The sequence below is a fragment of the Erinaceus europaeus genome, chromosome 2, assembly GCF_950295315.1.
Source record: "Erinaceus europaeus chromosome 2, mEriEur2.1, whole genome shotgun sequence".
Taxonomy (NCBI): domain Eukaryota; kingdom Metazoa; phylum Chordata; class Mammalia; order Eulipotyphla; family Erinaceidae; genus Erinaceus; species Erinaceus europaeus.
The window spans coordinates 134627278-134683783 of record NC_080163.1 but is presented as its reverse complement, the minus strand read 5'-3'; the positions used below and the strand labels follow the sequence as shown (position 1 = coordinate 134683783).

General features: G+C 43.6%; 2 protein-coding genes and 1 pseudogene across 10 annotated transcripts; 2 read left to right on the top strand and 1 right to left on the bottom strand.

Moving 5' to 3' along the window:
* The first annotated feature begins 1327 nt into the window (after positions 1 to 1327).
* Positions 1328 to 36179, top strand: ZNF821 (zinc finger protein 821). Of its 8 annotated transcripts, none has more exons than XM_060185217.1 (10): positions 1328 to 1646; positions 2324 to 2386; positions 3783 to 3865; positions 4671 to 4753; positions 5270 to 5386; positions 18618 to 18743; positions 26025 to 26170; positions 28849 to 28953; positions 33394 to 33560; positions 35206 to 36179. In XM_060185217.1, exons 5-10 carry the CDS (start codon positions 5347 to 5349, stop codon positions 35858 to 35860), a joined length of 1239 nt encoding a protein of 412 aa, XP_060041200.1. In that variant the 5' UTR covers positions 1328 to 1646; positions 2324 to 2386; positions 3783 to 3865; positions 4671 to 4753; positions 5270 to 5346; the 3' UTR covers positions 35861 to 36179. The 8 variants fall into 8 exon arrangements, with proteins under 8 accessions (XP_060041200.1, XP_016045296.1, XP_060041201.1 ...); XM_016189810.2 differs by having other exon boundaries at positions 4609 to 4753; XM_060185218.1 differs by lacking the exon at positions 3783 to 3865.
* On the top strand, positions 29840 to 30014 carry LOC132537109 (U2 spliceosomal RNA; annotated as a pseudogene).
* Positions 36180 to 38903: 2724 nt separating the features above from the next.
* Positions 38904 to 51360, bottom strand: ATXN1L (ataxin 1 like). Of its 2 annotated transcripts, none has more exons than XM_016189816.2 (3): positions 51205 to 51360; positions 48582 to 48649; positions 38904 to 46590 (listed from the first exon to the last, which is right to left on the bottom strand). In XM_016189816.2, exon 3 carries the CDS (start codon positions 46468 to 46470, stop codon positions 44404 to 44406), a length of 2067 nt encoding a protein of 688 aa, XP_016045302.1. In that variant the 5' UTR covers positions 46471 to 46590; positions 48582 to 48649; positions 51205 to 51360; the 3' UTR covers positions 38904 to 44403. The 2 variants fall into 2 exon arrangements, with proteins under 2 accessions (XP_016045302.1, XP_007526713.1); XM_007526651.3 differs by having other exon boundaries at positions 38904 to 46587; positions 51205 to 51357.
* Positions 51361 to 56506: the final 5146 nt, after the last annotated feature.

Genomic DNA, 56506 nt, shown 5'->3' with positions numbered 1-56506 from the left:
GGAGAGGAGTGAGGACCTGCAGTTCGGCTTCACAGCTCATGAAGCTCTCCCCCTACCCGCTGCAAATGAGGACAGGGGGCTTGAACCTGGGCCCTTGTATTTGGTAACGTGTGAGCTCTAACAGGAGTGCCACAGCCCACCCCCCTCCCAAGCTGGATACTCTAATATCAGATTCTATCTTCTTTCCAAATTATGGCAGAGGCAGTTAAAGCATTTTACTGGAAGACGACAAGATAGAAGTGAGCAAATTATGGGGGTGATGATAAGAAAAAGAGCAGTCTTATTACAAAGTAAGACTACTTAAAAATTATTTATTTATTTATTATTGGATAGAGATAAAGAAATTGAGAGGAGTGGGGGACATAGGGAGAGGAAGACAGAGAGACACCTTCAGCCCTACTTCACCACTTGTATAGCTTTCCCCCTACAGGCCGGGACCAGGGGCTTGAACCTGGGACCTTGTGCATTGCAATGTGTGCGCCTAACCAGGTGTGCTACCGCCTGCCCTCCCCCCCTTTTTAAAATTTATTCATGAGAAGGATGGGCAGAGAAAGAACCAGATACCACTCTGGCACATGTGCTGCCGGGGATTGAACTCAGAACCTCATGGTTGAGAATCCAGTGCTTTATCCACTGTACCACGTAAGACTACTTCAAATTGTCCCAATGTTCCTTAAGTAACAGAGCTACAAGTTACCCCACTCTAAATTAATCCTTTGTCCCTAAGTCTATCGCTACAGTTATTTTATTACTTGAGATTCGTGTTGGGAGATTTAAGTGCCTGAAAGAAAGCCTACGATTTTTCTTCAAGATCCTGACAGCTGAATTTAGCCCCTCCCACAAGGGTCAGCAGTCCCCTGTTCTCAGTCATAATCATGCCAGGGGGCTAGGAGGAGTGGAGGGCAGGCGAGAAGAAGCTGTGAGGTGGAATGTGGCGGAATGAAGGGAAGGAGGTTTCGGTGGAGGCTGGGGAGACTTTAAGATTCGGCTGAGGAGAGGGGAACCTGCGGTGGGATTGTGGTTGGGGGATGTGGGTTTTGTGGCTAGACTGGAAGGTGGGGTAGGAAACCAGGATCAGAGCAATCTAGGTGGAGTTTACAGGTCCAGAGGTTAGCTGGGGGAGCTGAGGGAATGACAGCCCCCGAGGAAATCCGATGAGGATGGGCTGTGGGTGGTCGCCAGGGCTCGAGGTCAGCAGCGAAGGCCCTCTCAAATGCCTGTGATTGGATTTTCCCTCAAGTCCCACCCCCTGGGAGCCCCTCGCCCCTCAAGCCCCGCCCACGCCGCCAGGCGCGCTCCTGAGGAGCAGGGAGGAGGACCAGGCTGCTCAGGGGGAGGGAGAGGAGGCTCGTGCACGCGCTCCACTCGCTGCGGGTGCGCGAACCGCGCGCTCCCGCAGCCAGCGTCGCCATCTTTCCCCCCTCCGTCTGTCTGTCTGCCGTTGGCTTTGTCTGTCTGCAGTGCCACCCATCGACTCCCGGCCGCGGGTTAGGCCCGGAGCCGCCCTCCGACCGCCAGGGCCCAGTCCCGGAGAGCCCCGGCCTGGTTGGCCTGAGCCACGGGCCTAGGGCCCATTGTCCTGCGGTCTGTCTGTCTGGAGGCGGGGCCCAGGGGACCCGGAGCGCCGCCGAACGCCGAGGCGCCGGGTAAAAATGGACCCCGACTTCTCTCCCCGGGGTCCAGCCGAGGATGCAGCGGCCTCTCCTCCCGCTTGTGATCTCCGGGTGTTGTCCTTTTGTCTGTCTGTGGGGAGGGGGCTGCGGGCTGGCTTTGGCCCCCGGGGGGGGGGGGGAGTTGGGGGTGTCGCCCAGGCTCTTCCCCCTCAGCCCCCACCCAGGGCCCCCAGGGCGAGGCCGGAGCCGGCTGGCCCAACACCCCGGGCGGCCGCTCCTGCCAAGCTCGCGTGGGCCTGGGCTCCGGCGCGGGCCGGGACGCGGCGTCTGACAGGCCGGGGGAAGGGGGATGGGCGTGGGAGTGCAGACCCGGGGCTCGGCCCGCGCCGGCCGCGGTCTCTCAGAACAGCTGCTAAATTTAGATTTCTGAGAAGACTGTGTTGTCTGGGGGTTTGTCTGAGCCGCCTCTGAAGACCTCTGATTCATGTCTCATCCTTCCTGGGAATCTCTACCTGTCTGAGCTCCCGCTGTAGGAGCTACAGGGACGGACCATCTGGGCGGATTGAACTCACGCTCCAGACCCAGCACCAAGTGGGAGCAGGGCGAGACCTGGAAGTAGTAGCTCGGTTGACCGGCTTTCTTTTCCTCTTTTTTTTTCTTTTCTCTTTCTTTCTTCCTTTCTTTTCTTTTCTTTTTTTTTTTTTTTGCAGATACACATCTCTGGGATCAAAGCGAGTTTTCTTTGCTCCGTGGGAACTGCACCAGAGCAGGAGGTGGGATTTGCACTCTCATTTCTTAGAGCTTGGATTTCACCTGTTCTCTTTATTGTTGAAGTCGGCTGGTGTGCCCAGGAAGCTGCAACCTAACACCTGTGGGAGAGCCGGGATAATGTGCCCGGACCCCTGCCCCCGCCCCCACCCCCACCCCCACCCCCACCCCCACCCCAGGGATTCGGAACCTCGCTCTAAACACTGCAGAGCTGCCTTCCCTTTTTAAAATAGAACCTGAGTACAACTGAATGCCGTCTTTACCTTTTTTCCCCATCTGTTTTACTTCCAGATGGTGATATTCTGTCAGCCATCGTTTACACTTTCGTGTTCGTTCCTCATTAGGGCTTGCGAACTGAGGCCATGTTAAAAAATGAAACTGGGTGATCTTTAGGGCAACACATATGTGGGTTTTATTAGCTGTGAAACGGTTGTCTAATCTGAGATCTTGGTTAGACAAGCTGAGCTGTTACTGTGCGGTTGAGTATCCTTTCAGTACTATTTATTTTTATTTATTCATCTTACTTATTTCAAGGCCCTATGGCTTCACAGGCTTTTATTTTTTATTTTATTTTTGAAGTAGAGGAGAGTATTTGCTTAATTTTCTGTCTATCCCCAAAACGTTGAGTGTTTTTGGGTACCATCTGGTCAGTTCCATATCTGGCCACTAGGAGGCTTGTGAGATGCGTGGACTGATGTAATTACTCAGGTGGACATCTCTGTCTTCTGACTGTAGCTTCCCACTATGTAGCTTTCATATTGAACTACTTTGTCTCTCAGATTATCTGAATAGGACCTGTCTCAGTTCCTCCTTCAAAATGAGCTTTATTGTCTTTATCTCAGAGTTTCAATTTCTGATCTTGATGGGGAGAAGATTTAAAGATTAGTTAAGATTTCACTTTCTTGTATAAAGAAGTATAGGTCTGTACACTTATTGTTATTATTATTACTATTTTACTAGAGCCCTGCTCAGCTCTAGTTTGTAATATTGCTGGGGACATAACCTGGGGCTATGGAGCCTCAGGCATGAAAGTCTTTTGCATAATCATTGTGCTACCTCTCCACTTTTAGGTCTGCACATTTTAGAAAGAATGATAAACAGCCTAGACTTCACTCAGTTTTACACTCTGTGATTCTACAGAATCAGAGGAAAAGATATAAAAAATGGGGAGTATCTTAAAAAAGATATCAAAAAAGTAAAATTCATTCATAACTTCCACTTGTAAAATAACTACTTGGTTAGAAATGGATAATCTGTACAAAAAAAATTTAGGACAAAAGCTTTAATCATCAGCCCACTACCCTCTAAATAGTTAAAACTTTTTTTTTTTTTTTTACTGTATACACTGGAGATTTTATGTTTCAATTAAAAGTCTGAAAAAGAACTGTCTTTGATATGCAGATTGATAGAAGACTGCCTGAAAGCTGCTTCCTTTGCCACTTCCTGTGGAGGCCTGTCTTTGCCATTGCGGTTTCTTTCTTTTGGTAAGGGGAGGCAGGTCTGATTACAGGTCTGAGGATATTTCTAGTACACAGAGGTTGTCATAACAGTAGGTGAATCTTACGAACTGGAGTGCAAAGTATACCTAGCTTGTGATGAGGCCTGTTAAAGCAGTAAACTAACATTTTAAATTTGCTTATTCAGTATGAGTACAATTTGAGAAAGCAGGAACTAAAAGAAAATTTAGAGGGTTACCTTCAGTCCTCTATCATTCTTGTCTTTGGTAGAGAGAATCTATCTTGTTTTAGTCTATGTAAACTTCCTCTCTTTCAAAGAAAATTTTGCAACTTGTGCTACTAATCCATTTCAGACTCTCTAACAACACTTAAAACTAGGAAATTCTTAGAACTAACCAGAAACCTCCTGACTTCGTATCTTTTCCTTTCTACCTTATGGAAGCAGGTGCATGTCTCTAGGACATTTCTCACTGGGGAAGCTTTTCTATTTGCTCCTCCCACTGATCTCTCTGCTGTATAGTGGATGGGTTGTGAAGAGGCCTAAGTTATTCACTTTGTTGCTTCAGAGCATGTTTGTGCATCCGGTTTGATGATTCACATTGTGGTATTGAGTTAGTACTCAATGATCTGGGTAGGATCTGGCTTTTTTGATGAAGTCTATCTTCAACAGTGGAAGTCTGATTTGCTCTAGTGCCCTGTTAGCCATAGCACTCAGCACTGTCTGCATCACTAGACGGAGGCTCTATTTCCCATGTTATTTTCATTTACAGATGCCTCAGAGTTTTGAGACGTTTCCTGTCTCACAGGGATATGATGCCTTTGCCCTCTCCAGGCAAGATAACTTCTTGAAAAAAATGTCTGGAGGCTCCCATTGATGCAGATTGCAAGCCCTGACTACCAGTGGGATTGTGACATGTGAGCTGCCACCCTCTTTAACATCCTTTTACAATTCATTTGACCCTGTAGCGCTTCTAATGCTGGTTGATTGGGTTTTCTGCTTCCTTTTCTATCCTGTGACCTTAGTCATGTTTGCTTAACAGTATTCTGCATTCCACAGATGGATTTAGAGTAGAATTCTCTAAATCTTCTGAAGGAGTTTTCCTCTTCAACTTCTTGATGTGGTAGAGATCCTTTCTTTTGAAAAAAAAAAATTATTAATGACGGAGATAGAGGGGTGCTGGGGAACAAACTTGAGACCTCATACTTGAGAGTCCAACACTATTCAATGTACTACTTTCTGGGCCTCCTATCTTCCTCTTTTTCTTTCTCCCTCTCTGAGTTTTATATGCTCAAGAACTATTTTTAAAGTCTTTTACTCCTAATTTTATGTAATTTCTTGGGAAAAATTACATGCACTAACTATATATATATATATATATATATATATATATATATATATATATATCTTTCTTTTTTTTTTTTTTTTGGTAGGTCAGCACCTTGCAGGGAAGTAGTAATATATCCAGTCGTGAAACTGGGAAAGGCCAGAGCTCTTGAATCAGGGAAACATGTCCCGTCGGAAACAGACAAATCCAAATAAAGTTCACTGTGAGTACTGGGTTTTATCTCTGGCATTTGGGGGCACTAAAGGTTGGAATGAAAGAATAATCTGAATTTAGGTGAGAGATCCACACTAATTTGTGGGAAGGAAAACAAGGATCAAAGATATTGAACACAATAGATTTATAGTGTGTCTGGCTGTTGAAGGTGATAGAAACTTGTTTTAGGATTAGGTGCACTTGATTTCGCCTTAGTATCCAATTTAACAAATATTTATAGGATACCTACTCTGTGTAAGACAGATTATTGTGCTTGAGACCAGTACTATAAAGCAGTGTAAGGGTATATAAATATACTTGTGTAACTAAAACTTCATGTGATTATATATGTGTTTCTGTGGGTGTGTGTTACAATCCATAAAAATGCATGATAGTGCTGAGTGCCATAGAGATAGAGATGCTACAGATTTTGTGTACTATGAAATTAGAGAATAAAAGCTGCATGAACTGAGGTAGCAAGGGATTACATTGTGGATTATGTCTTAGGGCAAGAACTTGAACTGGGTCTTAGAAGATAGGAAGTGGATTCTCAATAAAAACAATAATATCAGCAACAACAGAAGGAGGTGGAGGAGGAGGAGAAGAAGAGGACGGAGGAAGAAAGATAAAATCAGGGAGAGATGGGGCTGGGTGGTGGTGTACCTGGTTAAGCAAACATTACCATGCACAAGGACCCAGGTTCAAGCCCTCATTCACCACCTGCAGGGAGCACACTTTATGGGTGGTGAAGCTGGCCTGCAAGTGTCTCTCTGTCTCTCTCCCTCTGTATCTGTCCCCACCCCTTTCATTTTCTTTCTATCCTATCAGACAAAATAGAAGGAAAAAAAATAAGGGGGGGGATGGCTGCTGGGAACAGTGGATTCGTGTGCTGGCACAGAGCCCTAGCTAACCCTGGTGGCAATAAAAAAAAAAAAAATCAGGGAAAATTATTTTCAAACCAGAATATACATGGCATTTTTTTTTCTTTAGAGATACAGAGAGAGAGAGAGAGACCACAGCACCAAAACTTCGTTCAATGCTGGAGGTGGGGGGTTGGGTTCAAAGCTTATACCTTGGCTCATACACAGAGCAAAGCAGTGTACTATCAAGTGAGCTATTCACCAGCCCATACATGATATGTTTATGGGGCACAGAGAATTTTTTTTTCACAGAGAACTTTTGAGGCGGAAGTTTCATTTGTCTTAAAGTCCTATAGGACATAAGGTTGAGATATTCAACTCTACATTGTAGAGGCCTGACTGACAAGTTGAGTTCAAACTTCTTTCTAACCATCAGGAGCTCCTGGAGGTTTTTAAGCAGGGAGAGTGAAGGGACATTTAGACTACAGTGTTTTGGAACAATAAAGTAGCCTGTGAGCAGCCCAGGAGGTGCTATAGTTGATAAAGTGTTGAACTCTCAACCATGAGGTCCTGAGTTTGATCTCCAGTATTATATGTGTCAGAAGGATACTCTGGTTCTGTCTCCCTCCGTCTCTCCCTCTCAGTAAATAGATACATCTTAAAATAAATAAATACAGGATTGTGTGGGATGGACCACATGAGAGAGGCTGGAAACAGAAAAGCCAAGTATGTGATGTTGTCTTGTTTCTCAGCAGTTTCACATGTATATTTTGTCTCGGTAATTAGATTATTACTGCCTTTTAGATGTCAGATTATGTTATATATTTCCTGTCTGACCCTTTCTACTTTTGGTCCTGCTCATAAATGGTATTTAAAAGTCTTACTAAGGGGTGGGTGGAACCTGGTTGAGCACACATGTTACAATGTACAAGGACCTTGGTTCAAGCCCCTGGTACCCACCTGCAGGGGGAAAGCTTTGCGAGTATTGAAGCAGGGCTGCAGATGTGTCCCTGTCTCTCTCCCTCTGTCCCCCCCTCCCCCCCCCCCCCCCGCTTCTTGATTTCTGGCTGTCTCTATTCAATAAATAAAGATAATAAAAAAAATTAAAAGAAAAGTCTTACTAAATTAACAATATATCTGTGTATACTTAATATAACCCACAAAATAATTTATGATCTTAGGAGGTAAACATTCTCACCCAAATGCTCATAAAAGAGACAAAAGGCTTTCTATTGTTGTGTAGGACCAACTGAATAAAGTGTAAAGTAACATTTGAGAATTCATTCATAGAAATATGTAAGATTTTTTAAAGAAAAAAAATAACATGTATCTTTTTAAGATATGAGACAGAGAAGAAGAGAAGGCAGAGTAAGAGTAAAAGAGACCACAGCACCAAAGCTGCCTTCAATGTGGTAGGGGCTAAGCTCAAACCTGGGCTGTACACATGGTACTACACTATCCAAGTAAGCTATTTTGCCAGATTGAGGGGGAAAAATATTTATCCATTTACAATGAAATAGGAGGGTGGGTATAGAAAGAACTAGATCATCACTCTTGGCACATACCTGGGATCAAACTTATGACATGCTTGTGAATCTAATACTTTATTCACTATGTTACCTCCGAGGCTGTGAGAGAATTTATTAATCAAGGAGTTAATTTAAGTAGATTAAAAACATGCCATATACCATCCACTATATACTTTATTGAGTGATGTCAAGAGTTGGAGAGAAAACATTGGGGACTGAGGAACTAAAAGAGGACTTCAGCATCATACATACTTGGCAGTAGGGTAGTAAACAAACCTCCATATACAATGAAATCTTTAACAAGTTATGGGAAGGTTTTATAAGTTAGAACAAGGTGAGAACTTCTAACAGTGTACTCTGGAACAGGTGGATTTGGAAGGCTGATTAATATAAAGGTAAGTGGTTTGGAAGGATTTAGAAATTACTGAGTAATTTAAGTATCTAAAAAATTATTTTTTATTATCTTATGTACTGGATAGAGACAGCCAGAAATTGAGAGGCAAGGGTTTTATAGAGAGGGAGAGAGACAGACACATGCAACACTGCTTCACCACTTGCAAAGCTTTCCTTCCCCCTTTGGGTGGAGACTGGAGGCTCAAACCAGGGTCCTTGCATATTCAAGCATGTCTGCTCAACCAGGTGTGCCACCACCTAGGCCCCCAAAATATCTTAATAGGCCTAAATGTAAGAATTGTCAAGAGAAAAAGCTTCTCTAGCATAGGTAATCCCAACACAGAAGTTTAGAAAGATTGTCTCCTCCTCTTGCTTGAAGTTAAGACCTGATAAAAAACATAGTTGTAACCCCAAAATAGCAGGGCAAGAAAAATACTCTTCACAGAGATGATAAATCCACACATTAGGCAATCATAGGTGTTGGAGGTGCACCTATAAAAACCTCCTGTCCAAAGAGACTTGATCTGGAGACATTAGTTGGAAGGGGTGATAGTATGATTGTGCTAAAACTAGAGAAATAATAAAAGCTTGTGTGATCTATACTTAACTTCCGTAGCCTATCTCCATCAGCTGTATCTTTTTCCATCAGTCAAACCCGGCCTGATGGTATTAGAGTTGGGGAACAGATGGACATATATGGAGGAGAGACCATCACACATTCACAGCTACAGAAATGTGGGTTCCAGAAGCAACTAGTGAGCTTTGTAATATGGTGGAATGAATGGGACTCCACAGGCTCTGTAGTGGTGACCATTAAGACAGCTGGGAACAGAAACCTTTAGCTAAAAACAGGCCCCTAGGGAGAGGCTATTTTCAGTGATGCTTTGAGTAGGGAACCATGAAGACTTCTCAAGTGACAAACTAAGCTTGACCAGAAGAGAAAAGACACTGAGATGTGCTGATCTCTGAGGACCTTTTGTTTATTTACTCTTTGGGGACTGAAACTCACCTTTTTTTGAACTCATCTTTTCACTGCCATTGACCTAATGGCAAGTAAATATAGGTAACTTCATTTTCCTGATCACTTGAATATAAAAACAATCAAATGTGTTAGATTGAAAATTGCTAATCTATTTCAAGAAAATGGAACAGACTCAAAGTCTGTAGAAATGTTGTGCAAATGTCAATCAGCACTTGAACATAATAATGACTGACCTTCATTAGATCTGCCTTCTGGGAAGACTATGTGGCAGGAAACTTAAAGCCTGCCTATCTGAATATATTAAGAGCTCCACTGCTGTGGCTCAGCAACATTTGTTGGATCCACTGTAGAAGCCGATGGGAAGGCTGCTTTGGCATTAACTTGGCTTTTCTTAGAACTGCTTCTGTATGTAATATACCATCATGATCTCTCTTTTCCCTAGAAACATCCAGATACTCTTATATTTTGCTCATTTCATAAATAGACTTGATGCAAAGCTTTTGAAATAAAAATCCCAGAATTGTTGCTAGTCATACAGAAACTGCTGATGGACTTAGCTGTCTTTGTTTTTGAAAAATACACGAGCTTAAAAACCTGCAACTGGCCTGGTGAAATAGCTCACTCGGATAGTGTGTTGCTTTGTCATGTGCATAACTCATTTGACTTCATTTGACTTCTCTGCCACCCCCCCCCCACACACACACACACCAAAGGAAGCTTTGGTGTTATGGTCTGAAAATCTCTCTTTCTGCCTTTCTGCCTCTGTATTAAAAAAAAAAATTATTATCTTTATTTATTTTTAGAATAGAGACAGTCAGAAATCAAGGGTAAAGGGGAAGATAGAGATGAAGAGAGCCCAGCCCCCAAGATTTTCAGTCTTCATAGAGAAATAGGGCAAAGAACAGTCTTTAAAATTTCCTTTCTTCTGGGAGTCGGGCGGTAGCGCAGTGGGTTAAGTGCATGTGGCACGAAGCGCAAGGACAGGTGTAAGGATACTGGTTTGAGCCCCCAGCTCCCCACCTGCAGGGGAGTTGCTTCACAGGTGGTGAAGCAGGTCTGCAGGTGCCTATCTTTCTCTCCCCCTCTCTGTCTTCCCCTCCTCTCCATTTTTCTCTATCCTTTCTAACAAGGATGACATCAATAACAACAATAATAACTACAACAATAAAAAACCACAAGGGCAACAAAAGTGAAAATAAATATTAAAAAAAAAAATTTCCTCTCTTCTAAGAAGCACAAATTGTTTTGTCTGTTAGCATCTTTGTGAGAAAATGGTTACATTCCCAAATTGTGATAGTAACTTTGGTTAGAGACTGTTAGCTAGAAATGGAATTCTAAGTTCCTTATCCTAATACTATGTAATTTTTTTCTGAATTTTACATTTGCTATCTCATAATATTCTTCAGATATTCTTTCTTTTTTTTTCTCCTTTTTTTCAACCAAAGCATTGCTCAGCTCTGGCTTATGGTGATGCAGGACATTGAACCTGTGACTTAGAGCCTCAGGCATGAGAATCTCTTTGCATAACCATTATGCTATCTGCCTTCACTCCAAATATTTTTTCTTTACAATACTTCATAATCTGTTAATTTTAGCCAGCCAGGAATTGCATTTATTTGATATCATCCAGATCTCAAGAAACTGTAAGTTGTTTGTCATTTATCTCATGTTTATAGTTTGTTCTACAAACTTAGATAATTAAATTTCAGATAATCAAACAACATTTAAAATTTTTTTCTTTTTTTTCTTTTTCACCAGAACACTGCTCAGATCTGGCTTTTGGTGGTGCAGAGGATTGAATTTGGGACTTCAGAGCCTCAGGCATGAAAGTCTTTGCATAGCCATTATTTTATCTCCCTATCTAGTAGTTTGATTTCATATCAAATTTAGAAGAGGCCTTCTTTAAAAAATTTATTTATTTTTTACTTACTCCCTTTTGTTGCCCTTACTGTTTCATTGTTGTAGTTATTATTGTTGCTGGAATTGATGTCGTTATTGGATAGGACAGAGAAATGGAGAGAGGAGGGGAAGACAGAGGGGGAGAGAAAGACAGACACCTGCAGACCTGCTTCACCACCTGTGAAGCGACTCGCCTGCAGGTGGAGAACTAGGGACAACCTGGATCCTTATGCTGGTCCTTGCGCTTTGCACCACGTGCACTTAACCCGCTGCACTACCGCCTGACTCCCTTTTTTTTTTTTTTTTGTCTTCAGGGTTGTCACTGGGGTTCTGTGCAGGCACTATAAATCCACTGCTCCTGGTAGACTTTTTTTTTTTTTTTTTAAACTGGATAAGACAGAGAAATTGAGAAGGCAGGGGGATAAGAGAGGTAAAGAGAAAGATAGACACCTGACAGAATTGCTTCACCACTTGTGAAGCCTCCCTGCTACAGATGGGGAGCAGGACCTTGAACCCAGTCCTTGTGCTTCATACTATCTGCCCTTAACTGGGTGTGCCACTGCCTGCACTCCTTCTTTTAAAGAATATTTATTTATTTTGGATAGAGACAGAGAGAAATTGAGAATGAAGGTGGAGCTAGAAAGGGAGAGGATACTTGCAACACTGCTTCACCACTTGTGAAGCTTCCCCCCTACAGGCAGGGACCTGGGGAGTGAATGCAGAGTGTACACAATCAGTTTGCCACCACTTGGCTCCTCATCTTGCTTTTTTTCTGTAGATCCTAGAAGACTATTTTTCAACTATTAATAGATAAATACTGATGTCAAGTAAAATGGCTGTCCTAAATTAATATATGGAGACCACAGAATTTTTTTTTAACCTCTATAACAGTGTCAACTAGGAAGAAATAACAAATTTCTCATTATAAAAAGCAGGCAATATATAAGTAAGTGAAGGAAATAAACTTAAAAAAATTAAACTTTTAAAAAGCAGGATGTTGTGGAAGAATTGTGCAACACTTCTTAATCACTTATATCTATAGATCACATTGTACTTAAGTTAATATAACATACTTTTAGCAAGTCTCACTACCTTTTTGTGAAAGGATAATTCTGGATGGGTGGATTTAGGGCCTTGGTAAATATCGATTACTAGGAGATCATTCACATATCTTTCTATATGCAATCTTCCAAAATCACTTCTTTTTAACGGTTTTAATATATATTTTTTTATTGTTGTAGTTGTTATTGGATAGGACAGAGAGAAATGGAGAGAGGAGGGGGAAGACAGAGAGAGGGAGAGAAAGATAGACACCTGCAGACCTGCTTCACCGCTTGTGAAGCAACTCTCCTGCAGGTGGGGAGCTGGGGCTTGAACCGGGATCCTTACGCTGGTCCTTGTGCTTTGCGCCACCTGCGCTTAACCCACTGCGCTACAGCCCGACTCCCTTAATATTTTTTGTTTTAAATTTTTTGTTTTGATGTTTAAAATAGCACAGATAGTGATCTCAGAAGTGGCACAGTGGATAAAGTGCTGGACTGTATCATGAAATCTTGAATTTGACTACCTCTGCTGCCACTCCTCCCACCAGTCAGAGTAGGCTGAATATTAGTTACTCTAACCCAGGCAAGGTAACTTAGCACATGGCATCAGAAGCTTAAAAATGATGGTTCCAACAAAGTGAAATGTAGACTAGACATGATATATTGCATCAAAGCAAAGGACGGTGAGGAAGGAGAGGGAGAGGGGTCTGGATGTATAATGAAATTATGCTTATATGTCAATGACTGCACTGTAAACATAACTCCTCTCCCCTGCCAAAAAAAAAAAAAAGAATAGTTCCAAGGGCTGGCTGGTGACATACCTGGATAAGTACACACATTACAATGCACAAGGATTTGCTTTCAAGCCCTCAGTCCCAACTTGAAGTGGGGGAGCTTCGTGAATTGTGAAGTGGTGCTGCAGGTGTCACTCTATCTCCTCCTCTCAATCTCTCTGTGTTTCTATTCAAAATAAATACATGAACTTTTTTAATGAATTATTTTTAAAAAGAAAGTTCAGGCTTTTTTTTTTTAATGATGGTTCCTTTTGTTGCATACTGGCTCTGAGAACATTATTTTTTATATTTATTTTCCCTTTTGTTGCCCTTTTTTATTGTTGTTGTCATTGATGTTGTCATTGTTAGATAGGACAGAGAGAAATAGAGAGAGGAGGGGAAGGGGGAGAGATAGACACTGCAGACCTGCTTCGCGCCTGTGAAGTGACTCCCCTGCAGGTGGGCAGCGGGGGGCTCGAACCGTGATCATTACGAAGGTCCTTGACCTGCGCTTACCACTGGACTCCCTGAGAACATTATTTTAAGGGGGTGGAGCAGTGGCACACCAGGTTAAGCGCACACAGTACAAGGACCCGCACAAAGATCCTGGTTCAAGCCCCCTCCCCAGATCCCCACCTGCAGGGGGGAGGTCACTTCACAAGTGGTGAAACAGGTCTGCAAGTGTCTATTTTTCTCTATCTTCCCCATCCCTCTCAATTTCTCTATCCAATAAAAGGGGAAAAAAATGGCCACAAGGAGCAGTGGATTCATAGTGCTGACACTGAGCCCCAGCAGTAATCCTGAAGGCAAAAAGAGAGAGAGAAAAAGCTATTTTCTTGAGAAAAAAAAAAAAAGAATTACACTGAAAAAAAAAAAAAGAACATTAGGAAGTCCAGGGGTAGTGCAGCTGGTTAAGTGCAGGTGGCGTAAAACGCAAGAACTGGAGTAAGGATCTCGGTTCAAGCCCCCAGCTCCCCACCTGCAGGGGAGTCGCTTCACAAGCGGTGAAGCAGGTGTCTATCCTTCTCTCCCCCTCTCTGTCTTTCCCTCCTCTATCCATTTCTCTCTGTCCTACCCAACAACATTAATAACTACAACAATAAAACAACAAGGGCAACTAAAGGAAATAAATATTAACAAAAAAACAAGGAAATAAAAAAAAAAGAACATTATAGGGAGTCGGGCGGTAGCACAGCGGGTTAAGCCATGTGGCACGAAGCTGCAAGGACTGGCTTAAAGACCCCATTTCGAGCCCCACTTGCAGGGGAGTCACTTCACAGGCGGTGAAGCAGGTCTGCAGGTGTCTATCTCTCCCCCGTCTGTATTCCCCTCCTCTCTCCATTTCTCTCTGTCCTATCCAACAACAACGACATCAGTAACAATAACAACAACAATAAAAAACAAGGGCAACAAAAGGGAATAAATAAATATTAAAAGAAAACATTATTTTTAATATTTGAGTTGTATATATCAGGTTTTCATGGTGTAAAAGTAACACACTGGGAGTTGGGCAGTAGCACAGCGGGTTAAACACACATGGCGCGAAGCGCAAGGAGCAGTTTAAGGATCCCGGTTCAAGTCCCAGCTCCCCGCCTGCAAAGGAGTCCTTTACAGGCGGTGAAGCAGGTCTGCAGGTGTCTATCTTTCTCTCCCCCTCTGTCTTCCCCTCCTCTCTCCACTTCTCTCTGTCCTAACAATGACAACATCAATAGCAACGACAATAACAACTACAACAAAAATAAAAAACCAAGGGCAACAAAAAGGAAAATAAATTAAAAATTAAAGGCGGTAGCGTAGCAGGTTAAGCACATGTAGCGCAAAACGCAAGGACCGGCGGAAGGATCCGGGTTTGAGTCCCCGGCTCCCCACCTGTAGGGGATTCGCTTCACAGGCGGTAAAGCAGGTCTGCAGGTGTCTTTCCCCCTCCCTTTCTTCTCCTCCTCTCCATTTCTCTCTGACCTGTCTAACAACGATGACATCAACAACAAGAGCTACAACAACAGTAAAACAAACAAGGGCAACAAAAAGGAAATAAATATAAAAATAAATAAAATAGATAAATTTTTTAAAAAGTAACACACTATGATCATAGTCATTCTTTTTTTTAATTGCTGCTTTTTAATTGGCTTGGTGCCAGCACTAAGAACCCGTTATTCCTGGTGACCATTTTTTTCCTTTTTTTCTATTTTATATGAAAGGATAGAGAGAAATTGAGTGGTCTGGGAGGCAGGGGGGTGGCACAGTAGTAGGTAAAGCATTGGACTCTCAAGCATGAGGTCCCAAGTTCAATCCCCAGCAGCACATGTACCAGAGTGATGTCTGATTCTTTCTCCTATCTTTCTCATTAATAAATAAATAAAATCTAGAAAGAAGAAAATTGAGGAGAGGTAGAGAGAGGGAGAGAAAAGGGGTCAGACAGTGGTGCACCTGGCTAAGCACTCATATCACAGTGTGGAAGGATCTAGATTCAAGCCCCTTGTCCCTACCTGCAGAGAGGAAAGCTTCATGAGTGGTGAAGCAGGTCTGAAGGTGTCTCTGTCTCTCTCCCTCTCTATGTCCTCCCCCCTCTCAATTTCTCTGTCTCTGTCCAATAATAAATAAATAACAATATATTTACAAAAACAAAAAAAGAGAGGGAGAGGGAGAGAGAAAGATGGACATCTGCAGACCTACTTCACCACCATTCGTGAAGCATCCCCCACTGGTGGGGAGTGGGGGCTCAATCCTGGGTCCTTCTGTTTGGTAACATGTAAATTCAACTGGGTACATCACCACCTGGCCTTCCAGAGCTATCCTTTTTATACAAAAATCTTTGTTTTCAACAAAATCATTCTGATGAACTGCTTAATCTTCTACTTATTCTATACTAGAATAGAGATTTTAAAAAACTTTTAAGAATTATCTTTATTTATTTATGGGATAAAGACAGCCAGAAATTAAGAGGAAAGGGGGGAGAGGGACTGACAGACACCTGCAGCACTGCTTCACATTCACAAAGTTTTCCCCCTGAAGGTGAGAAATGGAGGTTCAAACCTGGGTCCTTGTGCACTATAACATGTGCACTCAATCAGGTACACAACCACCCAGCCCCTATAATAGAGATTTAAAATGTGGCTATTATATTTAGACAGATCTGGGTTTGAGTACTTGTTGTTTTTTTTTTTCCTCCAGGGTTATTGCTGGGCTCAGTGCCTGCACTATGAATCCACCGCTCCTGGAGGCCATTTTTCCCCCTTTTGTTGCCCTTGTTGTAGCCTCGTTGTGGTTATTATTATTACCATTGTTGATGTTGTTCGTTGTTGGATAGGACAGAGAGAAATGGAGAGAGGAGGGGAAAACAGAGGGGGAGAGAAAGATAGACACCTGCAGACCTGCTTTACCGGCTGTGAAGCGACTCCCCTGCAGGTGAGGAGCCGGGGGCTCGAACCGGGATCCTTACACCGGTCCTTGTGCTTTGCGCCATGTGCGCCCAACCCACTGCGCCACCGCCCGACCCCCGAGTACTTGTTTTTTTGAAGATTATTTATTTAACATGGGTGACGGGAGAACCAGAGCATCACTCCAACATGATGTCAGGGATTGAACTCAGAACTTCATGCCCACAAGTCTGACATTCTACCCACTTTGCCACCTTCTAGGCTACTGCATATTTAGTTTAACTGAGATCTTAGTTTTCTCCTATGTAAACTATGAGTGTAGTATCTACCACCTAGAGTTTTATAGAGAATTTACGGTGAAGTCATGACTATAAAAGCATTGATCACAAAGCCTAGAAGTAGGAAGCACTGGGGCTAGGTGGTGGCCAGGGCTAGGTGGTGGCGCACCTGGTTGAGCTCACATGTTACAATGTGCAAGGACCTGGGTTTGAGCCCCCATTCCCCACCTGCAGGACTTCACAAATGGTGAAGCAGTGCTGTAGGTGTCTGTCTCTCACCCTCTCTATCCCTCCCTTCCCTCTCGATTTCTGTCTCTATCCAATCAATAAATAAAGATAATAAAAAAAGAAGTAGGAAGCACCAAATAGTAATGGTTATTAGTGTTCAGTACTTAGCATATAGTAGATTTTGCATGAATATATTGTTAATTGTTTTTTTATTTTATTTTTTAGAGAGATTCAGAGAGAAAGACACACACAGAAATACCAGAGCACTGCTCAGCTCTGGCTTATGGTGGTGCGGGGGATTGAACCTGGGATTTAGGAGCCTCTGTCATGAGAGTCTGTTTGCATAACCATTATGCTATCTCCCCACCCTAATTTTTAATTTTTTTATTATCTTTATTTATTGGATAAAGACAGCCAAAAGTCAAGAGGGAAGGGGGTGATAGGGAGAAAGAGAGAGAGATACCTGCAGCACTGCTTCACCACTCGCAAAGCTTTCCCCCTGCAAGTGGGGACTGGGCTCAAACCTGGGTCCTTGCGCACTATCTTCTTCTTCTAGCGTTTGCCCTTCTTCCGTAGCCAGTCAACAGCATCAGGTTGAGCCTGATGTCTGCTTGTTGCTGGCTTTGAAAGTGACTGGGATCCATGTGGATTCAGTCGGCTAGGAAGGATCGTCAGTTTCCCCAATAAATGGGTACTCACGGAATGCACCACGAGAAGGTCGATCCAATGCTTGCGCACTATAACATGGACATTCAACCAGGTGCATCACCACCTGGCCCCACTGAATGAATATTGGAAGAACACCCAAGTAAATCACATGAAGCCTTCTTTACATTAGTTATTTCATTGTCCAAGGACGAGGGGTACAAGTCAACTGACCAGTTCATTCCTTTTATATCATTGTATTCTGTCTGGAACCTGAACCTGTTTACTTTCTCTTTTTTTTCTGTAAGAAAGATCCTAGTTTATTGTCATTTCACTAGAGCTCTTATTATCCTCACTTGGTAGCTGGAGAATGGGAACTGTATTTTCCACTCTGAGATATTGGAAACCTAGAGAAAACCAATTCTTTTTTCTCCTTATGCCTGACCTCTTGGAAATAAAGGGACATTTAGTTGTTATCTCTCTAGTGACTATACAGATCCCAAACAGAGTTCATCAGAAGTAAATACATAAGAGCAGACCCAGTACTTTTAGATGCTCTGTACAAAAAAAAAAAAAAAGGAAAAGAAAGAAAGAAAAAAACCACATCAATCCAATGAAGCTCAATTGATCATGATTTGTTGCAAATTAGTTGACTTGTTTGGGACATCTGTTCCTCAGCAGAAATGAGTTCACAAATTATTTGTTCTCTGTTTAGTCCATTATCCAAACTAGCTGTTGATTTGCTCATGGATGATTCTGTTAGACATTAGAGAACAAAAGAAGAACTTCCAGAGTATGTCTGGGAAAGAGTAGATGAAAGATGGGATTAGCGAGATTGTTATTTGGGAGTGTCTGAGCACTTACATTTGTTGCTGTGTCATCATTCTACCACTTTGCCTCTTTCCTCGGTCTCGAATTCTGATGGAAGGTTGTAAATGGAGTTGGGATTCTGAAATTAAACTTGTAAAGTGGCAGCTGGTCATCTTTTGAAAGAGTCAGATTAGGAGCATTTAAGAAACAAGTGATGCTTTCTAGAGCACCTGGCTTACTGCCCAGGAAGACTTAGTTATACTGGAAACTATTGAAGGCAGTGAGCTGACTTGGAGATGAATGACCCTCATGCATAGGGTTTCTGCCTGTCTCCTACCTTTGAATGGTCTGTTTTTCCAACCAGCTTGCCTGGAGGATGTGCTGCCCAGCTGGTGGCCTGACTGTTTTTCCTTGTGACCACCAGGGGATCAAGTATTTGCTGGGCTCGAAGAGCAAGCCCGCCAGGCGATGATGAAAACTGATTTTCCTGGAGACCTTGGCAGTCAGCGAGAAGCTATCCAACAACTAAGAGATCAGGACTCCAGTAGCAGTGAGTTCTGCACCTTCTGGTAATGACTCAGGGCAATGGGAGAAGAATTATCAGGGTGTGTGTGTGCTCTGGGAATTGTGCATGGGGGTTGGGAGGAAAACATCCTCAGTGTTTCCAAAGGTGTTCTCAGGTGTATGAGCACATGCTTATCCAGAAAGAAGGGGCAGGTTTGGCATTTTTTAAAATTTGGAATGTTTTGTTCAACTCATATAGTACATGGCACAGTGCCATTCACTTATAGGTTTGTGATGATTTTGATAGGGGCATAGGAGTAATAAGTGCTTAAGCAGCCCCTGGATTCAGCTAAATAATAATTAATAAATTATCTCCTAGGATCTACTCATGTATAATAAGATACAAGAGTGGCATTAAAGTTTTATTTGAGGACCTAATTTTAATGTTATACAAAAGGATTTGCTTACTAATGAGATTGTGTTTCATATAAAATGCTAGGGTCATGGTCTTCCCACACCAGGTTCTAAGTAGATTTATGTGGTTAACTGTCAACTGGCTGAGCCTCATGGATTGTCTGTCCTACAACTTGTTTGAAAAAATACATTTTGAGATGTGTTATTTCTTAGGATAATTTCCACACTTTACTAATATCATCCATTTGATGGTTGGTTATTATAAGTGTTAATTCAGAGTGGTATTCTCATTCTTTTCCACATTTGATGTTGAGGAAAAACAAGAAGGGAAGCAAGTTTTGTAACCTTCGAGGAACTATAGTTTCCATTCAAATTAATAATTTAATAAACACAAAATAATTTAACAACTAATTGCTCAGATACAGAAAACTGAGCCAAAATAATTCTAGGAAATATTTAGGATTCACCAGTTTGAGTAACAAATATGAATGGTAATATCTATAAAAATCAAAGGGACAGCCAGTGGCACCCTGTTAAGCACATATTACAGTGCTGAAGGGCCTGGGTTTAAGCCCCCAGTCCTCACCTCCCACCTACAGGAAGGAAACTTCATGAATGGTGAGGCAGTGCTGTAGGTCTGTCTGCCTGTCTGTCTTCCTATCTATCTCCCCCTTTTCTATCAATTTCTTTGTCTTTATCTAATAAATAAATATTTTTAAAAGTATACATGTCCACTTTAGAAAAGATATTTCATTTGGTCAGATGATGGCACACCTGGTTGAGTGTGTGTGCAAGGACCCAGGTTCATGCCCCCAGTCCATATTTGAAGTGGGGAAGCTTCACAAATGAAACATTGCTGCAGGTGCCTATCTCCCTCTTCCCTCTCAACTGCTCTCTATTTATCCTAAATAAAGTTAAAAAAATTTTTTTTATTTATTTATTACCCTTTGTTGCCCTTGTTTTATTGTTGTAGTTGTTATTGATGTCATTGTTGTTGGATAGGACAGAGAGAAATGGAGAGAGGACGTGAAGACAGAGGGGGAGAGAAAGATAGATACCTGAAGACCTGCTTCACCGCCTGTGAAGCAACTCCCCTGCAGGTGGGGAGCCAGGGTACTAACCTGGATCCTTCCACCGGTCCTTGCACTTTGCGCCATGTGCACTTAACCCGCTGCGCTGCATCTGACTCCCAAAAATATTTTTTAAAAAGTGAGTTTAGAGAGAAAAACATATAAGCAGTTCTCTTTAAAAAAAAAGATATGTCATTTTTCTAGATGGGATATTTATTTATTTAAATGTATTATTTATGGCCAGAGCATTGCTGAGCTCTGGCTTTTGGTGGTTCTGGGGATTGAACCAGGAACTTTGAAGTATCAAGCATGAGAGTCTGCTTGCATAACCATAATGCTATCTACTCATGCCCTACCAGACCCTGATTTATTTTTTAAATATAAAGGTTGTATTTAGGAGGCCAGGCAGTGTCATATTACCTGGTTAAGTACACACATTATAGTGAGCAAAGACCCAGGTTCAAGCCCCTACCCCCTCCTGTGGGGGTGGGGGGAAGAGCAGAGCTTCATAAGTGGTGAAGCAGAACTACAGGTGTCTGTCTCCTTCCCTCTCAACCTCTCCCTCCCATCTCAATTTCTCTCTGTATCTATTCAATAACAGATAGATAAAAATATGTATATATATGTATTTATACCACACCACCAGAATTATTGCTGGGGCTTGGTGCTAGCACTACGAATCCACTGCTCCTGGAGGATATTTTTCCCAGTTTGTTGCCCTTGTTGTTGCACTTGTTCTAGTTATTGTTGTCATAGCTGTTATTGTTGTTGGATAGGACAGAGAGAAATGGAGAGAGATGGGGAAAACAGAGATGGGGAGAGAAACATAGACACCTGCAAACCTGCTTCACCACTTACGAAGTGACCACCCTGCAAGTGGGGAGCTGGAGGCTCGAACCGGGATCCTTACACCAGTGCCTGCACTTTGATTTTTCTCTTGTTTTTATTTGACAGAATAGAGAGAAATTGAGGGGAAGGGAGCTAAGAGAGGAAGAGAAAAAGGCACCTGCAGACCTGTTTCATCTCCCATGAAGTGTCCCCTCTGCAGGTGGGGAGGGGGGGCTCAAATCCAGTCCTTGTACATGATAGTTATGTGCGCTTAATCACATGTACCACTGTCTGGCCCCCCAAAAAATCTTTAAAAAAATAAAGATTGTAATTACTTGATATGAGGTAGAATTTTTCACAAGAGAGGGAGAGTGGACAAAGACAGAAGTCAGAGCACCACTCTGCTACACATAGCATAGAGAATTCAACCAGGAGCCTGAGACATGTAAGTCCAATGCTCTACAATTTGAAATATTTTCCCTGGCCTGAATGTTTGTTATTTGGCTTGCTAGAGCTTTGCACCTGCACAATTTCACCTTTCCCAGCCTACTCTTTCAATATTTAGAGACAGAGGAGGAGAGAGAGAGGCAGAGAAGAGAGACATCACAGCACCAGTCATACCTGGTACTTCCATATGGCGGCAGGGGCCCATGGTAAAATGAAAATGTGTACTCCGAGTGAGCTATCACTGAACCCTTGCAATATTTATTTATTTGCTTATCTGCCTTTTAAATTTCTGTAATAGGGAGATAGATTTTTGGTGTCTTACAAAAATGTATTTGAGGAATGACAGTATAGCTTCCTTGAACACTACACTTGCTTATCATGGGCATGACCCAGTTTTGAGCCCAGCCTTTATCTCATTAAGGGAAGCTGTAATACTGTGCTATCTTACTCTGTCTTTCTGTCTGAAAAACTCAGCCTGGAGAGATGAAGCCCCAGTAATGAAACCAATCCCCCCTTACCAAATGTATTTGATACAATATTATTTTAGGCTTAATTAAAAGTATTTCAGTTAAGCTAGGAAGAACCATGGTAGGATTCAGTCTGTGCCAGTCCTTCATTGTTAACATGGAATAATGACCTGCATGAGGCGGGGGGTCACTTAACAATGGTTGAGGCAGGTCTGTAGGTGTCTTTCTCTTTCTCTTAAATATTTATTTATTCCCTTTTGTTGCCATTGTTGTTTTATTGTTGTAGTTATTGTTGTCATTGTTGTTGGATAGGACAGAGAGAAATGGAGAGAGGAGGGGAGGATAGAGAGGGATAGAGAAAGATAGACACCTGCAGACCTGCTTCACCGCCTTTGAAGCGACTCCCCTGCAGGTGGGGAGCCAGGGGCGCGAACCAGGATCATTACACTGTTCCTTGTTTAGCTTAACATTTATGCTTAACCCACTGCGCTACTGTCCGACTCCCGCTGTCTCTCTCTCTTTATCTCCCCACCCCTCCCCTCTTAATTTCTCTCTGTCCTATCCAATAAAATAAAATTAAATAATAAAAAAAAGGGCCACCAGTAGTAGTGGATTTGTAGTGCAGGCACTGAGCCCCAGCGATAACCCTGGAGGCAAAAAAAAAAAAAATAGCATTTTTTTTCTATCAGAGACAGCTCCCTTTGTTATCATGGCTTTTTTTTTTTAATTTTCATGCAAAAAGAAATATACAGACACATACATAGATAGATTAAATACAGAGATATGAAGATTAGAGTATTGCCCAGCTCTGGTTTATGTTGGTGCCAAGAAATGAACTTGTGACCTATGGATCCTCAGGCATGAAAGTTTGGTATTACTTCTGTGTAATCTCTCCTGCCCCGACTTTTATTACTTGAAGGGTTATTCACTTGTTTCATGAGACAGAGAGGTGCACCAGAGTACTGCTCCAGCATTGGTGGTATTGGCTATTAAAACGGGGTTTTCATGCATGTGAGTCCTGTACTTTACTTACTGAGCTACTTCCAGGCCTCCATTTTTCCTTGTGTTTTTTTTTATATTTATTTATTCCCTTTTCTCTTGTTGTTTTTTATTGTTGTTGTTATTGATGTCATTGTTGTTGGATAGGACAGAGAGAAATGGAGAGAGATGGGGAAGACAGAGAATGGGAGAGAAAGATAGACACCTGCAGACCTGCTTCACCGCTTGTGAAGTGACTCCGCTGCAGGTGGGGAGCCAGGGTACTAACTGGGATCCTTACGCCGGTCCTTGCGCTTTGTGCCACCTGCACTTAACCCACTGCGCTACCACCTGACTCCCTTTCATTTTATTTTTTTCCTAGTTTATAATGAATAGGGAAAAAAATCAGTCACACAGACATTGCAAATTCCCTTGCCATAGGCAGAACTTCCAACAGCTACACTCTTTATCCTAAACTCAAATTCAGTTCTTAATTTTGTCATAAGAAACTATATTTCATTCTCAAGTGAACAATGGTTTGTTCCTTCCACTTATTTATTTATTCCCTTTTGTTGCCCTTGTTGTTTTATTGGTGTAGTTATTGTTGTTGTTGATGTCATCATTGTTGGGTAGGACAGAGAGAAATGGAGAGAGGAAGAGAAGACAGAGGGGGAAAGAAAGATAGACACCTACAGACCTGCTTCACTGCTTGTGAAGCGACTCCCCTGCAGGTGGGGATCTGGGGGCTCGAACTGGGACCCTTACCCCTGCCTTTGCGCTTTGTACCATGTGAGCTTAACCTACTGCACCACCTCCCGGCCCTTCCACTTTAAAAAAAATTTTTTTTCTTTATTTGTATTTCTTTATTTCTATTGCCACCAGGGTTAGCTAGCACTTATTGCTGGCATGATGAACCCACAGCTCCCAGTAACCATTTTTTCCCTTTCTATTTTATTTGATAAGACAGAAAGAAATTGAGAGGGGAGGGAAAGTTAGAGGAGGAGAGAAAGAAAACACTTGCAGACCTACTTCACTGCTTGTGAAGTGTCCTCCCTGAAGGTGAAGAGCAGGGGTTCAAACCTGGGTCCTTCTACATGGTAATGTATACATTTTAACCAGGTACACCATTGCCAGGAGCTAAATTTTACTTGTAAAAATTTTACATGGCACAGAGTTGTGTTTTTTATTTGCGACACCCAGGGTTATCACTGCACTTGATGCCTTCATAACAAATTCACTGCTCCCAGTGGTCATTTTCTTTCCTTTCTATTTTCTCTTCTATTTCTTTTTTTAAAAAATATTTATTTATCACCTTTTGTTGCCCTTGTTTTTATTATTGTAGTTATTATTATTGTTGTTGTTGTCATTGATGTCGTTGTTGGATAGGACAGAGAGAAATCAAGAGAAGAGGGGAAGACAGAGAGGAGGAGAGAAAGATAAGACACCTGCAGACCTGCTTCACCATTTGTGAAGCAACCCCCTCACAGGTGGGGAGCCAGGGGCTTGAACCAGTATCCTTACATGGGTCCTTGTGCTTTGCGCCGCCTGCACTTAACCCGCTGCACTACCTCCCAACTCCTTATTTCTTCTTTTTTTTGTAGAGACAAATATGGGGGGCAAGAGAAAGAGACACTTAGAACACTGTCTCTTGAAGTGTCGTCCTCTGCAGTGGGGACCCAGGACTTGAACCTAGATCCTCGAAGGTCCTGTTCACTCTACCAGGTGGACTACCTCCTGTACCCTGTTCCTTCCATTTAATATATTCTACTATCTATCAGATAATGCAGAGAACCAGCAGAAAACAGTGAACTTGGGAGTCAGGCAGTAGCGCAGCAGGTTAAGTGCAGGTGGAGCAAAACGCAAGGACTGGCGGAAGGATCCCAGTGCAAGCCCCTAGCTCCCCACCTGCAGGGGAGTCACTTCACAAGCAGTGAAGCAGGTCTGCAGGTGTCTATCTCTCTCCCGCTCTCTGTCTTCCCCTCCCCTCTCCATTTCTCTCTGTCCTATCCAACAACAATGACATCAATAACAGCAATAATAACTACAACAAAAAAACAAGGGCAACAAAAGGGAATAAATATTTAAAAAAACAACTACAATGAACTTGTTTTATTTAGCCTAAAATGCTGAATTACTAGCAGAGGAAGAACACAGTAAATCAAGCACCCCTATAAACTACCTGAAGTTGGTTGCTTTGCCATTTTTTCCACTGTACTGAAAAGCCCTTTCTCTACACAGTAGCATAATTTTAAACAAATTTATTAATGCCTCCTTTATTAAAAAGAGGAAAAAGGGAATAAGTAAATTTTCAAAAAGGGGGTCGGGCGGTGGCACAGCAGGTTAAACACTGGTGGCGCAAAATGCAAGGACCAGTGTAAGGATCCCAGTACGAGCCCCCAGCTCCCCACCTGCAGGGGAGTTGCTTCACAGGCGGTGAAGCAGGTCTGCAGGTGTCTATCTTTCTCTCCCCCTCTCTGTCTTCCCCTCCTCTCTCCACTTCTCTCTGTCCTATCCAAGAACGATGACATCAATAACAACAATAACTACAACAATAAAACAACAAGGGCAACAAAAGGGAATAAATAAATATTTAAAAAGAGGAAAGAAAAACTTGGTGTTTCTCTTGGGGTGCCTTGGAGTTGTTGGCAGAGATCAGATAAGTAGGATGCAAATAGAATAGTACCTGTGACACCATGGAGATAATGTGTAGGGGTGTTATGAAGAAAAGTAAGTAATACAACAAGCGAGAAATTTGTTGGTAAGTTAGAGGTGGAGTGTTATGGGAATGAACATGGTGTGAAGTATGTGGGAGGTACCATTTGATGTGTGAAATATTTGGGAACCATGTGTAAGAAGGGTTATTTTTATAATGTACAAGCTCAGTAGTCATTTTCCAATGTAGTTTTTTTCCCCTAAAATTTTTCTCTTCAATGTGTACATAGTGTTATAAGCAAGTTATAGTTGGCTTTCACTTAGCACAGTTTTTACCTAACTAAGCAGAATATAAACTATATTATGGAAGACTGAAAATGTTTTCCATTATAGCTACAATCTTTAGTATGGAAAGCAACTCAAATGTATTTTCTCAAAAACTAGAACAAGTGACCAGTTTGTGTTTTCTAGGTGACAGTGAAGGTGATGAAGAGGAGACCACACAAGATGAAGTTTCTTCCCACACATCAGAAGAAGATGGAGGGGTGATCAAAGTGGAAAAAGAGTTAGAAAATGCAGAGCAACCTGTTGGTGGGAATGAAGTGGTAGAACATGAGGTAAATGACAAATGACTCCTGATTCTGAGAACCCCATTACACTCTATTCTGCCCTGCTATCTGTCATCATATAATGAGGACTTCTGATAGTTCTTATGAAGCCTGTTCTTTTTCCAGCATAGTTACCCAAACCTAAGTTATAAAATTCTCATCACACCCAACCTCCCTTTTCCATCAGCATCACACCTATGTATAGCATTCCTTCCTAAAGTGTCTTGCTTCTTCCCAGATACTTTTGTGAAACTATTAGTTTACGTCTTTTTTAGGTTTATTTTGTGTTATTAATGAGAGTGAGAGGAGAGGGAAAGAAGGAGAGGAGGAGGAGGAGGTGGAGGAGAAAAAGGTAGAAAGAACCAGAGCATTACTCTGGCATACTCAATACTGGGGAGAAATCTCAGGACTTCTTGCTTGAAGGTCCAGTGTTTTTCCACTGTGCCCCACCCCCTATGCCATTTTTTTTTTTTTCCCAAACCAGAGCACTGCTCAGCCCTAGCATATGGTGGTGCAGGGGATTGAACCTGGGACTTTGGAGCCTCAGGTATGAGAGTCTGTTTGCATAACTGTTATGCTATTTCCCTACTTTATATGGTGTGTTCTTGATGATGCTTATAAATTAAAGTCATTTTTACTAAAATAACACTGCACCAAGTTGTTCTCTCTTTTATTTAATGCAAACCATTCATTCAAAGTGAATGATTCTCTCTCTTTTTTTAAAAAAAAAAATATTCCAATCTGTCCATTTTTTTAAATATTTATTTTACTTATTCCCTTTTGTTGCCCTTGTTGTTTTATTGTTGTAGTTATTATTGTTGTTGTCGTTGTTGGATAGGACAGAGAGAAATGGAGAGAGGAGGGGAAGACATAGAGGAGAAAAAGATAGACACCTGCAGACCTGCTTCACCGCCTGTGAAGGGACTCCCCTGCAGGTGGGGAACCGGGGTTCGAACCGGGATCCTTATGCCGGTCCTTGTGCTTTGCGCCACCTGCGCTTAACCCACTGTGCTACAGCCCGACTCCTGCTCTCTCTTTTTTTTAAAAGAATTTATTTGTTTATTAATGAGAAAGATAGGAGAAAAAGAACCAGACATCACTCTGGTACATGTGTTGCCAGAGATTGAACTCGGGACCTCATGCTTGAGAATCCAATGCTTTATCCACTGTGCCACCACCCAAGTCGTTCTCTTAGGATGCTTATAAAATGGGTAATATGAGGGAAGCTCTGCAGAGCCCCTACAGGGAAAAAAAATAAAGTTTTTTCTGAAGCACTTTTTCTTAATGAATATATCCTTTTATTAGTGATTTACAAAATTACAAGATAATGGGTATAATTCCACTCTGTTCCTACCACCAGAGTTTTGTCCCCATCCCCTCCAGTGAAAACTATAGTAGTTCTCCTAAGGTCACAGATATGGGCTATTATTATTTTTTCTTTTTCTCTTTTAACCAGAGCATTGCTTAGTTCTGGCTTATGCTGGTATGGGGGATTGAACCTAGGACTTTGAAGCCTCAAGCATGAGCAGTTATTTACTTATTTATTTATTGCATAACCATTATACTATCTACTCCTGCCCTGATTTGTGTGTGTGTGTGTGTGTATATATATATATGTATATATTCATTCCCCACCCCCATTTTTTTCCTATGGTCTTACCTTCTCTTTCTTTCTAAGTCACACCTACACACATTACTACTTCCAAGTGTCTCTTTTTTTCCTCTTCTCTCTCTGGGTCCTGATGAAATTGGGCTTCAGAATCCTCTAGTCATCTTCCCATAACATTTCTCCCCCTCTGGAAGTATAGACCAAAATTATTTTGGGGTGAAGAATATAGGAGTTCTGGCTTTTGTAATTGCTTTGCCACTGGACACAGGTGTTAGCATGTCAATCCATACCCCCAGCCTATTTCTGTCTTTCCCTAGTAGGGTAGGGCTCTGGAGAGTTCTGGGACACATTGGTGAGATCATCTGCCTAGGGAAATCAAGATGAAATCACTGTAGCATCTGCAACTTGGTGTCTATTTTTTTTTTAATTTATTTACTACTGAGAAAGGAGGAAGAAAGAGAACCACCAGAATATCACTCTGCCAGCATGTGATTACAGAGATTGAACTTCAGCTCCAAGTTTGAGGGTCCAATGGCTTACCCATTGTACCACCTCCCAGACTGTCTCTGGGTCAGTTCTGTGTTTTAAGAAGTCTTAGACAAAATTGAAGATAGGAGCAAATTCAGTTCCCTTTCCCCTAATGCTTTTTTTCCCTGCATTCCACAATGGGAACCTAAGATATAACATCATGTATTGATATGTAATATCAAGTTGTATCCTTTTTTTAACAGGTTACTCCTGTTAAGAAAAATAAGGACAGCGCCAGCAAGATAGCTCATTTGGATAATATGGTTGTTTTGAATTGGGCCCAATGACCCAAATTTAAGCCTGGCCCCCACTGTACTAAAGAAAGCTTTGATGTTAGTTATTGTACGTTTCTCTGTCTCTATCTTTTTCTGTCTTTCTGTCTAAGAAAGTTGGGCTGGAGCAGTGATGACAGAAGAAAAAAAAAAAGGTACAAGGAAGAGACTGGTAGAAAGACTTAATGAATTTTTTTTTTTTTACATTCGACAGTAAATACAAGTTTGTACATGCATAACATTTCTCAGTTTTTAAATGGTTTCTTACTGAATTACAGGTTACACAGAATTTGAATTCTGACCCCTTACTTGGACTTTGCCAATGTCCCCTCTGTCAGCTAGACTGTGGGACTCGAGAACAGCTGATTGCTCATGTGTACCAGGTATGGAGGGGGGAGCTTTGTGCTTCAGAATGTGAGTGCCAGCAACTTATTTACTAACCCAATAGAAGTTTGAGTTGTTGCTTTTAAATTTTTTATTATTATTATTACTTTTTTTGAGATTTTATTTATGTATTAATGAGAAAGGAGAAGAGAGAGAAGAAACCAGACATCACTCTGGTAAATGCGCTGCTGAGGATTGAACTCAGGACCTCATCTTGAGAACCCAGTGCTTTATCTACTGCGCTACCTCCCGGAACACAAGTTGTTGCTGTTTAGTTTTTTAATATTTATTTTCCCTTTTGTTCCCTTTGTTGTTTAACATTATTGTGGTTATTGATGTCATTGTTGTTGGATAGGAGAGAGAGAAATGGAGAGAGGAGGGAAAGATAGAGAGGGGAGAGAAAGACAGACACCTGCAGACCTGCTTCACTGCTTGTGAAGTGACTCCCCTGCAGGTGGGGAGCCGGGGGCTAGAACCGGGATCCTGATGCCGGCCCTTGCACTTTGTGTCACTTGCGCTTAACCTGCTACACCATCACCCAACTCCCGAGTTGTTGCTTTTTTTTTTTCAGACCATCCCAGTGACGTGGGAAGTGATGTGGTTGAAAAGCACAGGACTTATAAGCATGAGGTCCTGTGTTCAAACTGAAGCTCTGCATATGCCAGAGTGATGCTCTGGTTCTCTATTTCTCTCTTCCATTCCTTAATAAATAAATATTGGAGCTTGCAAGATATTGTCATATGCATAATCCAGGTTCTAGCCCCTCATACACTACAACTAGGGAAAGTTGTGCCTTTCCCTTTTTGTCTCTCTTTATCTGAGTTATCCCAAAGCCCTGGCAATGAAAAATATATATATATAGATTTTTTTTATTTTTATATATATATATTTTCTCACCTTTTTGACTAAGATCAAGTGTAGCATCTATTCTTGCCAGTTCAGTATTTGAGGGCAGTATATTAAATGAATTTTTGAAATAAGGCGATAAAATAGGTGTTTGTTCTGTCTACTCCACCCACCAAGCTGGTATTGCAGTACTTAAAGGAACGGTACACAGACACACACATGCACACATATATTTAAAAATAAATAAATTCCATTCAAATCCAATCAACATTAAATAAATATTTTTATCAGAGTACAATTCAGCTCTGACTTAAGATGATGCTGGGAATTGAACCTGAAACCTCAGAGCCTCAGGCATGAAAGTCTTTTGTATAACTATTATTCTGTGTTCCCAGTCCTAATAACATTTTATAAAGAATAAGCGGGGTGGGGGGAAGGGTGGTGCACCTGGTTGAACATACATGTTACAATGAGCAAGGAACCAGGTTTACACCCCCCAGTCCCCACCTGTAGGAGGAAAGCTTCACGAGTGGTAAAGCAGGGCTGCAGGTATGTGTGTGTCTCTCTCTCCCTCTCTATCCCCCCTTCCCTCTAGATATCTAGATGTCTATCAAATAAAAAAAAAGTGGGAATGTTTGGTAAATATGTTCTGAGTCCCCAGAAAGAATAACTATAGAAATTAAGCATTATTATAAATTATTTGATGTGTATTTTGTTTTTTATCTTACTTATTTTTTAATTTTTTTAAATATTTATTTATTGGATAGAGACAGTCAGAAATCAAGAGGGAAGGGGGAAACAGGAAGAAAAACAGAGAGAGACCTGCAATACTGCTTTAGCACTTGAAAAGCTTGAGCCCCCCCTAGGTGGGGGACGGGGGCTCAAACCCAGGTCTTTGTGCATTATAATATGTGCACTCAACCAGAAGTGCCACCACTCAGCCCCTTGACATGTATTTTAAATAGTGAAATACAAGTGGTCCAGGAGGTGGCACAGAGGATAAAACTTTGGATTCTCGACCATGAGGTCCTAAATTCAATCCCTGGTAGCACATGTACCAGAGTGATGTCTGGTTCTTCCACTCTCTTCTCCTCCTGTCTTTCTCATAAATAAATAAATTCTTTTTTTTTTTGCCTCCAGGGTTATTGCTGGGGCTCAGTGCCTACACCACGAATCCACTGCTCCTGGAGGCTATTTTCCCCATTTTGTTGCCCACGGTGTAGTTGTTATTGTAGCTGTTGTTGGAGAGGACAAAGAAATCGAGAGAGATGGGGAAGACAGGAGGAGAGAAAAATAGACACCTGCAGACCTGCTTCACCACTTGTGAAGCAACCCTCCTGCAGGTGGGGGAGTTGGGGGCTCAAACTGGGATCCTTAAGCCGGTCCTTGCACTTTGCGCCATGTGTGCTTAATAAGTGGCACTACCACCCAGCCCCCAATAAATAAATTCTTAAAAAAAAATAGTGGGGAGTCAGGCGGTAGCGCAGCAGGTTAAGCACAGGTGGCGCAAAGTGCAAGGACCGGCATAAGGATGCAGGTTCGAGCCCCCGGCTCCCCACCCGCAAGGGAGTCACTTCACAGGCAGTGAAGCAGGTCTGCAGGTGTCTTATTTTTCTCTCCCCCTCTCTGTCTTCCTTTCCTCTCTCCATTTCTCTCTGTCCTACCCAACAATGATGACATCAATAATTACAACAACGGAAACAAAAGGGAATAAGTAAATAAATTAAAAAGGGGGTTGGGTGGTGGCACAGCAGGTTAAATGCAGGTGGCACAAAGCGCAAGCACCGGTGTAAAGATCTCAGGTTCGAGCCCCCAGCTCCCCACCTGCAGGGGAGTCGCTTCACAGGCGGTGAAGCAGGACTGCATTTGTCTGTCTTTCTCTCCCCCTCTCTTGTCTTCCCCTCCCCTCACCTCACCATTTCTCTCTGTCCTATCCAACAACGAACGGCATCAACAATAACAATAATAACCACAAGTTTACAACAAGGGTATCAAAAGGGGGGGAAGCCTTCAGGAGCAGTGGATTCATGGTACAGGCACCAAGCCCCAGCAATAACCCTGGAGGCAAAAATATATATATTAAAAAAATAGTGAAGGGGGGAGTCGGGTGGTAGTGCAGCGGGTTAAGTGCACATGGCGCAAAGCATAAGGATCAGTGTAAGGATCCCGGTTTGAGCCCCTGGCTTCCCACCTGCAGGGGAATTGCTTCACAGTCGGTGAAGCAGGTCTGCAGGTGTCTTTCTCTCCCCCTCTCTGTCTTCCCCTCCTTTCTCCATTTCTCTCTGTCCTACCCAACAACGACAACAACAATAATAACTACAACAATAAAACAAAAGGGAATAAATAAATACTTAAAAAAATAGTGAAATAGAAACTAACATCTATTAGTAATGAAAGCTTTGCTTAAAGCAAAAATTAGCTAACATAAATGTTTCTGAAATGGTGGAGAAAGTAAATATAAAAAAGGGATCAGAGTAAGGAATTTTTTTGTGTTCCTTTCTCCCCTGATCCAGTCATACAGCACCTATGTCATTTGATCTCTAATGAAAAGTATTAGCACATATGAAAGCTGGGGCTTTACTATAAAGATACTTGGTTCATAAGAAATATATGTTTGGGGGGGTGCGGGCAGTGTCTCACTGGGGTAAGTGCACATAGTATGGAGCATAAGGACTCTCGCAAGGATCCCAGTTCGAGCCCCCGGCTCCCCACCTGCAGGAGATTTGCTTTACAAGTGGTGAAGCAGGTCTGCAGGTGTCTATCTTTCTCTCCCACTCTCTATCTTCCTCTCCCTTCTTAATTTCTCTCTGTACTATCCAATAAAATGGAAAAAATGGCCACCAGGAGCAGTGGGTTCCTAGTGCCAGCACTGAGACCCAGCAATAAACCTGGAGGCAGGGGGAAAAAGTATTTGTTTAGAAGATTGCTTTTTTTTTTTAATTTCATTTATTTTCCCTTTTGTTGCCCTTGTTTTTTTATTGTTGTGATAATTGTTATTGATGTCATCGTTGTTGGTTAGGGCAGAGAGAAATGGAAAGAGGAGGAGAAGACAGAAGGGGGGAGAGAAAGACATCTGCAGACTTGTTTCACTGCCTGTGAAGCGACTCCCCCTGCAGGTGGGGAGCCGGGGGATTCAAACCAGTATCATGTCAGTCCTTGCGCTTTGCACCAAGTGCACTTAACCCACTGTGCTACCGCCTGACTCCCAGAAGATTGCTTTTAACACCAGTCTAACCAGTCAGCTTCTAGAATTGACCTTCGTCTCTCCTTTATATATGCACTTGTAACTGGACAATGTGAAGCAAGCAGACAAATTATCCAGTGCATAAATTCCTCTCAGGCTCTAAAGCTCCACTGTTCATGATATTAGCTACATATCCCAGAATGTAATTAGAACTCAAACTAATGAAATTTGAGAAGTGATGTGAATGGCCTTGCCAGAAGTTTCTTGTCCAGGTGCTAAACAGAATAAATGCAAGTCCCTTATTCTGAGGCCAAAAAAAGGGGGGGACAATTTCCAGAAAGTAATTCCTAAATTGGTATGAACTATCCTAGAGTGCTATGAACTGACAGATGAAGGCTCTGTTTTACAGCACACTGCAGCAGTAGTGAGCGCCAAAAGCTACATGTGTCCTGTCTGTGGCCGAGCCCTTAGCTCCCCAGGGTCACTGGGTCGCCACCTCCTAATCCACTCGGAGGATCAGCGGTCCAACTGTGCTGTGTGTGGAGCCCGTTTCACCAGCCATGCCACGTTTAACAGGTTAGTTGGGCCCTTAACACTCTTGTACTGGGAACAAGTTGCTGGGTGTGCATTCTGCTTTCCCAAATTAAAGTGAAGGCTAGGGACAGGTAATACAAAGGCAATTGTCACTTGATTATTTTAAAAAAATATTTATTTATTCTCTTTTGTTGCCCTTGTTGTTTTATTTGTTGTAGTAGTTGTTGTTGTTGTTGTTACTGGTGTCGTTGTTGGATAGGACAGAGAGAAATGGAGAGAGGAGGTAAAGACAGAGAAGGGGAGAGAAAGATAAGACACCTGCAGACCTGCTTCACCACCTGTGAAGCGACCACCCTGCAGGTGGAGAGCCGGGGGATCAAACCGGGAGCCTTATGCAGGTCCTTGTGCTTGGTGCCAAGTGTGTTTAACTCATTGCGCTACCACCCGACTCCCCGTCGCTTGACTTTTAGGAAATACAAGTAGTGAGGCTAGTAAATAAGCCTTTTCTATAAATTATCCCTTTGGAAGAGCTACCCCTACCAGAGTAATATTTTCATCTAGGAAGCAATATGGGCAAGTCCAAGGACATTCATGATAAAGCATGGAGCCACAAGATCCTTGGGCTGGGCAGTGGTACACCCAGTTGAGTGCACGTTACCATACTGAAGGAATGGGCTTCGAGCCCCTACTCCCCACCTGCTAAGGGGAAGCTTCACAAATAGCTTCTTTTTCTCCCTAACTTCCTCTCCCCTCTCAATTTTTCTGTCCTATCTAATAAAAAAGAAAGTGTTGTGCGGGAAAAGGAGTTACAAGATTGTGAGATGACTGATCTGAGAATAGACTCTCCGCAGTGTACCAAGAAGACTCGAACTGTGAGAATTGTGAACATCCTAGTGCCACTGACCTAGTGTACAGTACAGTCAGCCAGGGGAGGGGGCTTCTATCTCTCTGAAGGCAGCCTCTACTTAAAGGAAGACTGCCTCCCTTTACCTGTATACCATCACTTTGGTTCAAATGAAAACACTGTAAGGGTGACCAGGGAGATAGCACATTAGACTTTCTTGCCCGAGGTACCAGAGTTCCTAGGCTCAATTCTTGGCACCACCATAACCAAAACTGAGCAATCCTGAGGAAAACAAAAGCACATTTGAAGGGATCATTTTATTTATGGTGACTTGCCAGGGCACTCAGTATAGTTTCTAACTCTAGGAGAACTTTTAAGACTTGGTACTGGAGTAAGGATCCCAGTTCAAGCCCCTGGCTCCCCACCTACAGGGGGGTCGCTTCACAATCTTTCTCTCCCCCTGTCTTCCCCACCTCTCTCAATTTCTCTCTGTCCTATCCAGCAACCACAACATCAATGATAACAGTAACAACAACAACAACATGGGCAACAAAATGGAAAGGGATGGCCTCTAGGAACAGTGGATTCGTAGTGCAGGCACCAAGCCCCTGCAGTAACCCTGGAGGCAAAAAAAAAAAAAAAAAAAAAGACTTGGTAGGTACCTTAGACCAAAGATGATTAGGGGTGGAAAGCCAAGGCAGTGTAATAAGAGGTCTCCCACACATTCAGCCTGACCACTAGAGTGAACTTGAAGCAACTGACCTGGTAAACCAAGAGGAAGTCTAGGCTAGATACCTAAACCTTGCTAAGAGACACCAACCATTCACAATTTTTGCTTTCCAGTGAGAAACTTCCTGAAGTGCTTAATATGGAATCCCTACCCCCAGCCCACAGCGAGGGCCCCTCCAGTGCAGAGGGGAAGGACATTACATTTAATCCACCAGTGTATCCTGCTGGAATTCTGCTTGTGTGCAACAACTGTGCTGCCTATCGTAAGCTACTGGAAGCCCAGACTCCCAGTGTACGCAAGTGGGCACTACGTCGACAGAATGAGCCTTTGGAAGTACGGCTACAGCGACTAGAACGAGAACGCACAGCCAAGAAGAGCCGGCGAGACAATGAGACCCCTGAAGAGCGAGAGGTGAGGCGTATGAGGGACCGGGAAGCCAAGCGTCTGCAGCGCATGCAGGAGACAGATGAGCAGAGAGCACGCAGGCTGCAGCGGGATCGGGAGGCTATGAGACTAAAACGAGCTAACGAAACCCCAGAGAAACGACAAGCTCGGCTCATCCGGGAGCGGGAAGCCAAGCGGCTCAAGAGAAGGCTGGAGAAAATGGACATGATGCTGAGAGCTCAGTTTGGCCAGGACCCTTCTGCCATGGCAGCCTTAGCAGCCGAAATGAACTTCTTCCAACTACCTGTAAGTGGGGTGGAACTGGACAGTCAGCTTCTGGGCAAGATGGCTTTTGAAGAGCAGAATAACAGTTCTCTGCACTGAGCCATACCTTCCTGCCTGCCCTTCTGCTCACCCACTCACCCAAACCCACAGGAATCAGTGCTACAACCATTCACAGCACTCTGTCCTGCTGCCAGAGGCAAGCTCTGGCTTGTTACAGGTGGACCTGTGTACCCCTTGCATGTGGGAGCAAGATGATGGGGGTTGGGAAAGGTGTGGCTCTAGATGGCTCTGGACAAGGGACCAGGCACTCCAGGGAACTGGACTCCCAAGCCCATTGCTGCAAGACATGCTTATAAGACTATAGGGCCCCAGTGTGGTCAAGGGAGTTGTGAAGGCAAATAAATTAATTTTATCTTAACTGGACCTTTCATTTTCTCTCAATTTCATGCAAGCAAGTGAAGTGACTTAATGGGAGACCTGGGTGGAAGATTTTAGGCAGTGACTTCTGAATTGTCCTTTTCTGAGGAAGGAAGCTTCTCAACTTAGGTTGTACAAGCAGAGGACCCTTGCTTGGAACTCTACAAGTTGGTGATCTATAATATTAAAGAAATGTCTGGGGGGCAGGCAGTGATGCGCCCAATTAATCCCACATTACTATGTATAAGGACCCAGGATCAAGCCCCTGCTCCCCATTTGCAGGGGGGACACTTCATGAGTACTGTCTTTCTCCCTCTCAACTTCTCTGTCCTAATAAAATAGGGAAAAGAAAAAAATGGCCAACGGGAGGCATGGATTTGTAGTGCTGGCACCAAGCACCGGCAATAAACCCAGGTGACAAGAAAGAAAGAAAGAAAAAGGAGTGGTCGGGAAGGTGGCACAATAGATAAAGCACTGGACTCTTAAAGCATGGTTCCCAAGTCCAGCCCCCGGCAACACATGTATCAGAGTGATGTCTGGTTCTTTCTATCTTTCTCATTAATAAATTCTTTTTAAAAAAAAGAAAGAAAAGGAAAGGAGGCAGAGGGAAAAAGATAGATCTGGAGCAGGGGAAATAGCATAATGCAGACAGACTTTCATGATGAGGCTCCAAGGTCCCAGGTTCAATCCCCTGCACCATCATAAGCCAGGGCTGAGCACTGCTCTGGTAAAGAAAGATCTGATGTTGATTTTGTGACACTCCAGTCCCACATCTATTATGAAGATAATCTAATTCCTCAAGGGTTATATAAACATAGCTTATCATTTCCAAACTCAGAAGTAGGAGTCTTACCTCATAACTGGTGTTTTTTCTAAAGAGAACACAGTATTTAGATGCTGGCTACTTTTCTCAGCAAGATTGTCAAACTTTTAAATTTCTGAGACAGCAGTCTGCTGCTATAGACTGTACAAGGAACTGATGCTTAAGAGGTAATCCATCTTTTAATTTACTCTCTAGAGCCATGGTAGGTTAGGAAAACCTATTGAGGAAAACACAGAATTAAGGTGACATGAGAGCTCAACAGTGGTCAAGGTTAGAGCAACATGACTCCTCTGGCAGTTTGTATGGCTGCCAAACCATGAAGGAGACAAGAACTGAGGTCATTTCTTAAAAATTTTCTGTAATGGTACTGAACAAGCACAAAACTTTCCTTAGCCTATACCAAAGTTTGTGTACAGTTTAGATAATTATAGTTCTTGACGTCCAGAAGGAAGTGCCCTAAACTATAGCCAGAAAAATAACTATGCCAGCAAGGTAGACCTTTTCCAGTATCGTAGAAAGGAAACTTGGACTCCTCTCTGACCTCAGCAGGTTCAAAGCTACTTAATAGTGGCCTCCAATAAATAAGGATTAATTTCTATTGATACCAGGCAGGCCAAATCTGTTTCAGAAAAAAAAAAAAAAGGGCAAAACTTTTGATAGGCTTATTATAAAGTATTGGATGTGTAAAAGAAAGTATTTAAGGGGCCTTCGGGTGGCTCAGCTGATAGAACATGTTACCATACCTGAGGACCTAGGTTCCAGCTCCAGTCTACCTTATGGGAGCTCCTGTAGGTGGGGAAGCTTCACAAATAGTGAAGTGATGCTATGGTCTCTTCTCTGTTTCACCCTCCCTCTCTGATTTTCACCCTCTTATCTAGAGGAAAGAAAAGAAATAGCAACCAGGAGTGGTGGAATACACTGAGCTCCAATGATAATCCTGGTAGAAAAAAAAGTTTGAGTGAAAGGCCTCTCACAAAGCTCCAGGCCTGAGTCCTATTGGGGATATTTCAAAATGGATACTCACTAAGACAGAGATTCTACTGATTACTACATGAGTTTTCTCCTCAATTTTCATGAGAAATTTTATGCAAACGCAAAAGATATATATATGCCTGGACTTTAAAATCCAGGAGCCAGGGAGACAGGATAATGGTTACACAAAAGACTTTTTTTCTACCATAAGCTCTGAGATCCCACATACAGTTATCAACACCACCAAAAAGCCAGAGCTAAGTAATGCTCTAGTAAAAATAACAACAATCTACACTTCCTTAAATAACTACGTAACAATGGATAAATTACCTGTATTGGTTTCCCTATGTACAAAATGGAAACAATATTAACAATAAATGGTTATATATACATATATACAAGTCAGTCAGTGCAGTTAGGATAGTTTGTGGTACATAACATGTGCTCAGTAAAATTTGAGTATTCTGGGTAAGGGAGATAGCATAATGGTTATGCAAAAGGCTTTCATGCTTGAAGCTTCAAAATCCCAAAGTCAATCCCCATACCACCATAAGCCTGAGCTGTGTGGTGCTCTGGCAAAAAATTAACTGTGTCATCACTTACTAGTGGTAAGCTAAGTTAAAAGCAGCAGCTACGTTTTGTGCAATTTCTGGCAGTATTCCCAAGTACATAGAAAAAAATAATAAAAGGTCAGTCATGAGGACATCTACGGGCCCTTGTGATTGAATGTGCCAATATCTAGGTCTACAGCAAGACTCAAAATACACACCATTAGAATGTGTAGAATGTGCTACAACCCTAGTTTGTGCAGTGTGCCCACAGAGGTGGGCATCATTTACATTTGATTACAAGTTCTACAAATCGCTTCTATCCCCCACCTAATGGCAACCCTCTGAGGCTTGGATAGGAAGAAGGCGCAAACACCAAAAAGAAAAGCTAGTAGTTTATATAGATAGATATATAGATATATAGATATTGATATATATTGTGTTTACATAATCCACAAGTTAAATGCAGGTATCCATAAGAAGAGCATTAACAATAAAAATACAATCTGTGTAGCCAAGTACAGAGACTTAGAATGGTAAAACAGCAAAAAGGATCTCACAAAAGTACAAATATACAGTACAAATTGATTTATTTAAAACAGTTACAAAAAAGCACAACAAAATAGAGATTATCCTTAGAATTATTAATGCTTTGTTAAAGATCAGGTAGGATTAGAGGGTAAGAAATGGTGTTGGGTGGGGGGAGCACCTGACTAGTTCTAAGGCTTTAGATACAATGCAGTTGATTACATATTCAGCCATTACATACTGAGGATAGTAGATAGGGGATCAGTAATTTATCTACAGGGAACTCCTACGCAAATCAGATCCATCCAGACCTCCCGTGCCATCCTTCTCTACTCCTCAGAATCCTAAAGCCACCTGGATGACAACTTTCCCATCCTCCTTTTTCACCCCACCCCTCCATAGATTCTTCCCTCCCCTAAGGTGCTGTGTAAGCTGAGAGCAGTCTGCTCTCTGCAGTTGGAACATATACTGTTTTGGCTAGAGGGATCCTGTGTGTGACTAGAAAGGTTATAGGGGATAGCCTTATTTTAATACTTCAAGTTTGCCATGAGTACTGTCAGTCTCTTCCCCAATACAATCCAGATTTTTCTCAAATTTGAGCATCAAGCAAATGAGGGAGGAACCTGCCTTCAGCAATACCAGCACTGCACTAGCAACTCACAACTTTGTGCAAACTCCCTCTCCAGGGAGTGGGTATAAAACCACTGTGTCAACACCCTTCCCACCCCCTGAAGAGTTTTTTAGTTCCCATGACAAAGACAGAAATAAATGTTTGCAAGTTCGACAATAGGTAAAGGCACAAGGGCAGCTGCCACACATAATGCAGACAGGAACCCAATTTGAGGCCATCTTCACTGCTGACATTTGCAGTAAATGGCTTTGGGATCACACAGACTGAGTTTGCAATCTACTGGGGAAGGATCTAGGTTTAATAGGAGAACTAATAAACCCTTAGTGTGAAAAGTGCATTTATTACTACTGTTCTGCTGGGGAGGCTCAGCTGGGCAAACTGCACCAGCTCTCCTCCTTCCACCCCAGGCACTGTGCATAGTCTACAGGTAAGGAGAGAGTGCAGTCGACGCTAGCATCTCGAGGGCCAGTGTCACCCTAGGCCTAGACCAGGTTTCAGGCCCAAAGAGGGATCCTAGAATTGAAAGAGCAACTGACAGCTGCAAAGACCCAGATGCTTATTTTATTATTGCATAATGTGGGAGACCTTTCCTACCCCAGGGAAGCTGGAAGGTAAAGTAAAGGCTTCCCAGCAAAGAGCTAATAGGTTCCTGATCAACATCCAACCTATTATGGTTCAGCTACTCAACTGTAGTGTACACCTTTTCCCATTTGGAAAGTACTATAGGTTGGTAATTTTGCTCAAGGAGGCCAAGAAGTCTCAATAAAATGTGGCCCCTGCCCTATTTACTATTACTTATATGTGTGTGACCTAATCTTCCACAGCCAAATCAATTAATCCGGTTATCTTCACTCCACCAGACCAGACCCAGGGTTTTTTTCCCAGGCAACTCATGCCCACCCTTTCTCTCCAGTGTGATCTTCAATCTGCGTGTTGGTCACAGGTTGACAGCATACTACTACTCTGCATCAACTATGACACCCACTTGGTTAAAAATGAAACCAAGTTCCATTTGAAGGGCTATTTTGGCCAAATCTCAAACCCTCTCCCAACCCCAAAATCCATATATATAACGAGCTGGATAAAACTCCCTGGAATGCTGACATAGGCCCTGACTTAGCTCCTATCACTCATTTTTTTTAATAGGCTACTAGATACTACAAAGGTTAAGAAGTTAATACATAGAAACCCCCCCACACACACACACTAAAAGACTTTCAAGAGAATCAGATAATTGGAGTCAAAGGGCTCCTCACAAGAACTGAAGTCACATCCCTTTGGATTTACCAACCAGCATTTACCAGCAGCATTTCATACTATCCCTACTCAACATAGCCTTACTATGAAGTAACATCTTCAAGGTAGGAATGGATAGGAAGGCTGGATATGTCTAAGCGGACAAAGATATGGAAGGACAGAGAGTATAAAGGGCAGCAGGCAGGACAGTGAGCAGGCAGCAGCAGAGGCAAAGCAGCACAGACCAAAGCCCTTGGTATTATAACCAATGGGATCAAGCATGTGGAAAGGTCAGTCCAGATATGCTGGGCTCCTCCTCCTTGGGTTCAAGTGCTCAACTCTTTAATTCTTAGGACCCTCCCCCATGACCTCCACTCCTCCCCAACCTTGCTAGGAATGATAATCCAGGACTTAAATATATTTTCCATACTTTAACCTACTTCCCCTACTTGCAAATAGGTATTTCTGTTTAACAGTCTTCCTTTTCTATCTATGGATGACCAACCACTGACAAGGGGTTGACTCCAGCCATCTTTAATTGTCCATTCTCCAAATGCAGGCAGCTTCCCACCAAAATGTTCACTCTCTCAAAGCTGCTCTTATATTTCTTACATACTTATGAAATTCCTATAAGGAAGAATGGACTTGTAATGCCTGGAAGAAAGACTGAATTAGAGGGAAAAGGCAAGGGAATGCCAAAGCTCTGACCAAGATATAAAGCAAACAGGTAGTTTTTCTATGAGACCAACTTTACAAAAGACCCCTCTGTAGCTCAGCAAATAAAACATTAATATATTACACACATATGACTTCACTAACAAAAGATAGAAGAGGAACAACAGCAGAAAGATTCGGGCCAACTTGCTATGGTATGAAAGGTCTTCTTTCCAGGATTAAGTGGAAGTTACCAGGTTGGGAAATGGGCTGCATCTGGGTAGACAGAGTTTGCTCCCATAAGAAGGAAGCTGAGTTGAGGTCCTCGGTGAGCATTTCTTGAGTGACCACTGTGTGTACCACTGTGTGTACGTTACAATACTCAGTTGATGAGCCTTTCTGTGAGGAAGAATGCTTCTAAGAAACACATGCAAACAAAATTTCTTAGCAATGACTTGCTCAAAAGCCAGCCAGAGATGAGGCCTTCTCCCAGGGCAGTCATCTGAGAGAATTCCTCAAGACTTTGTCGCTTGAGTCTGCACTAAATTGAAGAAACAAGCCAAAGAAGCAGCATTGGGGGGCAGGGAAAGAAGAGGTGTCAGATAAGGGAAAGGACATGATCCCAAATGTGCACAATATTGAGTGTTCACCAGATATGGTTGGTGTTTGGTTCTGAGGTGAACTGAGACTTAACATTCTCACAGTCAGGTCAACAGCTTCCTTTGGGTGGGCCTCTAAAAGCAGACTGACCAGGTAACTGCTCTCAAGGAAAAACAGTGGAGTGTAGAGCTTGCAGCAAACAAGCCAGTCTCTGTTACTATGTTCTTCTACGAGAACAACCATTAGCACCTGAACACTAAGAATGACTCCATTCTCAGAACTCTTCCCCCCACTCCCAGGAGGTAGGTAAGATTATTTATCCCCATTTGGCAACTGGGGAGGAAATGAAAGAGCAAAAGAGGTCATAAGACATGCCTAAAGCCTTTGACAGAGCAGAGATTAGACCTCAAAGGTTTGGGACTCCTGATGACAGGCCGGGTCTTGGCCAGACAAACATTAAAGGAAATCCAGGATCATACCCTAGGAGAAGCCTCACCAGAGAGCTGGGTGGACAATACCCTGAGTTGTTTCAAGAGTCTAAAGACTCCTGAAAAACAAACAAAAACCCACCCACCCATCCCTAAAAGCTGGTGTGCGAGCCTAATTCTTAATACCTACAGAATCCTGCAGCCCAAGTTGATGCTAAAAGTTCTGAATAAAAATTGGGCTTAAGACACTGGGGGGTGAGGTGGGAAAAAGAATGTAACATTGAAAGTACTCTTTGCAGAGGAATACTTCACCACAAAATGAAATCTGCGAGACTTCAGGTATTGAAACATTAAGACTATCCTAGAACCTTAGAGCTGACAGTGGGAGGGCATGGCTCAGGGAAGTCAGATTGCTGGGAGAGGCAGTGGAATCAGGGGAAAGGGCTGTGTAAAAATGCTGGCTCAGGCACTGCCCAGCCAGGTGTGTTTGCTCTGACCCAGGGCAGAGTTCCCTTCTTGTTTCTCCACCAAGCTTGTTAGCTGCAGAGGAGGGGACATGATTCCTTGAGTTTGTTTTTTTCCCAGAGCGTGCTCAGCTCTGGCTTATGGTGGTGCTGGGGATTGAACCTGGGACCTCACAACCTCAGGCATGAAAGTCTTTTAGCATAACCACTATGCTATTTATCCACCCTCCTTCATTTTTAAAAACAAAATATATAAGGGAGGGGGGACCAGAGAGACCCCTACATACTGAAAACTAAAGGTCTTGGTCAGAGTGGATCAAACCAATTTTGCAGAAGGGGAAAGGCAGTGCAGATACAGATCAGGCCCTGGTCGTGTTACCATGCAGAGAGGTTAGGGAAGCTGAAGGGTGGGAACAGCGCAGGCACTTAGGCACAACACAGACAGACAGAGGAGCACAGAGGTCTTGGAAAAAGGGCCCAACAGTTCTTTCAAGTCACCATTATCAACTAGAGATTCAGTACAATTTCAAAGTGGGTCTGGTAGACTGAGTAGATGGGTCTGTTACATCAGTTATCTTTCCAGAAACCCTGCCTAAAGTCCAGTCAGCTTGGCCAACAGGTCTTCCTCCCAAAGCCCCTCAACTGGGTCCATGCCAAGTCAGTACTTCACTCTGAATGCTAGGAGGGTTTTCCCCTCTTCTGGTGCAAGAAGCCTTATGGGGGGATGGTGAGAGATGGGTGAGAAAGGCTGAAGCAGAGTATCAAGAGGAGTCTTGTGGATTGAGTACTCCTCCCACTACAAACTCAGCCATAAACATCTGTAACAAAACTACCCTTTAAAGTGCACAGCTCTCCAAATAAGAGTTCTGGGTGGGAACCCTCTTAACCATGGGGCCTCCTGCCCTCCCAACCACAAAAAAAGGTAAAAACTTCAGACAGTTGAACTGCTACTATAAGCTGTGGATCATCATTTTTGGCTCTTTCTTTGCTCCCTCCCTCTGCCACCTGCTCCCCAAACCTGACTTTCCCCTTGCAGGAGCTTGGGTAAGAGAGGAAAGAACAGGGAGGCCCTGATATTTGGAATGTTCCTTATCCTGCACGCACTCCCTTCCTTCCTAGGCCCAGGCCTCCTGCTCCCCATCACAGAACCCTCTGAGGATGCCCTGAAAGGATGTCATGGGGAGATAGATCTTGCCACAGGAGGCTGTGTTCATGCCTGCCCTGCCCTCCCAAATCTCACGGCCAAAAGGGCTAGTTCCTGCTCGGCATGTGCAAATCCTGTCTGCTCATGATGAGGTCCAGGTCTGGGGTAAAGTCCCAGTCCCGGTCTGGGAGAGAGGTTCACTTTCCTGCATTAGAGCGTCCTTCAATGGACAGCTTTACCTCCTGTGGAATAAAAGAGGGACGCAGCAGCGCAGCCCGTGCCTCCTCCCCTTGCGTGCTGTATCTTTGGAAGCTTGGGGCTGGCCAGCCGGCCTGAGCACCAGGTTCCGACTGAGAGGGCTCTACCACTCGGGAGCCTTCGCCTGATGACTGGCTCTTCCCGTCACTGTCACATTGCTCTCTGGGTCCCAATATTGTCCTCTCAGGCCTTTCTCGGGAGGGACCCAACTGGCCTGGGGGAGCGCAGCTGGCCTGAGAAACTGAGTTACTGTTCAAGCTCTGTAAACTGATAGAGATGCAAACATCTCCCACCTGGAGCCGATGGCAGGGCAGAGAGAAGAGCTGTGCAGTCCGCCCAGGGCTGCAGGATGACCAACCCTGGCCATATACGAAGAAGGGGTGCTCAGGGGGCACCTCGATGCTCACTTTGCTCTGCTGTTCACCAACCACGAAATGCAGCATGACAAATCCAGGCCACTGGCTCTCCTGAATGTCCACAACTGTGCTAGAGTCAATCTTCAATCCCCCGCTCACTTCGGCACTACGCACAAAATCCTGGGTCTGGAGGTCCTCCACCCGCTTCAGCTCCCCTGTAGCCAGCTGGATGATGGCGCCTTTCATGAAATGGGAGGGCAAGTGGGAGGAGGTAATGGGAGGTGGCGTTGGCTCCTTATCTGGAAAGGTGGTTCTGGCCTGTGTGTCCAAACTTGATGCCACCAGGATCTCCGAGCCCATGGGTAGCAGGCCTGGGTCAGTTCCAGTGGGTACCAGATTGCCATTGGCTACAACCACTGCTTTGGGTAAAGGTCTATGTTTCACTGGTTCCTGATGGGATTGAGGGTAGAAGCCCCGGGCCTGATTTTTCTCAGCCATTCCTGCTGGGTTCCTGCCTGACCCTCGGCCCTCACCCTGATGTTCGGTATGATGGGACAAGTTGAGGGGACTGGGCTCACCCTTCCTCTGAGCTGCCACCACACGGTAGTCCTGAGAAGCTAAAGTGCCAACTACTCGCTGGACCTCAAGGTCAGTGTCTGGAGTCCCTCGATGTGTTGGCACTGCCACCTCCACCCGTGCAGCCTGAGAACCTGAAAACAACTGTCCATCCATCACACACTCTACTACTGGCACCAGTCCCTGGCCTTCACCCTTGCTGTTCGGGGAGTTGAGGGCTTCACTTTCCCGTCTTACTAAGCTTCGATCTCGATGTCTCTGTCCATTGGCAGCAGTTGCTTCCAGAGCAGACTGGCCCTCCTGAGGGGTAAGAACTGGGCTAGCATCTGCTGGGGGGGTTTCATGCAAGGTGTACCCAGCAGGTAGCCTGGACATCTGATAATAAATAGGTATCCGGCCTGGAGCAAGGTCCAGTGGCTGAGTACTTGTGTGGTGGGGCAACTGCTCAGGTGGGGAGGTGGTAGAGGGGGCAGTTTTGTTAAATGAGTGGGCTGGGGATGATGCCTGGGGAGGAGGAGTGGCTCCTTCTGCCAGGAGAGAGGCATATGGCACAAAATGTGGAAGGTGAGAGGTGCTAAGACTGGCAGAAGGAGAAAGGAGTGGACTCGGTAGAAAGTTAGGTGGTACAGCATACGGAAGGCTATAAGGAGACCCGATGAACTGCAGTGAGGTGGATGGGAGCTGGGCATAGTGGATTGGGGGATAGTGGATTCCTGGATGTTGAATCAATGAAGACGCTACATTAAATGTGGGGGGCAAAGGGCTCATGTTCACCACAGACGGGAGGCCAGTGGGGGAGAAGGTGGCAGGTGGCACAGCCACCTTATACAGCATGCCATACTGGTCCATTGTCAGACCAGTGATTGCCTCAGCTCCATCAGCCCCCAGGCTGACTCTGGATCCTGCCTGGCTCTGCCCAGCCACCACAACCCCTCGAGACCATTCAGAGGCATCAATGGAGGATGTGTGGTTAGTTGAGCAGCTGGTAGTTCTCCCCATATCCTCGCTGGTCACGGGGAGGTCTCGTTTCTTTGGTGGAAGGCATTCCTGACTCCTCTCATGAACAGGTTTCATATTGCTTTGTGGTGTTCCTGGAGCCTGGAAGGGGTCGACTTGCTCCTTGGGGCATCAGAAGGGGCTTCTCTGTGGCTCCCCTGCACCCCTCTCTGTTGTTGGCTGAGACGCCCACATCTGCTAGGGAACAAATGAGAGGCAAAGAAGAGTAACCTAGGCATGAATCGAGTAAAAGGAAATAGTAGAAACTGTGCCTGTGGGGGACCTCTGGGAGAAAAAAGAGAAAGGGGTCCACAAGGATGTTACCCATCACTCATTCAGCCTAGGACATGAAAGAAATATTCATGCCAACTATAAAGAACTAGTTTACAAATGCATAAATAACCCCACCCCACCCCCCAAAAAAAGCAAAAGCTTCACAATCAGCTGTGATTTTTATAGGGATCTTGACCATTCTCAACCTTCTCCCCCAAGAGGAATTTGAACATATAGTTTTTGCTGCTGGTTCATTTTCCTAAGATTTTCTTCCTCTTTGTCATCTTCCTAGATATATGAGCTCATCCTTCCTTCCTTTACCAGTCTAATTTGAGTTATGACCTCACCTATTCTCATCCTCCCTGCTTCCCACTTCACTGCAATCCCTGGGGGAGGGGGGTGCAGTGGGGGGGGGAACTGGCTAAATTCTCATCTCCTTTGCCTCACATCACCAGTATCTCAAGGAACCAGATGTCAAAGACTGAGGTCTGCTTGGGATTTCTTTTTTTAAGCCTTGCTCAAGGTCACAAGAAAATTATTATCTTGTCTCAAGAAAGCCAGTATGCAAATGTGAGTCTTACAGAGTGATAACATGTTTTTTTTTAATTTATTTATTAGAGACAGAGAGAAATTTAGAGGGGAGGGGGAAGTCGAGAGGGGGAGAGACAGAGAGAGATACCTGCAGCCCTGTTTCACTACTTGTGAAGCTTTCTCCCTGCAGGTGGGGAGCAAGGGCTTGAACCTTTGTCCCTGAACACTATAATGTGTATGTTTAACCAGGCCAGCCACCACCTGGTCCTCTATGGTAACATTTTTTTAAAATTTTTTTATCTTTATTTATTTGTTCGATAAGACAGTCAGAAATTTAGAGGGAAGGGGGTGACAGAGAGGGAGAGAGACAGAGAGACACCTGCAGCACTGCTTCAACACTTGTGAAGCTTTCCCCCTGCAGGTGGGGACCAGGAGCTTGAACCTGGGTCCTTGCACACTGTAACATGTGCGCTCAACCAGGTGTGCCACCACCTGGCCATATGATAACATTTTCTACAACTTGTTTCTCTTCCTCCCCAAAGAAGAGCAACAAAACTCTTCTGACCTCAGACTTTTTTTTTTTTTTTTGCCTCCACGGTTACTGCCGGGGATTGGTGTCTGCACCAGGAATGTACTGCTCCTAGAGACCATTTCTTCCCCTTTTGTTGCCCTTGTTGTTTTATCATTGTTGTTGTTATTATTATTGTTGTTGCTGCTGTCGTTGGTTAGGACAGAGAGAAATTGAGAGAGGAGGGGAAGACAGAGATGAGAAGAGAGAGACACCTGCAGATCTGCTTCACCACCTGTGAAGTGACTCCTCTGTAGCTGGGGAGCTGGGGGCTCGAACTGGGATCCTTATGCCAGTCCTTGCACTTTGCAGCACGTGCACTTAACTGGCTGCGCTACCGCCCGACTCCTGACTTCAGACTTTTTATTCTTTAGTCTAGACTTCTTTGCACTGATTACCTTCAATATGCCTTCTTCATTCATCTCCCATTTCTCTTTGTATTTTCCTTTGCTAACAGTTCACTTTCCATTATAGATCTACTCTAAGCACTACTTCCTAAATTCTCTTGTTACCACTTCCTAAATTCTGATTCCATTTCTCCAAAATGTCTACTTATTCTTATCTGAAGTTTCTATGACTTATAAGAAAGTCTTCTCTCCCAGTCCTCTGTCATATTTTACACATGCTTCTGCTCTTTGTCAAAAAAGCATCTTTCTAGTCTGAACAATTCTACATACATATGAACTTCCTTACCTATAAATTAAAAGAAGGCTCCAGTTCCTAGCATATGAAGGGGTTCCTATTACATGCTGTTCTGTTTTTCCAATGATGAAACTCATGTTTTTACACAACAAAGTATCCAAAGTTCTTATCTTACCTGAGCTTCCAGTGGTGCTTCTGAGCAGCTGTAGTATGAAGCAGTGTCTTCTTTGCTGGCTTGGGAGCCTAAAAGACAGAAATAGGGATAAATTAAGTTGAAACCTAGTCTCTGCTCCTCTGTAGAATCATTATGAAAGGTAATGCCAAAGTAACCAAAATGTTACGGTCCAGGGGTCCCTGTCTTGGCCTCCACTTCAGAGGTAACAGCACATTTATCCAGAGTACACACAGACAGCTAAGTACACAGAAAAAAAAAGTCTTAAGCTCTACTTTCATTTTCTTAAAAAATATTTTATTTACTTTTTTATTTGGGTAGAGACAGAGAAATCAAGAGGGGAGGGGGGGATGGGGAGACAGAGAGACACCTGAAGCGCTGTTTCACCACTTGTAAATTAAGCTCTACTTATTTTTTTAAATATTTATTCCTTTTTGTTGCTTTTTTTTTTATTGTTGTAGTCGTTGGATAGGACAGAGAGAAATGGAGAGAAGAGGAGAGAAAGACACCTGCAGACCTGCTTCACCGCTTGTGAAGTGACTCCCCTGCAGGTGGGGAGCTGGGGACTGGAACTGGTCCTTGTACTTAACCCACTGCGCTACCGCCCGCCCGACTCCCTAAGCTCTACTTTCTAGGAAGACATCTTACAAAAAAAAAAAAAATGTCAGATGTGTCAAGACTGCACTGTTTTCTTTAACATTATATTATTTATTCTCAACCCATCCTTCTCCTGAAAGGCTGTATTTACTTCCAATTTCATTTCCAAGTAATTGGCAGGCTCAATACTGTTGTCATGTGAATAATGGAAAGTGGGGAAAGTCAGCTTTGATGATCTGACCTTTATTCAGAGTAAGTGAAAACACAGGAAAAATAAGTTATTTAAATGAGAAAAGCAACACTATTGGAAGAAAAACTATCATTTGTTTCTGGGGCAGAAAAAGAGGTAAAAGAGGTCACTCAAGGAGATGCTCAGGGGGAAAAAAAAAGGCATGCATGTATATGTATAAAATTTGGACTTAAGCACACATGGCGCAAAGCACAAGGGCCGGCCTAAGAATCCCGTTTCCAGCCCCCAGTTCCCCACCTGCAGGAGGTCGCTTATCTATTCTGTCAGGTGCTCCCCCCACCCAACACCATTTCTCCCTCTAATCCTACCTGATCTTTAACAAAGCATTAATAATTCTAAGGATAATCTAAGGTATCTTTCTCTACCCATCTGTCTTCCCCATCTCTCTGGATTTCTCTCTGTCCTATCCAACAACAGCTATGACAACAATAACAACTACAACAAGCACAACAACAAAGGCAACAAAATGGGAAAAATAGCCTCCAGGAGCAGTGGATTCGTAGTGCAGGCACCGAACCCCAGCAATAACCCTGGAGGCAAATAAAATAAAATAAAATAAAATAAAATAACTTTGTACCAGGGACTGAATTAAGTGTGACAGAAACTTAAAGTATTGTCTTGGTTCTGAAGAAGCTAACAATGAGGAGACAAAACGCACACTAAACTATTATTATGTGAATCTACTCATGCCAGAAATACCAAACGCTGAAGAATGGCGCTTTAATCTCTGAAAACAAAGTAGTAGTCACTAGTGCTCTAAAAAACCACCCACCATCCTGTCTACTGTAAGCTTCAAACCAAACTGAAGTAAACTTCTAGCTCTTAAGACTGGCAAGGTGAGGATATACAAATAAAAAGTGACAAGGTAGGAATACACGGCGAATTCTTCTATGTATAAACACAAACTGCAGTGAACACTTGCATTCTTGCTTTTCTAGCAGTTCCAGTGGTTTAAAAAGCAGTTATCATTCACCTTTATTTCTAGGAGAAACGATCCTAGAATAATCCTTACTCTCTGCAACTAAACATTAAAGGAAACCTGTCTACATGTCACTAAGGGGTTAGTGAAAAAATAACCAAAACAAAACAGGTGTGAGGTCTGCAGGGATGACTGTCAAACAAAGAGTCAAAGCAGCGCACTGGGTTCCCATAACGCAAAACCCACTTCGGAATGTGAAACCTCGTCCTCTGAAGGAGTTCAACGAGGATTTGACAGGGGGAAGAGGCAATTTATGACCCCCAACTGAGCTAATCCAGAATGGGGACTTTTCTGGAGAGATGCCAACTCTGCCAGCGGAGTCCAGAAGCAAGAGGCTGAAACCCGAATTTGCTGAGGGCGAGAGGGGAACCCGCCAGAAAGAGAGCAGCTTGGAAGCGACTACACTTCATGGCTTCCTGTAATCCCGCAGTCCTTACTCCAGGGGTTGGGCCCGAAAATGGAAATTCGACGTTTAGAGAGTGGGGGGTCGACTCTTCCAGCACCGGGAAGGGTCGAGGCCCCGTAGGCGATGCTTCCTTGTTTGAGGGCCCTTTCTTGCTCCAGGGACTCCGACACCCCGGCCCGCCGGGACACAGTTGCGGGGGCGTTTGGGCCTGATGCCGCCTTCGAGGCCGAACTGCAGAGAGGCGCGCGGGGGTCTAGGCGCGGCCTCTTTCCGTCCCTCGGTCCGCCGTTCTCGGACCCCGGTCCGGCGGGGCACTTCCTCCAGAGCTCCAAGCCCCAGCCTGACTGGCCTCGGGGAGGGCGGCCTACCGGCCCCCAGTCCCGACGACACTCACCGGCCCATCTCACGGCTCTCCACGGGCTCCTCTTGCTTGTCCGGGAGCCGCCGCAACCGCGGCCGCCGCCATCCCCGGCCCCGGAGCCGCCCCACACCCAGCGGCCCCCTCCCCCCCGCCCGAGCCGGGCGCCCGGAGATGGCGTCAGGTGCATCCAGCCCCTGGCACGGGGAGATTGCGTCACGGCTACACCAGAATTCGGAGAGAGGCGGGGCATGGTCCCCCGCCCTCCAGCGCCCCTTCTGGTGGGAAATCGAACTGCTGCTCTTTCGGGGGCCAGATCAGCACTGTGTGGGGCCTCCTCACCCAATAGGCCCACACATATCCCTGTGACTTAACCACCTACAATGCTAGCCTTCCAGGGTGAAACCTCCTCTTAGAAAGAACAGAGAAGTCTGAAGCGGGTTGTCATGGCTCTGGAGACACTTGGCGACCAGAGGTGGAGATAGAAACTCTTTTTTTTGGGGGGGGGGGGGCTGAGAAGAGAGGAGAGAGAAATTGAGTGTGTGGGGGGGGAGATAGACACCTGCAGATCTGCTTCACGCCGTAGGTAGGGAGCTCGAACGAGCGAGGCTTGAACCGGGATCCCTGAGGGTACTTGCACTTCGTATGCTTAAACCGGTGTGCTGCCGCCACCACCCGGCCCCCCCGGGGACAGAAACTCTTTAAGAGCTGGGAAATGGTCCTGAGAGGCAAAGAAAATTGAAGCAGAGCCTGTATCTAGATGGTAACAAGTGGTCGAACACTCAAAAATCTCAAAAGGAATGAAGCTGTTTAGTAATGGGAAACAATTTAGCTTAGTGGGAAAGGGGTCCCCCTACTCCATGAAATATTAGGTCTCCACTCACTGTAAAGGAATCAACATGTGACTAAGCTAGGTTAAAAAAGAAGTTAAATTTGTACTTTGATGATAACTACATAAAAAAAAAGTTCTGGGAGTCGGGCTGTAGCGCAGTGGGTTAAGCGCAGGTGGCGCAAAGCACAAGGACCGGCATAAGGATCCTGGTTCGCACCCCGGCTCCCCACCTGCAGGGGAGTCGCTTCACAGGCGGTGAAGCAGGTCTGCAGGTGTCTGTCTTTCTCTCCTCCTCTCTGTCTTCCCCTCCTCTCTCCATTTCTCTCTGTCCTATCCAACAACGACAACAACAATAATAACTACAACAATAAAACAACAAGGGCAACAAAAGGGAATAAATAAATAAAATAAATATTAAAAAAATTTTTAAAAAAGTTCTACTACCAGTTGGTTTGGTTTCTCTTGTATGTGGATTCTAGAGAACTGATAAACATGAACTCTCAAAAAAATAAGACTTTTTGATAACTATAGTGGTTAATAGGAAGGTGAGGGCAGAGAACTTTGGTGGTGGGTGCGATGTAGAACTATATACCCTGTAAGCTTACAAGCTTATAAACTATTATTAATCATAAATAAATGGCTTTGGGGGGGGAGTTGTTCTGGTGGTCAGAAAGGCAGTGCAGCGGTAGAGAGTGGAGCCTGCAAGCTTGAAATATACCCCAGGGAGTCGGGCGGTAGTGCCGTGGAGTAAGCGCAGGGCAGGTGGCGCAAAGCGCAAGGACCAGACTTAGGGATGCCGGTTCGAGCCCCCGGCTCCCCACCTGCAGGGGAGTCACCTCACAGGTGGTGAAGCAGGTCTGTAGGTGTCTTTCTCACCCCCTCTCTGTCTTCTCCTCCTCTCTCCATTTCTCTCTGTCCTATCCAACAACGATAACAACAACAATAACTACAACAATAAAACAATAAGGGCAACAAAAGCGAATAATACCCCATTGGGTCCCCGGCACTACATATGCCAGTTTGATTATCTTGTGTATGTTTTTCTGCCTCTTATCACCAGTAAATATAACACTTTGTTTTTTATTTTATTTAGTTATTATTGGATAGAGACAGAGAAAAATCGAGAGAGGAAGGGAAAATATGGAGAAAGACAGAAAGAAACTTGCATCCCTGCTTCACCACTCATGAAGCTTTTGCCCTGCAGGTGCGGACCAGGGGGTTGAATCTTCTCCTGTTAGTGTAATGTGTATTACCAGGTGTGTCACTGCCTGGTCTTCAATATATAAACACTTTAAAAGAGCTGTTTTATCATTTATTAATGAGAGAGAGGGAAGGAGGTGAGAAAGAGAACCACAGCATCACCCTGGGACATGTGATACAGGGAACCAAACTCAGGACCCCATGCTTGAAAATTCAATGCTTTGTCCACTGCCACCCTCGGGGGCCACTAAAATCATTTTGACAATTGGTTTCTCTGCCTTCAGTCTGTTGCATCGTGTGTGTGTGTGTGTGTGTGTGTGTGTGTGTGTGTGTGTGTGTGTGTGTGTTATTGAATAGAGACATAAATTAACAGGAGACAGAGAGACACCTGCAGCCCTACTTCACCACTCACAAAGCTTTCCCCCTGCAGGTGGAGACCAGGTGCTTGAACCAGGGTCCTTGTGCACTGTAACATGTGTGCTTTACCAGGTGCACCACCAGCTGGCCCCATCTGTTGCACTTTGTTGGGCAGTATTTGCAGCTGGTTTTCTCTGCCTACTGCTCACAGTGTTCTTGGTGGAGATAGTTTTGTTTGTTTATGTTTAAGAACAGATGAATTGAAAGGAGATTTATGAATGTGAATCTTAGAGAATGAGGTTTTTGGGGCCAAGCAGTGTCTTACCTGGTAAAGAACTCATGTTACAATGCATAAGTACCTGGGTTCAATTCCCTGGCCCCAACCTGAAGGGGGAAAACTTCACTAGTGGTGAAGCAGGCCTGCAAGTGTCTCTCTGTCTCTGTCCTGCTCTATCTCCTCCTCCTGTCTCAATTTCTCTCTATCTCTATCCAGTAATTTAAAAAAAAGAAAATAAAAAGAGTGAAAGAGGTTTTATTGGGTGCCAGGCAGTGGTGCACCTGGTTAAGTGCAAACAATTACAATGTTCGGGGACGAAGGTTCAAGCCCCTGGGAGAAAAGCTTTTCCTGGGGGAAAGCTTCACAAGTGATGAAACAAGCTGCAGGTGGCTCTTTGTCTCTTTTTCTCTCTATCTCCCCTCCCCTCTCAATTTCTATCTATCTCTATCCAACAATAAATAAATAAATAATACATAAATAAATGCTAAAAAAAAGTTTTAAAAAAGAGAGAAAATGAGGTTTTTCACAAAGGGGTAGATAGCATAATTGTTATGCAAAAAGATTCTCATGCATGAGGCTCCAAAGTCCCAGGTTCAGTCCCCTGCACCACCATAAGCCAGCTGATCAGTGCTCTGGTGGAAAAAAAAAAAAAAAAAGAGGTTTCCTTTTTCCTTTGCTAAGGTCCCTATAAAGTTCTGCATAATTACCGACATGCTAACTGATTGCACCACTGGAGCCCCCTATAGAGTTCCTTAGAAGTGTGTTGATCAAAAGTGTTGTTAAATTTTTAAATTTATTTTAATGAGAGAGATGGAGAGATACACTAGAGCACTGCTCAGCTCTGGTTTATGGTGGTGCTGGGGATTAAATGTGAGACTAGAGCTTCAGGAGTGAAAGCTGTTTGCATAACTACTATGTTAGTCTCCCCAACCCGACATCGAATTTTTGTGATTGGAGAACTTGAGGTGTTCTGATTAAACGAAAACTATGACAAAACGGTGTTATGCTGTTCTTTCTCCTTATCCATCTTTATTTTATTCTTAGTTTTTTTGTCTAAAATCATTGGGGCTCAATGCCGGCACTATGAATTCACCTCCAGGCAGAGAGAAATTGAGAGGGGGAGAGGGAGATAGAGAGAGGGAAAGAGAAATAGACACCTTCAGACCTGTTTTGTAAAGCATCCACGCTGTGGGTGGGGAGCAGAGACTTGAACTTGAGTCCTTGCATATCTTTGAGTGTAGTACTATGTACACTTAACCAGGTGTACCACCACCCAGCTCCCCTTCTGTCTTTTAAAAATTGATTTATGAGACAGAGGGGAAGAGGATAAGAGAGAGAACCAACATATCACTCTCTCACATGCAATGTCAGGAAAGTAACTCAGGACCTCAGACTTCAGAGTCCAAATCCCATAGACATTTTACCCCTCCTGGGCTACTATGCTTGTTATTCTTTTCCCTAAACAACAGAAGTTTTAAAGCAGTTTTCTGTGTTGCCAGTTCCTCAATGGTGACTTTTCTAGAACTTTAGTACAAGCTGGGGAAACTCATACAACTCTTTATATCCGAGCTATTATGGATATTAAAATACCAAGTTAGAAAGCAGTGTTTGTAACTAGGGAAAACATGTGTCATAACTTAAGTAGGTGGCATCTTTCCTGATGTCACAGTTTCCTGTTTGTATGCTTCAGCAGGCAAAGTGTCATTTTAAGAAAGGAACTATCTTTCCATGCCAGTAGAAAAACCAATAATTTCAGCATATGTGGAGATTATAGAAATACTTATTAGGCTTAGAAATATATTGTGCTTGCTAGCAGATTATTTTTTTCAAAACTTTCTGAATGCCCAAATGTATACATATACACTTTTCCAAGCTTTCCTTTTACCTACTTCTCTGAACAACTGTGTCCTCATATATACCACCTTTAATGTCATCTGAACTCCCCAAATTTTAATGGAGATGCCCCTTTCACATTCATTCCTATTTTACTTAGAAGGATGTCACACAATTTCTCCATAAGTGACTAATATGTCCTTTTGGAAAAGGAAATATCCTACTCTTGCCTACTTCCTCAGAGACTTGTGAAAGATTTTCCAATTGTTATCCAGAACTTCCTGCAGAACTCTCAAAAGCTGTAGTGAAAGCTGTTACTTTAAGAAACTGAAAGGATTGTATGCGTGCTTATTTGAACTGTGAGAGTCTTATCTGGGTAACTGATCCAGAGAACCTAGTGCATTCAGGCCATTCCTGAGTAGCAGGTATTCCCAATACTGAGCTTGTTGAATGAGTAAAGTATATGTGAAAAAATTAGAGCCCTGTGATACTGATAAGGCTCTTTATATGGAAACTTGCTGGCAATGTGATTTGCAAGTAACTGCCTTGTGGTGAAATCATGATTAGTTTTGCCTTCAGTTTCTTGCAACTGATTGTCAGTTGTCTAAAACTCCTGGGGGGAGAGAAATAAGAAAATTGTGTGAATGTTGACACAACAAGTATACTCTAAGAGCAGTGTATACCCTGCTCTAAAGGTAATATAGCTCCCAGATCTTAGTAACTTCAATTTAAGGGAATGTTTTTGACCTGTGGAAATGACTTTTTTTTTTGCCTCCAGGGTTATCACTGGGGCTCAGTGCCTGCACTATGAATCCACTGCTCCTGGAGGCCATTCCCCA

Excerpts from the sequence above, each read along its gene's own strand:
- ATXN1L (XM_016189816.2), bottom strand. The coding sequence starts at position 46,470 with ATGAAACCTGTTCATGAGAGGAGTCAGGAATGCCTTCCACCAAAGAAA.
- ZNF821 (XM_060185216.1), top strand. The coding sequence starts at position 5,347 with ATGTCCCGTCGGAAACAGACAAATCCAAATAAAGTTCACT. Across the intron at positions 18,744-26,024 it reads AGATCAGGACTCCAGTAGCA|GTGACAGTGAAGGTGATGAA; the intron begins GTGAGTTCTGCA and ends TGTGTTTTCTAG. Across the intron at positions 28,954-33,393 it reads TGATTGCTCATGTGTACCAG|CACACTGCAGCAGTAGTGAG; the intron begins GTATGGAGGGGG and ends TCTGTTTTACAG.